A 72089-nucleotide genomic window follows, 5' to 3' on the forward strand; every position below is an offset into this window, starting at 1 on the left:
TGGGGAAGATGCTGGAGTCAATTATAAAAGACGAAATTGCTGAGCATTTGGATAGCAGTAACAGGATCATTCCGAGTCAGCATGGATTTACAAAGGGGAAATCATGCTTGACAAATCTACTGGAATGTTTTGAGGATGTAACTAGGAAAATTGACAGGGGAGAGTCAGTGGATGTGGTGTACCTCGACTTTCAGAAAGCCTTCGACAAGGTCCCACATAGGAGATTAGTGGGCAAAATTAGAGCACGTGGTATTGGGTGTAGGGTACTGACATGGATAGAAAATTGGTTAATTAGGGGATTGGACACAAGATAATTAGGGGATTGGACACATTAGAGGCAGATAACATGTTCCCAATGTTGGGGGAGTCCAGAACAAGGGGCCACAGTTTGAGAATAAGGGGTAGGCCATTTAGAACGGAGATGAGGAAGAACTTTTTCAGTCAGAGGGTGGTGAAGGTGTGGAATTCTCTGCCTCAGAAGGCAGTGGAGGCCAGTTCGTTGGATGCTTTCAAGAGAGAGCTGGATAGAGCTCTTAAGGATAGCGGAGTGAGGGGGTATGGGGAGAAGGCAGGAACGGGGTACTGATTGAGAGTGATCAGCCATGATCGCATTGAATGGCGGTGCTGGCTCGAAGGGCTGAATGGCCTATTCCTGCACCTATTGTCTATTGTCTATTGTCTATTGTCTATTGTCTAAAGCAAAGAGTGGGGATAAATGGGTCCCTTTCGGAATGGCAGGCAGTGACCAGTGGGGTACCGCAAGGTTCGGAGCTGGGACCCCAGCTATTTACGATATACATTAATGACTTAGATGAAGGGATTAAAAGTACCATTAGCAAATTTGCAGATGATACTAAGCTGGGGGGTAGTGTGAATTGTGAGGAAGATGCAATAAGGCTGCAGGGTGACTTGGACAGGTTGTGTGAGTGGGCGGATACATGGCAGATGCAGTTTAATGTAGATAAGTGTGAGGTTATTCACTTTGGAAGTAAGAATAGAAAGGCAGATTATTATCTGAATGGTGTCAAGCTAGGAAGAGGGGATGTTCAACGAGATCTGGGTGTCCTAGTGCATCAGTCACTGAAAGGAAGCATGCAGGTACAGCAGGCAGTGAAGAAAGCCAATGGAATGTTGGCCTTCATAACAAGAGGAGTTGAGTATAGGAGCAAAGAGGTCCTTCTACAGTTGTACCGGGCACTGGTGAGACTGCACCTGGGGTACTGTGTGCAGTTTTCGTCTCCAAATTTGAGGAAGGATATTCTTGCTATTGAGGGCGTGCAGCGTAGGTTCACTAGGTTAATTCCCGGAATGGCGGGACTGTCGTATGTTGAAAGGCTGGAGCAATTAGGCTTGTATACACTGGAATATAGAAGGATGAGGGGGGGATCTTATTGAAACATATAAGATAATTAGGGGATTGGACACATTAGAGGCAGGAAACATGTTCCCAATGTTGGGGGAGTCCAGAACAAGGGGCCACAGTTTAAGAATAAGGGGTAGGCCATTTAGAACTGAGATGAGGAAGACCTTTTTCAGTCAGAGAGTGGTGAAGGTGTGGAATTCTCTGCCTCAGAAGGCAGTGGAGGCCAGTTCGTTGGATGCTTTCAAGAGAGAGCTGGATAGAGCTCTTAAGGATAGCGGAGTGAGGGGGTATGGGGAGAAGGCAGGAACGGGGTACTGATTGAGAGTGATCAGCCATGATCGCATTGAATGGCGGTGCTGGCTTGAGGGGCTGAATGGCCTACTCCTGCACCTATTGTCTATTGTCTATTGACCTCTGCTGGAGCTGCTATGGGTTAGCTCCTCATTGCAGCAGCGGCCTAGATCGTAAATAGTCTCGCTGCGCCCCTAAAAAGCTACAACAAATAATAGAAAGATACCCCTGGAGTCTGCAAGAGCAGGGGGCGGAAGAAAACTCACAGGTGGATTACCCGGCGACAGACCATGGAACGGAAAAGGCTATGAGTGGGATTAACGCATCAGTGATGGACTGCAGCAAATAGTTTGGGAGAAACAGGTCATACCAAGGGTTTGGCGTTGCCTGAGCCGGCTGCCTGCCCCTTTTCCGGGGTGTTGTCCACGCCTGGGTGGTGTTGGAGAGGGACTGTGCGCCGGCCACGGGCACCCTGGGAGATTTCCAGGACCATTGGGCACCGTGGGGGGTTGGATGTATCCTGGATAGGGATTGTAATATAATTGTGTAATAGCTTCATTTGGTATATTTGTTTATATTGTATTCTGGTGGTGGGTTCTGCTTTGTTTTAAAAGGGTTTGACATAGAGCAGGGGGAATTTTCATTCCCATGGAGAAAGAGTCTTCATTTAAGGTAGTTGTTTAGGCCTGTGTGTCTCCTCAATGTGGAAGGCAAGATATTCTTTACTATAGTGGCACAGAGGCTAAAAGTTATATTGAAAGGTTAATAGATACTGCAGTGCAGAAAGGAGGAATCCCAGGTTTTGCAGGTTGCTTAGAACACATTAGTCTAATTTGGCACCGGATTCAGACAGCCAAGCTTGAGAAAAGAGATTTGCATGCAGTGTTTTATTGGCCTGGCAAATGCGTTTGGCTCTGTACCACATAGTCTTATTTGGAATGCTTTTGAGTCCTCTAGAGTTCCAGAATCGATAGTAAACTTAGTGAAAGCATATTTCCAAGATGTCCAAATGTGTTTTAGTACAGTAGACGTCACAACAGCGTGGCAGGGACTAGAGATGGCCATTATGGCAGGGTGCACCTGAGGTATATGTGGAGTTTGCACATCCTCGGTGGGTTTCCTCCGGGTGCTCCGGTTTCCTCCCACATTCCAAAGACATGTGGGTTTGCAGGTTGATTGGCCTTTGTAAATTGCCCCCAGTAGGTAGGGCAAAATGCTGGAGTAACTCAGCAGGTCAGGCAGCATCTCTGGAGAGAAGGAATGTCCCTTCTCTCCAGAGATGCTGCCTGACCTGCTGAGTTACTCCAGCATTTTGTGATACCTTCGATTTGTACCAGCATCTGCAGTTATTTTCCTACCCAGTAGGTAAGGAGTGGATGAGAAAGTGGGATAACATAGAACTAGTGTGAACGGGTGATTGATGGTCAGCATGGTGGGCCAAAGGGCCTCTTTCCATCATGTATCTCTAAACCAAGCTAAAAAAAAACTAATAGTGCTTTAGCCCAACATCCATGCCTCCACAGAAACAAGAAATCAAATAAATATTTAATTGTTGTGATGTTAATTCATCCTGCATTTTAATATGTAAATAGCTGTGAATACAGAGAGTATTTGATTTACATAGACCCAGCAACACCATAAATATATAAAGGTGAACACCATTTTGTGTAGAACTTGTGAAAAGTTTCTATCAAAGTAAACTTACAAGTAACAGACAGTTTATTTTCATTAAAAAAAGTCACCCTGAAATTAAACATTAAGCTATACATCAGGCAATCTTATGGTAGTTTAACATAACTTTCTCAGTCAAATGTAAATGTTCTACTTTCAGTTAAATTTCAATAAAGTCTGCTTTGAGCCGTACTAATGCGCATTTTCAGAATTATGGTGTTTTAGTTGGTACCGCCAAACATGATTTGGAATAAAGCTTTCCAACAATTTCAGCCCCAAGGGAAACTCGAACTTCTGGAGTGTCTCCATCAGTCTCACCTCCAAAGGCCTGAATTGGCTCCATGTAAGTTGAATTGATCTATGATAAACTTGTACTATCAAGTAGCTCAATAAAACTTGACCAGTTTAATTTTGTAAATATTTTGGCTGGGTAAAACTCCAAGAAAGCTAGCAAAAATGAACAGGAGGAGAAAATTGCCATTACGATCGGTTGATGGTTCTATTGATCCAGTTACGGAACCTTGCCACAGCTGTGTACACCCCAGGATAACTACCGTCTCCACAAAGCTTGCCCCAGGATACTATTCCATATATTCTGCCTTTACAAACCAAAGGGCCACCGGAATCCCCCTGTCAAAAAAATATAGTTAATAGGCAGGATTTTTTAACAGGTATTAGAACATAACAAACACCAATGGGCAGAATTTGTAGTCTACACAGGGTGGCATGGCGGTAGAGTTGCTGCCTCACAGCGCCAGAGACCCGGGTTCCATCCTGACTGCGGGTGCTGTCTGTACGTTTCCCCATGGGTTTTACCCGGTTCTCTGGTTTCCTCCCACACTACTAAGACGTACAGGTTTGTAGGTTTATTGGCTTGGTTAAATTGAAAATAGTCCCTAGTGTGTGCAGGATAGTGTTAGTGTGCGGGGAACGCAGGTTGGCACGGACCTAGTGGGCCGAAGGGCCTGTTTCTGCGCTGTGTCTCAAAACTAAACTGGCATAGGCGCGAAGATTGGACTTGCTTTTGCAAATCTCCTGATTGCATCTTGTTTGTGAGTTAGCTTCCTACTCAAAATGGGGAGAACATTCTGCAGGGTCTTAGGCAAGGGGCGAATCCCATAACAAGCTGCAATAACTCATCTCTGGAATGTGGGTGGAAACCGGAGAAGACCCACGCGGTCACGGGGAGAACGTACAAACTCCATACAAACAGCACCCATGGTCAGGTTCAAACCCGGGTCTCTGGCGCTGTAAGGCAGCAACTCGCCCCTTACACCGTTGTCCTGCCTGTCTGTGTGGAGTTTGCACGTTCTTTCTGGGACCGTCTAGGATTCCTCAAGGTGCTCTGGTTTCCTCCCACATCCCAAAGACATGGGGACATAGGTAGGGAGCGGATGTGAAAGTGGGATAACAGAACTACCAACCAGTAGGTGTACCGACAGGGCCGGAGCTGTACCTGGCAGCCGCGCCCACAGCCAGTCTTGTCTTTTTCTTCATTTACTGTTTTGGTCTGTGTTTACTTGCATGTTTTTAGTGTACCTTTAGTGTTTTTATTATGTGGGGTGGGGGTTGGGGGAAACCTTTTTTTATCTCTTTCCTTGGCTGATATGCGAGTTTTTCATCGTATCTCCATCTGTACTGCGGCTTTAACATCGTGGAGCTGGTGGTCCCTTTGTCAGGGATCGACTGCGGGAGCTCCAACCGCAGGAGCTTTGACTGCCCCGACCGCGGGAGCTTCGACCGCCCCGACCGCAGGAGCTTCGACCGCCCCGATGCGGGAGCTTCGATCGCCGACTGTGGGAGCTTCGATCGCCCCCATCGTGGGGGCTTCGAACGCCCCAGTTGCAGGAGCTTCGATCGCCCCGATTGCGGATGCTTCGATTGCCCCGACCATGGGAGAAAAGGAGGAAAGAAGAATCAAATTATTCTCTTCCATCACAGTGGGGAATGTGAGGTCGCCGAAAAAACAAGATGGCCGTGCTGCCTGCACTGGCGAGACCTCGGAGGGAGTGCCGTGATCTCGGTGTTTTGCGGAGACGTGGCTCCATGAGGACATCCCGGAATCTGGTGCGAGTGGGGACGGCTTTCTGCCTGTTCGGGCGGACAGGGACTGCAGAGAGAGTGACAGCGGTCGGTCCAACTCTGGTCACATCACGGTGAAGGAGCGTGTGTGTGGCCCGGACACTGAACTGATGGCTGTGGGTCTCCACTTCTGCTGTGTGCCCTGGGGATTCCCACACGCCGCTGTAGTGGCTGTTTAAGTCTGTGTTTAATTTTTATGTGGTTATGTATCTTGTTGCTTTTTTGTATGACTATTTGGCAAATCAAATTCCTTGTATGTTTACATACTTGGCTAATAAAATGAATTACAATTAGTGTGAACGTGCGAAGACTTGGTGGACATGCTGTATCCCTGGAATACCATGTTGAAGCGTGACCTGATAGAAGTATATAAAATGATGAGAGGACAAGTGGGACCAGCTTAGATAGGGCATCTTGGTCAGGTGGAGGAGTTGAGCTGAAGGGCATGTTTATCTACCGTATGACTCTATGGAGTAAAGGTTGTACTACCTGGCAGGAATCTTTGCCTCCTGCTGGGAACCCAGCACAGATCATGTTGGTGGTGATGTTGCCATTGTAGGAGTCAGGCTGGTTACACTGTACATTGGGCACGATGGGCACTCTCACTGCCCTCAACTTCCTTGCCACCGCATTCCCATTAGGATTGATGTAACCCCATCCTGACACGCGGCATAACGTGTCTGCTCCCAGCGACGAGCTTCGACGAGGCAGGGGCACGATACCCACGAAATAGTTCAGTCTGGCAGGTCGTGAGAGCTGTTTGAGAGGCAGCACAGAGCACGGTCAGAGGTAGACGTCACACTTAGCCGGCGTTAGTAATAGAAATGTGTGTGTGTGTGTGTGCATGTACACACAGGTGGGTGAGCATGTGTATGTGAGAGCATGTGTGTGTGTCTGTGTTAATGCACATTGGTCACAATGCGTGTGTTCATGCATGCTTGTGAGTATATGTGCACATGGGTTTGTACATATGCATGTGTGTGTACATATGCATGTGTGTTTGTACATATGCATGTGTGTGTTTGTACATATGCATGTGTGTGTTTGTATGTATGCACGTGTGTGTGTGTGTGTGTGTGTGTGTGTGTGTGTGTGTGTGTGTGTGTGTGTGTGTGTGTGTGTGTGTGTGTGTGTGTGTGTGTGTGTGTGTGTGTGTTTCAACGGCCAGCAACAAACACAATTTATAAGGAAACTTTAAGCAACTAAATCGTTCAAACTGATCAATACTAATTTATAAACAAGATTTGACCCTGGGTTTTCTACAGTAAATAGCAGAGGGTAGAGTCTCGCAACGTGACACTTAAGTAGCCCAAACCAAATGTATAGATGATTCATCTGCTCTTCAAAGACTGATTCTGGAACTTCCCTGTAAAACGTTGTTTCAACTCAGTGAGCAGTTTAGTCACCAGACACAGTCAAGAGTCAAGACACAATCCTGTGATGGGCGACAATCTTTAAGTGAAAACAATCAGTGTTCAAACCAGAACTATCAATGTCACCCAACTTTCTCTCATATTTTCTTTGAAAAAGAATAAAGCAAAAATATATTTAATGTATTTACAGGTTTTACCGACTGAACCAAGTTGCCAGGTGGTGCTAGAATTACGGTCTTGGAATCAAGACTCAAGAGTGTTTAATTGTTATATATATCGCCGACAGAATAATGAGATTCTTACTTGAAGCAGCATAACAGGCTTGTAAACACAGTCCATAGATAATAGAATAGACAAAAACTCAATAATAACCACATATTTGTGCAAAACTAAAGTGCAAAGTTCTCACTGCAAGCAAAGTCAGTCAACGGTTCATAGTTGAGACAAGTGATATGCAGTGTTCAAGAGCCAGATGGTTGTTGTGAAGAAGGTGTGCCTGAACCTGGTGCTCATGGTTTTCAGAATCCTATACCTTCTTCCCGATGGTAGGGGTGAAATAATAGCATGGCCAGGGTGGTGTGGGTCAACCATGATACTGGCTGCCTTTTTGAGGCAGCGCCTCCTATAGATTCTTTTAGTGGTGGGGAGGTCAGTATCTGTGACGGACCAGGCTGTGTCTGCCACTCTCTGTAATCTCCTGCGTTCCTGGGTGTTCGAGTTGTCAAAACAGGTCATATGCTTTCTACCATACACCTGTAGAAGTTAGAGTATTTGTCAATATAATGAATTTCCTCAGTCTTCTGAGGAAGTAGAGGCATTAATGGGCTTTCTTTGTGATTGCAACAAGGTGCTGGGCTCAGGACAGATGTTCAGAGATATGCACACACAGGAACTTGAAGTTTTTGACTCTCTCTCTGAAGTCTGAAGAAGGGTCTCGACCCGAAACGTCACCCATTCCTTCTCTTCTGAGTTGCTGCCTGACCTGCTGAGTTACTCCAGCATTTTGTGAATAAATACCTTCGATTTGTACCAGCATCTGCAGTTATTTTCTTATACTCTCCACCACCAAATCATCAATGAAGACAGGTTTGTGGATCCTCAGCTTTCCCCTTCTAAAGACAACCATCAACTCCTTGGTCTTGCTGACGCTGAGAACTAGATTCTTCTTCTGGCAATTTTCAATCAGATTATCAACCTCCCACCTACACTCTGATTAATCGTTTCCCGTTATTTGTCCAACAATGGTGGTACGGTCGGCGAAGTTAAAGACAGTGTTGGAACTGTATTTGGCTATGTAGTCACAGGCATGGAGTGAGTGGAGCAGGAGAACAAGCACAGCCCTGAGGTGCTCCTGTGCTGACAGTTCTTGAGGAGGAAGTGTCGCTACCTATTCGTACAGATTGTGGTCGGCCGATGAGGAAGTCAGGGGTCCAGTTGCGTAGGGATGAGCAGAAACGCAGATCCTTAAGTTTAATTTAGCAGGGATTGTTGTAGAATTAATTGTCCACCTCTGGACATAGCAAGAGTCAATGTGAGATAACGTCTGCTACGTCTCATGATGAGTCTTCGTGAACAACGGTTGGACTCATTTCAAAACCATCTTCACTCTGGCTATCTTCTTTACTATTCTCCTGGGAATCGTTCACAAGAACCAAGTGGTCACTGTAGACGTGTCAAAATTCCGTTCCAATTTTCACAGGATAATTCCTGGACTTGCATGTGTGTTATGCACCATCACCATAGCTCTGATCTGCCAGGAGGTCTCGGTACACAACCTCTGTTGTACAAGGAGCCCTGATACTGTGCTGGTTTGAATCACCTCCTCTCCACTTTCCTTTCCAACCTGGATTATAAGAGGCTTAATTTCATGCTGAGTCATCTGTTCATCAGGGTTTCAGCAGAAATATTACCTATTGTACTTTTCACCTGGAGTCTATCCTGTGGTGAAGTGCGATGTTGCCTTGCAGCTAAGGAGAAGTGTTGCAGATCAATGCCTCACGGATAGCTTGGTCAATCTTCCATATTCAATATTCCTTAGCCAATACCTTCTTCCCCGCTTGTAACACGGTGGTCAGGACAAACAGGGTCTTCTTCCATGGTTCTTTCTGAATTGTTCAAGCCGAACTAATCTGAGCTGTGAACCGTGCCTCAAGAAGGCGGCATCTATCACCAAGAACCCCCATCATCCGGGTCAACGTGGTTTCTTCTTTCTGCTATCACTAGGCAGGAGGTACAGAAGCCTCAGGTCCCACACCACCCTCTTCAGGAGCAGCTACTTTCTGACATCCATCAGGTTCGTGAACCAACCCGTACAACCTTAATCCTAACTCGGCAACGGAATATCCCTTGCACTACCATGGACCTATTTTCCAATTGTGTTTTGCACTAGTGTCTTGTTTCGTGCAGACTTTTTATTTTTACTGTCATGAAGAATTTATGTGTACCATATGTATAATTTATGTTTTTGTGTGTTGTCTGAGTCTGTGGGCCTGTGTTGCTGCTGGAAGCAAGGTTATCACTGTATGTGTACCGCACCGTATATATGACAATAAATATGGCTTAACTTCTTCAGGATGTCCATGTGTGACGATCTGGTATATATATACTGGACATTAACACTACCTTAATTTCCTTACTTCTAACTACTTCAAATTAACACTGAGATAGTTGCCCCACTTTGACAATAATCTCTAACTTTTATGGGTAGCTTGGTCAATCTTCATAAGCAATGCTTCCTTGACCAGCTGAAGTGATCTGCCAGCATCCAGCTTGAAATTGCTGGGATTGTCTTCTGCAATCCTGATATCCCATTCAGCTGCTGACTGTCTCTTTTGTGTCTTTGTTGATGCCAACCCAATAGACAAATCCTCCATTCATTGCCTTTACATTAATGATGCCTATGTGTTGTGCCTCTGTCATATTGGTTTGCATTTCCTTGCTCTGGCCTTCTCATCTTGAGATGTGGGTAGGGGTGATTGCTCACCAGCCACCACTTCTGTAGGGGTCACTTCACAAACTCCAAAGAGCCCTACAGTCTTATCCCAAAAGTGGCACTAAATCAAGAGCGTTTAATTGGCACATGCACTGGGACCAGAACAATAGAATTCTTTCACCCTGTAGCTTTACAGGAACATTAAAGGTAACAACACTACCAGTAAACATACTTTCAATTATCAGTCTGAAGAAGGGTCTCGACCCGAAACGTCGCCCATTCCTTCTCTCCTGAGATGCTGCCTGACCTGCTGAGTTACTCCAGCATTTTGTGAATAAATACCTTCAATTATCAGTTAATCTACATAAACCAAAAGATTATCACCTGATCCACTTTCTCCAGTACTTCATGCTGTCAAGTCTGTGAAGAGTCCTAACTGTATCTTTCCATTACTTCCACAGGTGCTGATTGACCCATCGGGTTCCTTCAGCGTTTTGCTTGAGCGTGCAGCATCTGTAGTTCCTGGTGTCTCTGGGTTTTCATCTACCCGAGTTTGCAGTAAGGAGGGTATTTGTGTCACAGTGCCTGTCAATCCCTCTGCTGACCACTGAGGATGGTGTAGAGGATGTTGTCTTTTGTTTAGTTATGTTTAAGTATTTTCACCTGTGTGTCATTGTCATTTGTGTTACCTATTGAATTCCCTATTTAAGCGCTGATGTTAATCTCCGTCTTTGCTCAGTCTTGTATTTTCTTCATGTAGAGCCTTGTATTCTTCTTGTTCAGGAGTTTCCTCATGTGACCCTTGTACTCTTGTTGTTCAGGATTTTCCTCACACCGAGCCCTGTATTCTTGTTTAGCAGGATTCTAGTGAAATTCTTTTTGAGTTTAACTTGCTCCTAACTCCAGCATCTCCTCCATGCTCTCATCTCTCAATATTGTTACAACTTCCAAAAGACTGCCAAGATATTTATTTTTTTGTGCATGATCTCCATGCTCTTTGATACCCGTGTCTAAAGCCTGCATGTTACTCCAGAAACATACAAACACAGTCGTGACACATTCATGATCAATGTGCTTTTCTAGTCCACTTTCAATACTTCCTGCCACCCTCTCAGAGCTGGTCTGTTGACATAATCAGCTGCTATAATCAGTGGCCTTGTGGTTTGCCCATTGTGGAGGATGACACTTTCATGGCTAATATTCCTGCCTAAGATTAAAGCATCATGTTATCCTTAACACACAAGATGGTTTGGAGAATCCTAGATGCCAGTTCCATGCCTGGGGGTAGGCGAGGACCTCCCATTTTGTGCAGATACTTTTCACCTACATTCCTATATCCTTCATTGGAAGCAGTGGTGTGGATCTGTAGGTGGACGTTGCCCATTGGCCCTCTTACCCAGGAACAATCAGCATCCGTACGCCTGGAAAGGGAGAAGTAGCGAAGCACTGGACAATGGGAGAGGTAGCACCCAAGCCAAAAGACATCCGATGGGGTGTTAGCTGTGAGGAGAGCTTGGATAACCTTGGATTATGAAAAGATATGTAGGAAAATAATTGCAGATGCTGGTACAGATCGAAGGAATCACAAAATGCTGGAGTAACTCAGCGGGTCAGGCAGCAACTCTGGAGAGAAGGAATGGGTGATGTTTCGGGTCGAGATCCTTCTTCAGACTGATGTAATAATATAATGATATAATGGAAAGATACAGTTGGGACTCTTCACAGGCTTGAGAGGCATGAAGTACTGGAGAAAATGGATCAGGTGATAATCTCCTGGTTCAAGTAGAAAAACTGATAATTTAATGTATGTATATTTGTGGTGTCGGGAGCTGAGGGGAGACCAAATGGAAGTATTTAAAATCATAAGAGGCATAGATCAGTTGTCAGAATCTTTTTCCCCTGGTGGCCATGTCAAAACCAAAGGACATGGGTGGAAGGTGAGAGAGGAAAAGTTTAAAGGAGGCCTGTATGCATGATTTTTTTGATACGCAGAGAGTGGTGGATGCCTGGAACGTGCTTTCAGGGGGTAGTGGTGGAGGTAGACACAAAGAGGTCATTTAAGAAGCTTTTAGATAGGCACATGGATTTGCAGGGAATGGAGGGATCGTGCGGCAGGGAATAGTTTGGAGATAGAGACCAAAAACAGGCCTTTTGGCCCACCGAGTCCGTGCGGACCAGCGATCCCAGCACAATTACATTATCCTACACACACCAGGAACAAGTTTACAATTATAATAAGCCAATTAACCTGCAAACCTGCACACCTTTGGAGTGTGGGAGGAAACTGGAGAACCCGGAGAAGACCCACCTTGGTCACGAGGAGAACGTACAAACTCCCTACAGACAAGCACCCATGGCCAGGATCGATCCCGGGTCTCTGGCACTGTAAGTGCAGCAACTCTACCGCTTCACCACCATACCGCACAGTAAATAGATCACGAAGAAATAAGAAGAGGGTTACTCAATGAACCAGCATAGACACAATGGGCCGAATGACATCCTTCTTTGCAAAGAGGAAATATCTGAGGTTAGTTGACATAGTTCAAGCCAGACACATTGCACAACTCTGTACATTGGATATATTGGTCCTCAGGCACCTTCTTACCTTTACGGACATTGGATATGTTTGCCCGACCAACAACCAATAAGTTATTGTATTTAAATAAGACAGTGGAAATCCTTGATTGAACAAAGGCAAATAGGAGACATCCTTCGAACGCAGTGCCATCTAGCCATGAGGTGTATCTTTGGTCTTGGAAGCAGCGGCTGGTGAGTGGGACTATATTTTGCGAGGGTTTTACCTTTGATTTTGGAACACATGCACGTAAACAAATTCTGAATGCTTTCATATCTTGTGCGTTTGTCAGCGGACATAATACGAATTCAGATTTGGAGATCTTTAAACAAATTATTAAATTATTAATCTCTGTACTCTGATTACAAGGACGCATGGATGTTGTAAACTATGTTGTAAAGTCGTTACCGATTTTAATTGTCAACGAAGAGTAAAATGGATATTTGACACAGATCTCCTAAAACGTAGGTGGTGCTAGTCCAATGCACTATCCTTGGCTTTGTGAACTTTACCTGATTGCGGCAGACATTACAAACCCGTGTTTAAAAAACTCATTAATTTTGAACTCTTGAATCCAAGGTTGTACAGAGGGTCGGTGGAAATATTTGCTGAAAGGGCTGTTTCAGTGAGGGAAAACATAATGCACCACAAGGATTAATTACACTCTAAATAGGTCAGCAGAACCGGTTGCTTGTTCCTTCATCGTTTGAGGGCATTGGGAAGGTTTTACAAGCTGCCTCACTCCAAAGTGATACTTGCTTACAAAATCTCTGCTTGTTTAAAGGCGCATTAGTATGTAGACTCGGAGGAGTCTTACAATAGAACTCTCCGTCGATGGGTGAACAGTGGATATTAGTGAATATGAGTGAATATTAAAGGAGAATGGTTTATTTTGCATCAGGATATATTGCTTGACGGATACATTACACAGCTTTGAGCGGTTTTCTCCATAGTTGAGAAGACATGAGTTGTTCACAGATTTAACACTTACTAAGGTTCAGTGTTTACACAAGCAACAATTTACCTTAATCAACATGATGTCAGAATCTTTGCTCTCTGGGTTGTATTGAGGATGGGGAATCATCTTAGTTGGGTGAAACATTTGTTCGGTCCCTTCATATCTGTTTAATGAGTGTTCCCCTGCAATTATCTGCACAGATTCAGCACCTCTGTAATGAAGCAGGAACACAAAGTTATGCATTAACGCAGTCTCTTCATTACTGTAATGGGAAGATGTTTGACAGGGAATTCTACCAACCCAGCTTTGCAGTGTGCAGCTGTGAGAACCCATCTTCGGTGGATCAAAGACCCTCCACAATAGTGAACTCCTCCTGGTCTCTTCAGAGACACTTGGTATCTGATGGAATGAGGCAACACTGAGTACCCACCAACAATGCGCGACTGGCCTAGAGTTGAAACAAACCTCCAAATTATACCGTGCAGGAAGGAACAGACACCGAACAAGGGTCTTGACCCTTATTCCTTTTCTCCAGAAATGCTGCCTGACCCGCTGAATTACTCCAGCATTTTGTGACTCAGTTTCCCTCTCCCCTGACTCTCAGTCTGAAGAAGGGTCTCGACCCCAAACGTTCGTCACCTATTCCTTTTCTCCGGAGATGCTGCCTGACCCATTGAGTTACTCCACTTTTTTGTGTCCATCTCCAAATTATACCGTTTGATCGTGTTCTTACAAAACCAGCAGATGCGTTTACACCAGCTGATTACAAATGCACCAGAAACTCCGTGCTGTAATGGGAAAGAGTGTTCTAATGTTTGTTATTCCAAACTTACAGCAATTATTTGTATCTAATCAGAAATTTTAGCTCTGAGAAAAATAAGCAGCGACTTATCATCCAGTATATACGGTATACAATTTCTTGACACAGCTTTAAACATTTTAATTATAGACCACAACATTAACAAGGAAATGTGAAAGTAGTTCATGGATTTTTCTCCCAATTAGAAATGGACCATGGTATTACAATCAGGACTCGTACAGTTTTATCAAATTATGAAATGTTTGACGTTAATGATCAGACACTCACCGTAAGTCGATGGTAACTTTGAGAGGCAGAGCAACAGGATGTAAAGGTTGGGGACATTCATTTTGTGTTCAGGAGAGGCACGATTGAAACTTCCTACTGCAGCTTAATACATACTGAACTCACTGTCTGGGAACGGCATGTCAAGTGTTCTTTTATCCAGTTACTGAGTTTTCACAGCAGCTCCACTTGTAACATTAGATTATTGTAATTAACTTTAAATGGGAATCAGTAAAATCGCAATTAGGCACTGCCAGCGTGGATCAAATTTGGCTGTTTGAGGTGAAAGTGATAACGTTTCATTTCCCCATCTACCTCCTCCACCGCTGCTTCAGTCTGGCAACAGTCCATTTAATTCTGAGTGCCAAATGTTCAAAGTAGCAGGTTAAGCTTTGCAAAGTAGAGGAGTTTGCAATCGAGGGGTGTGTCCCTCTTGCAGGCTGATTGCACACATTTAGCCGCAGTAGGGGTTTTTTTTTCCCTGAGAGATGAAACTGCGTGAAGAAAAGCTTTGTCTTCGAATCACACCCGTCTCCTGTTACGGAATAAATCAATTAATTTTAAGAGATTTCCAACCGAAGTTATTTTCAAAAGGTATGGGCCGCACAACTTCTACCGAAGAAGCCTGAAACACAACAGCTGCAATAAGATCCATTCATTCAGGGACAGGTTGTAAATTCTTCCTCCAATCCGCATGCAGTGGGGATTAGACAATAGACAATAGACAATAGACAATAGACAATAGGTGCAGGAGTAGGCCATTCGGCCCTTCGAGCCAGCACCGCCATTCAATGTGATCATGGCTGATCATTCTCAATCAGTACCCCGTTCCTGCCTTCACCCCATACCCCCTGACTCCGCTATCCTTAAGAGCTCTATCTAGCTCTCTCTTGAATGTATTCAGAGAATTGGCCTCCACTGCCCTCTGAGGCAGAGAATTCCACAGATTCACAACTCTCTGACTGAAAAAGTTTTTCCTCATCTCTGTTCTAAATGGTGTTAAACTGTGGCCCCTGGTTCTGGACTCCCCCAACATTGGGAACATGTTTCCTGCCTCTAATGTGTCCAACCCCTTAATAATCTTATACGTTTCGATAAGATCCCCTCTCATCCTTCTAAACAAGCTGGGTCAAAACGAAGCAGGAAGGAACACGATACATGGGACAAACTAACTCCAAGGCAATCGAGACAGTTGCCCTGGTAACTGGCTTCTTTCCCTGAACTGCAGGCCTCAGTCAACCTAAATCCAGAAGTCACAATAGAGCAGAACATTTCTAAGTGGAATGTTGACATGAGGCAAGAATGAACAAAGTGCTGGAGGAACTCAATAGGTCAGGCAGCATCTGTGAAAGGAAATAGCCAGACCAATATTACTTAAACCCTCCTTGAAGAGTTCTTACCCGAAACGTTGTCTGTCTATTACCTTCCACAGATGTTGCCTGACCTGTTGAGTTCTTCCAGCTCCTTGTGTTTTGCTCAAGATTCTAGCATCCGCAGTATCTCGTGTCTCCAATGTAGAGTTTGACTAATAAGGGCATGTAACTGAATTTGTGGATTGATTACATTTGTGCTGATTGCTTTACTATTGTTTTTAATGGTGTGCCAACATACCACTATACACGCACTGACATACGCACTGACACACGCACTGACACACACACTGACACACGCACTGACACACGCACTGACACACGCACTGACACACACACTGACACACACACACTGACACACACACACACTGACGCACACACACACTGACACACACACACTGACACACACACACTGACACACGCACTGACACACACACTGACACACGCACTGACACACACACTGACACACACACACTGACACACGCACTGACACACACACACACACTGACACACACACACTGACACACACACACACACTGACACACACACACTGACACACACACACACTGACACACACACACTGACACACACACACACTGACACACACACACACTGACACACACACACACTGACACACACACACACTGACACACACACACTCTCTGACACACACACACTGACACACGCACCGACACACACACACTGACACAACTGGATTTTTCTTTCCAGAGCATCGAAGGCTGATGGGAGACCTGATAGAAATGTGTAAATTATAAGAGACATAGATAGGGCAGACAGAATCTTTCTTCCAGGTGGAATTGTCAAAGACTAGAGGGTTAGCTTTCAGGTGAGGGGGGACAAAGTTTAAAGGAGATGAGCAAGCAAGTGTTTTTAAAAGTTTTTTTGCTAGCATTTATTTCGCGAGGGCTTGTATACAAAAAATAGGGATGTAATGCTGATGCTGAGGCTGGTCAGGCCGCATTTGGAGTATTGTGAGCAATATTAGACTCCATATCTGAGGAAGGATGTGCTGGCTCTGGAGAGAGTCCAGAGGAGGTTTGCAAGAATGATCCCAGGAATGAGTGGGTTAGCATATGATGAGCGTTTGACGACACTGGGCCTGTACTCGCTGGAATTCAGAAGAATGAGGGGGAATTTCATTGAAACGTAGAGAATAGTGAAAGGCTTGGATAGATAGAGTGGATGTGGAGAGGATGTTTCTATTGGTGGGAGAGTCTAGGACTAGAGGTCATAACCTCAGAATTAAAGGACGTTCTTTTAGGAAGGAGATGAGGAGGAATTGTTTTGGTCAGAGGATGGTGAATCTGTGGAATTCTTTGCCACAGAAGGCTGTGGAGACCAAGTCAGTGGATATTTTTAAGGCAGAGATAGATAGATTCTTGATTAGTACGGGTGTCAGAGGTTATGGGGAGAAGGCAGGCGAATGGGGTTAGGAGGGAGAGATAGATCAGCCATGATTGAATAGCAGAGTAGATTTATAGTGTAAGAAAATAACTGCAGATGCTGGTACAAATCGAAGGTTTTTTACTTCACAAAATGCTGGAGTAACTCAGAGGTCAGGCAGCATCTCAGGAGAGAAGGAATGGGTGACGTTTCGGGTCGAGACCCTTCTTCAGACTGATGTCAGGGGGGCGGGACAAAGGAAGGATATAGGTAGAGACAGGAAGATAGAGGGAGAACTGGGAAGGGGAGGGGAAGAGAGGGACAGAGGAACTATCTAAAGTTGGAGAAGTCAATGTTCATACCGCTGGGCTGCAAGCTGCCCAAGCGAAATATGAGGTGCTGTTCCTCCAATTTCCGGTGGGCCTCGCTATGGCACTGGAGGAGGCCCATGACAGAAAGGTCAGACTGGGAGTGGGAGGGGGAGTTGAAGTGCTCAGCCACCAGGAGATCAGGTTGGTTAAGGCGGACTGCAGAGTAGATTTGATGGGCTGAATGGCCTTATTCTGCTCGTATCTCTTATGATCTTATGATCTTAAGCAGAAAGTGGTGGGTGCCAGGAACATGGTGTCAGAGGTAGTGGTGGGGGCAGATATGATATTGGCGTTTAAGAGGCTCTTAGATAGGCAGATGGACATTCAGGGAATAGAGGGATATGGATCATGTGCAGGCAGCGGAGATTAGTTTAACTTGACATCATGTTCTGCACAGATGTTGTGGACATAACGGTTTATTCGTGTGTATACTGTTCTATGTTGTGTGTTCAGGTTCATTTCTTAATGGAGATTACCGGAGCACAATCAGTGTCAAAAAAGATGAGCTGATTAACAATGGGTACCTATAACAGATAGCACTGTTGATTTTTATATTATGTTTGTAATGACTGATGTATCTGTTAGCATGGCCCTGGAGGTGTACTGTTATCAGTGGTGTGTGAGCTGAATTAATGGAGCACACTGGTGCAGCTAGCTGAGCTGTTGGCCCACAGCTCCTGTGAGGTGGGCTCAATCCTGACCGAGGGTGCTGTCTGTGTAGGGTCTGCATGCTCGCGCTGTGACGGTGGGCTTCCTCCGAGTGCTCCGGTTTCCTCCCACATCCCAAACTCATGCAGGCTGGTAGATTTGTAAATCTGTGGAATTCGCTGCCTCAGAAGGCAGTGGAGGCCAATTCTCTGGATGCTTTCAAGAGAGAGATAGATAGAGCTCTTAAAGATAGTGGAGTCAGGGGGTATGGGGAGAAGGCAGGAACTGGGTACTGATTGTGAATCCTAATCTGAGGAAAGACATTCTTGCCATAGAGGGAGTACAGAGAAGGTTCACCAGATTGATTCCTGGGATGGCAGGACTTTCATATGAAGAAAGACTGGATAGAATCGGCTTGTACTCGCTGGAATTTAGAAGATTGAGGGGGGATCTTATAGAAACTTACAAAATTCTTAAGGGGTTGGACAGGCTAGATGCAGGAAGATTGTTCCCGATGTTGGGGAAGTCCAGAACAAGGGGTCACAGTTTAAGGATAAGGGGGAAGTCTTTTAGGACCGAGATGAGAAAGTTTTTTTTCACACAGAGTGGTGAATCTGTGGAATTCTCTGCCACAGAAGGTAGTTGAGGCCAGTTCATTGGCTATATTTAAGAGGGAGTTAGATGTGGCCCTTGTGGCTAAAGGGATCAGGGGGTATGGAGAGAAGGCAGGTATGGGATACTGAGTTGGATGATCAGCCATGATCATATTGAATGGCGGTGCAGGCTCGAAGGGCCGAATGGCCTACTCCTGCACCTATTTGCTATGTTTCTATGAATGACCAGACATGATCACATTGAATGACAGTGCTGGCTCGAAGGGCCGAATGGCCTACTCCTGCACCTATTGTTTTTATTGTCTATTGTCTATTAACTGACCTGTGTAAATTGACCCTAGAGTGTGGGTGAGTGGTCGAATTGGGGGAGAGTGCTCGGGAATGTGGGCAGAACAGAATAGTGTAGTAACAAGGAATTACAGATGCTGGCTCATACCAAAGATAGACACAAAATGCTACTGAATGGTCCCGACCCGAAATGTCACCTATTCATGTTCTTCAGAGATGCTGACTGACCCACTGGTTTTTTAGTTTTTAGTTTAGAAACAGGCCCAGTCCGCACCAACCAGCGATCCCCACACATTAACACTATCCTACACACACTAGGGTCAATTTACACTTATACCAAGCCAATTTACCTACAAACCTGTACGTCTTTGGAGTGTGGGAGGAAACTGAAGATCTTGGAGAAAACCCTCGTGATTACGGGGAGAACGTACAAACTCCATAAGACAGCTACCGTAGTCGGGATCGAACCGGATCTCTGGCGCTGCAAGCGCTGTAAGGCAGCAACTCTACCGCTGCGCCACCATGCCACAGTACTCCAGCATTTTCTATTTTTAGGATTGGTGTAAGATTGATAGCTGGCACTGACTCGGTGGGCTGAAGGTCCGTTTCTGTGCTATATCTCTCTGTGACTTCAAAACACACAGAAAACCCCAAAGTACATCAATTGAACAACGAAGGCCTAGATTCTCTGCTGGTTGGTAAAGCACCCGTTGCAAGGTCAACTCATTTACCATCGGTCCATGTTTTTCCAGAACTAGAGAGCTTGCTAAGAATTTCATTTTCTTTACTTCCTCCGTCAGGTACTAATAGACTTGAGCAAGCTAGGCTACTGGAGTAAATACAAATCCAGTGCAATTGATTGGAAAGCTTTCTGAAATGCCATATATCTGCATGCCATTAAGTAATTTATTTATCCATAATACGATGCATATATATATTGTGATTTCTAAGCAGCATTTTTGAAGTACGAATGTACAAGATCTTACAAAAACTGGAAAAATATTTACCATTTTTCAGAATTCCTGGACTTGAGGGCTTCCACTATAAGGACGTTGGAGAAACGGATTATTTTTTCTGGGATATCAGAGGTTGAGGGGAAATCCGATACAATTTTATAAAATTGTGAGAGGAAGACTTTTTTCAGAAGTTTTTTCCCAGGGTGGAAACGTGAAAGATTAGAGAGCATACCTTTAAAGTGAGAGAGGCAAAATTTAATGGATATGAGACCAAGTTGTGCCCAAACCTCTCCTGCATTGGTTCAGCACCCTCTCCTCCCCACTCCCCCCTCCCCTCTCCCCCTCCCTCACTCCTCCCCCTCCCTCCCCTCCCTCCTCCCCTTCCCCTCCCTCCACCGCCCCTCCCCCTCCCCCTACCCCCCTCCCTTCCCCTCCCCCCTCCCTCCTGCCTCCCCTTCCTTCCTCCCCTCCCTCCCCCCCTCCCCTACCCTCTCCCCCTCCCTCCTCCCCCTCCCTCCCTTCCCCTTCCCCATTCCCCCCTTCTCCTCTCCCTCCCCCTCCCCCTCCCTCCCTCCCCCCTCCCCCCTCTCCATCCCCCTCAACCCCCCTTATCCCCCCCCTTATCCTCCCCCCTCCCCCCTCCCTCCTCCCCTCTCCCTCCCTCCCTCCCTAGGAGATAGATTTAAACTTTAAATATGAATAACGTTAAAAATATATATCACTGATTTCAATGAAACTTCTTCCATTAGCACCAAAGGGATGATGGTGAGTAAGGTGGGCCTAAAATTGTCGCGCTATCGTGGACCGTTTTGGCTGTAGTTCAGGAACAAACAAACGAGAGTTTTAGTATATAGATATGTGGTGCAGGTTTATTTTACATAGAGGGTGGTGTAGTGGGGACCTGGAACCTCTGCCATGAGGCAGATACGATAGTGGCGTTTAACAGGCTTTTAGATAGACGAGGGGGGGAAGATTTAATAGGAACCTGAGGGGTGACTTTATTGTACAAGAGGGATGGGTATATGTAACAAGCTGCCGGAGGAGGTTGTTGAGGCTCGTACTATCATAACGTTTGAGAAACATTAAGACAGGTGCATGGATAGGATAGGATTAGAGATATATGGGCCAAATGCGTGCACGGGGCACTGGTGTAGATGGGACATGTTGGGCCGATGGGCCTGTTTCGGCACTCTATGACTTTGTATCTATGAAAGGCATCTCATGAGATCAATCCCCAGTTGCTGATTCTCCAAAGACCTTCCATCGAGCAGGGCACAGAAGCATCGCACGATAGAATCGCTAGGTCCCAGCCTATTATACGCCTTATTTTTTTCCGGAATAATACAATGGAATTGGATTCCCCGCCTTCACACTCGGTGATAAAGGACGTAACTCTAGAATCAGTTCAGAAAATCATACATTTACGAGGGTCCAATTGAGTTCCTCTCGCCCTCAGGCTAGCCTTGGACAGAGCAGGAACAATCGGATTACCCTGGTAATGCAGCAGTGTCATGTTACTGGCATATATAATGGCAGCAAGTATGATGCTTGTCAGTTTTAGCGTTAGGGTAACCATCAAACCGGATCATAGAGTGCAACGCTGGTTGGTCAGTCCTTAAAAACGTCGTCCTTTTCTCAAGGTATGTCTATCTCATTGGAAAACAAAAAAAAGTAATTCAATGGAGATTAATTTAATATAGTTGTGTAATAAATGGTTAAAGAAAACAGGGCACGGTACAAGTTGACTGACAGTAAGTCATTCTGCTCTCTCTATGGTTCACTTCAAGTTTGCTTATGGCATATTTGATGGGGGCTTTGTTGAGATCCACAGCAGTCAAAGCTGAGGAAGGAACTGCAGATGCTGGTTTAAATCGAAGGTAGACACAAAATGCTGGAGTAACTCGGCAGGACAGGCAGCATCTCTGGAGAGAAGGAACGGGCGATGTTTCGGGCCGAAACCCTTCTTCAGACTGAAGAAGGGTCTCGACCCGAAACGTCGCCCATTCCTTCCCTCCAGAGATGCTGCCTGTCCCGCTGAGTTACTCCAGCATTTTGTGTCTATATGCAGTAAATGCTTTCAATGTCTAACCATTGAGTATAAATTCGATGCTGGGGCCAGCTGCGGAATTTTTATTTTAATTTTTATTAATGTAAGTTTTAATGCAATGCTAACTTTTCATCCTCCAATCCTCGATTGAAGTTGGTCATTCCTTGGTGAACACTTGAATCTCATACTCAGAGATTTCATTCTGATTTTGGGGTTCGGTTTTATGAAGTTCCAATGTGGGGCTACTGCAACTAAGATCTTCAATGGGCTGTGACTTTGATTGCACTGAGGATTCTGGTTTTGGCACTATTATGATTACTTCGTATTACCGTTTTCCTAATTTATTGTATGATTGATAATTATCTGTTCGTCACTGTGTTTACGGGCCTGTTAAGCTGTAGAAAGCAAAAACGTTTCACTGATCCGTTACCAGTACATACGACAATTATGTATTGCGGCACGGTGGCGCAGCGATAGAGTTGCTGCTTCACAGCGCCAGAGACCCGGGTTTGATCCTGACTACGGGTGCAGTCTGTACGGAGTTTGTACGTTCTCCCCATGACCTGCATGGGTTTTCTTCGGGGTCTCAGGTTTCCTCCCACACTCCTCCAAAGACGTGCAAGTTTGTAGGTGAATTGGCTTGGTATGATTGTAATTTGTCCCTAGTGTGTAGGATAGTGTTAGTGTGCGGGTATTGCTAGTCAGCATGGACTCGGTGGGTCGAAGGGCCTGTTTCTGCGCTGTATCTCTAAACTAAACTAAACTAAAATTAAACACTCTTGACTCTTGCCCTATTCCCAGACCAAGTCACTGGATAGAGAACAAGAATAGGGTTTAAAAGCTTAAATGGTTTTCCCGGTTTGAATCCAGTATTGGTGTCTAAATGTCATCAGTGCCACACTGGTGTGTGTGAATCAACTGGTTTCCAGATGAACTTGCTGAGCTACTGAGAAAGCTGGCTGTAAGTGTCTAAACATTTCTGTTCTGTGTTTGTTGCAGATACTACACAATGGGAACTTTTATATACATGAAGACTCTGGTGTTAATGGGTATTGCACAAGGTAAGGAGAAGGGTAACTTACCAGGGATTTTGCATATCTTTTATTCATTGTTCATTCTTGCCACATCATCGTCTATATCTCGCATTTCTCTTATCCCTAACCAGTCTGAAGAAAGATCTCGACCCAAAACGTCACCCATTCCTTCTCTCCAGAGATGCTGCCTGTCCCGCTGAGTTACTCCAGCTTTTGTGTCTATCATATCATATCATATCATATATATACAGCCGGAAACAGGCCTTTTCGGCCCACCAAGTCCATGCCGCCCAGCGATTCCCGTACATTAACACTATCCTACACCCACTAGGGACAATTTTTACATTTACCCAGCCAATTAACCTACATACCTGTACGTCTTTGGAGATCCTCGGTTTAAACCAGCATCTGCAGTTCCTTCCTACACACAAGCTTGGCAAAACTTGATTTTTATTTTTAATAGCTTCCACATTAAAAAAATATTTATCATTGTTTCTTTGTGTAGGAAGGAACTGCAGATGTTGGTTTAAACCGAAGATAGACCCAAAAAGCTGAAGGAACCCAATGGGTCAGACAGCATCTCTGAAGACAAGGGATAGCTGAGGTTTCGGGTCGAGAGCCTTCTTCAGTCTGAAGAAGGGTCTCTACCCGAAGCCTCAGCGACACCTTTTCTCCAGAGATGCTGTCTGACCCGCTGAGTAACTCCAGCTTTTTGGGTCGAACATTGTTTCTTTCTAGGCATTCATATTGATTTTAACTGATTATATACAGGTCTGCCCCAAATACAGTTCAAAGAACAACGTGCTGGGGGAATTCAATGAGTCAGGCAGCATCAATGGAGGGACAAGACCCTTCTTCAGACTGATTCTGACCTGAACTGTCACTTGTACATTCCCTTGACAGACACTGCCTGACCCGGCGAGTTCCTCCAGCACTTGCAGTCTCATGCAACTCTACATGAGTAGACATTTTATGAATGAGAGTATCAATCAATAAATCGTATCTACTTTAATTTAACGTGATCATTCGGCTGAAATGTTACAGGGACAAGAACGAGGAAATGAAAAAGCATAAAAGATCTTCAACTTCTGTTAATCACTGGAGTGAACATATTCATGAATTTAGTTACTTTCAAAGGAAAATACTTTTGGTGAACTGTTAGAGTTAGGTAATTCCAATAAAAAAACGAAATCTGCCAAGCCTAGAAGGGAAAGTATATTTTGCGATTGCTACAAGCACAGAGTTTCGTTTAGTTTAGAGATACAGTTTGGAAACAGGCCCTTCGGGGGTACCGTCCACGCCAACCATCGATCAACCGTTCATACTAATTCAATGTTATCTCACTTTCTCATTCACTCCCTACACCAGAGGGGCAATTAGCAGAGGCCAGTTAATCTACAATCCGTGTCTTTAGGATGTGGAAAGAATCCAGAGAATCCGAATGAACCACACAAGGTCACAAGAACGTGCAAATTCCACGCAGACAGTACCCAAGGTCAAGATTGAACCCTGGTTTTTGGTGCTGTGTGGCAAGAGCTCTGGCAGCTGTGCCACTCTGCCAACTGAACAAAAGTGAAACTTATAAGCTTTCACTCCCCTACTTGCCCAAAGGCTTGTTGTTGACAGCTTTGCCTGAAGCATTACTAGTTTTAGACTGTTTGCCTTAAGACACTCGTTCCTTCTGCAATCTACAAAGGCAATTATACTTACTCCCTCTTGCAGAAATGGTATTGTTTGCTGTTTTAAACTCTGTTTAATAAGAGTCCATTGCAGCTCAGCATTGCTCCGTGGTCAGGGAGCTGTCTTCAGATATGCCTGAGGACAGAGCCACCAGAAGCTAATATATTTTGCATTTGCCAAGATTGTTTAGTTTAGAGATACAGCGTGGAAACAGGCCCTTCCGCCCAGCGAGTCAACGCCAACCAGCGATCCCCGCACATTAACACTACCCTACGCACACTGGGGACAATTTTACATTTTATACCAAGCCAATTAACCTACAAACCTGCTCTTTGGAGTGTGGGAGGAAACCGGAGATCTCGGAGAAAACCCACTCAGGTCACGGGGAGAATGTAGACACTCCGTACAGACAGCACTCATAGACAGGATCGAACCCGGGTCTCTGGCGCTGTAAGGCAGTAGCTCTACTGCAATGCCATCATGCTGACCATGAGTCCACTATTTTCACACTGGCCATTCCCTCTTCTCTCTCTCTTCGGGCACAAGGTACAAAAGGTTGAAAGCACGTATCAGCAGATTCAGGAACAATTTCTTCCCCTCTGTTATCAGACTACTGAACGGTCTTCTCATAAGCTAGGGTTATGAGAAGTTCGGTTCTTCCAATCTACCTCATTGTGGACTTGCTCTTTTTATATCAGCACTTTCTCTATAACACTAAAATATTGGAACACAATATTCTGCACGCTGTTATTTTTCCCTTCACACTACCTGTAGCACTCGTATATTTCTTGATTGTACTCATGTATGGTATGATTTAACTGGATACCATGCAAACAAAGTTTTTCACTGTAGCTCGGTACATGTGACAATAATAAACCAATAACAATACCAGTAGAAAACACAAAGTGCTGGATTAACTCAGCAGGTCAGGCAGCATCTGTTGGGGGGAATGGTCCATCCCTTCCACAGATGCTGCCTGACCCACTGAGCTCCTCCAGCACTTTGTGTTTTGCTCACGATTCCAGTATCTGTTCTTTCTTGTGTCACAAATGGCAATACCACCACTGTCATGCCAGTGGGATCAATGGCAAACCTTTGACTGGACTACAAAATGGAATCATTCTGTGATATGCTTCTATCCCCAACCAGAAACCCATTTGGATATTTATTTGATAATTTTACAGTTTGATAACTCACGGGGAAGACTGAAGCTGTTTTGTTTTGCCATCAATTATTAGGATATGAAATGTTTTACTGCATGTGCCCATTACGTTTAAGTTATTTAAAATGTCGGAATAATGAATATCGGGGAAAGAAGAAAATACTGTATGACAGACTGCAGATGCTGGGCTCATGAGTGAAAAAATAAACTGTTGGAGGTACTCAGTGGATGAGTCCTGACCTGCTGAGTTGCTCCTGCAATTCGTTCTTTAAATCAGGGAAAGAAAACGTGCTGAGACCATTAACCTCCAGTGGGAGTTGGAAGGGACACAATGGACTAATTGCGTCCATGTGCAAGGATAGGTTTCATGTTGAACAAACTGGATAGATTGAAATATGTGTGGAGAAGGTGATTCTGAAATCCACCATCAAACTGAAGTCACGTGAATTTATGAAATAATATTTATGAAATAATTTGGTATTGGAACTTAACCAAAGTTTCAAGGCTGATGCATTTGATAGATAATAATCATGTTAATTTAGTAAAATGAATAGAGATGCTCATAGCAGATGGATCTAAGGGGGTCTACCCAGATAGTAGAAATGGCATTAAAAGGTTGAAAAAGGTTAAAAAATATCCTTATGTATTCAGCACTGGCAAGATGGACTTTAGACTTGAGAGATGCAGTGCGGAAACAGGTCCATCGATCCACCAGGTCCCCGTCAACCTGGGATCACCCCATACACTATCACTATCCTACACACGCCAATTAACCTACAGACTTGTACACCCTTGGAGTGTGGGAGGAAATCAGAGAACCTGGAGGAAACCCACACAGTCACAGGGAGAGCGTACAAACTCCATACAGACAGCACCCGTAGTCAGATATTTGGAAATAAAGAAAACTTTTCAAAACTCCTGCCAGTCCACAAACAATGCTCTGGTAGCACAGTTCCACCGTTTCCAGGTGTTACTGAGATCACTAAATATTATGTATCACTGTAGAAGTCCAAAGGAATGAGAGAAGTGGGGAAATTGATGTCTGGGGCGTGGTGTCCAGTCAGAAATTGCGGTGGCTCGGAGATGGTGGCTGATATAACTACAAAGGCTCTACCAAGAGATGGAGATGAGGCAACAATTGGTTTCATCAAAGAACTGGAACCGGACCAAGGACAACGTTTATCTGCTACTGCTGAAGCTTATTGTACCATTTTCATTTTGCATTAAACAGAGAAGTCTCGCAGTCAAAGAAACAGATCAAATAATCAGATTTTGTTTCTACTATGATGGCCAAAAGGAAAAAAACAGTAAGGAAACTGTTTCACCTGACCAACAGCTTTATTTTCTTTAAAATTACATCCAGACGTTTAGACACAGTTAGAAGTAAAGTTTACAATTTTGTTCAATAACATTTTTTCATCTGAGACCTATTCTTATCTTCCTATTTTGTGAACTGATAGTGAATGTTATTTGTGGTCTCACATGTACAGTACCAGGCATGTGGAAATCTATTGTACATTGTAGATCAACAAGCAAGTAACATCTATTCCTATCTGCAACTTTTCTGAATGTCTGATTCAAATAGATTTGTTTTGATTTGTTTGCAATACATTAGTCATAATGTAATTATATATTGTCAGAGGAAATGGTAGACAGGTATAATTATGACATTTGAAAGACTCTTGGACAGTTAGATGGATAAAAAATGTTAGGGCAGGTATGGGCTATTGGGACCAGCTTGGTCAGCATGGATGGGTTGGGACAAAGGCCCTGTTTCCATGCTGTATAGTGGATCTATGTTGACACAATGTATGTAAGAAAATAACTGCAGATGCTGGTACAAATCAAAGGTATTTATTCACAAAATGCTGGAGTAACTCAGCAGGTCAGGCAGCATCTCAGGAGAGAAGGAATGGGTGACATTTCGGGTCGAGACCCTTCTTCAGACTGAGGAAGCCAGAGGAAGGAATATAGGTGGAGGGGGATGAGGAAGTGGGATGGAGAAATGGGTGCAAATCCAGGTGGGGAACAGAAATTAAAGAGGGCAAAATGGAGGGGGGATTGTAGGTTAGTTATCTGAAAGTGAAGAATTTAATGATTGTACTGTTAGGTTGTAAGCTATCAAAGTGGAATATGAGGTGTTGTTTCTCCAGTTTGAGTGTGGCCTCACTCTGACAATGGAGGAGGCCCAGGACAGAAAGGTCTGTGTGGGAATGGGAAGGCAAGTTAAAATGGTTAACAACCAGGAGATCCAGCAGGCCTTGGGGGACTGAGCACGTGTGCAGTGAAACGGTCGCCAAGTCTACGCTTGGTCTTGCCTATGTAATGGTAGCCGCATCGGGAACACTGGGTGCAGTGGGTGAGGTTAATAGAGGTGCACATGAACCTCTGTCTCACCTGCAAGGACTGCTGGGCTCCCTGGATGGATGTGAGGGAGGAGATGTCGGGGCAGAGTGTTATGTCTCTGTTGTTGAAGGGGAATGTACCTGGGGTGGGGGTGGTTTGAATGGGAAAGGATGAGCGAACTGAAGAGTTGCAGGGGAAGCAGTCTCTACGGAAAGCAGAATGGGGTGGAGATGGGAAGATGTGACTAGTGATGTAATCTCATTGAAGGTGGCGGGTGCAGTATAGATTTACTTTGATTTGCTAACAACATACAAGTCATGATGTAGTTATATATTGTCAGAGTAAGTGGTAGACAGGCACAGTTACAACATTTAAAAGACAATTGGACACGAGTGAACTGTTTCTTCACCTTGGGGTTCATCATTCCATGTTCCCATAAGAATTATTCACTAAGTTAATTAGATTTACGGATATGCTTGGTGATGCCAGGCAGAATAACAGATGGAATATCAGATAGTATAATGGTTACATTACTGGATTAGAATACAGCTCCCTAAACTACTCATCAAGATATTTAGTTTAAGTTTAGTTTAAAGATACAGCAGGGAAACAGGCCCTTCAGCCCACCGAGTCCATGCCGACCACCAACACTAGTTGTATATTATCACATCTTTTCATCCACTCATCTTTGTTTAGTTTAGTTCACTTTAGTTTAGTTTATTGTCACATGTACTGAGGTACAGTGAAAAGCTTTTGTTGCGTGCTAACCAGTCAGTGGAAAGACAATACATGATTACAATCGAGCCATTCACAGTGTACAGATGCATGATAAAGGGAATAACATTTAGTGCACGGTAAAGCCAGCAAAGTCTGATCAAAGATAGTCTGAGGATCTCCAATGAGGTAGATAATAGTTCAGGGCTAATCTCTAGTTGTGGCAGGATGGTTCAGTTGCCTGATAACAGCTGGGAAGAAACTGTTCCAGCACGCCAGGGGCAATTTTCAGAGGCCAATTAACTTACAAACCCTCACATCCTTGTGATGTGGGATGAAATCGAGGCACCCGTAGCAAACCCATGCGGTTTTAAGGAGAAAGTGCAAACTCCACAGAAACAGAACCCATGGTCAGGATCAAACCTGGGTCTCTGGCACAGTGAAGGAGCAGCTCTATCAGCTGTGCCTCTGTGCCGTCCGTGATTTAATTTGAACCCTGAAAGACAGCTCATGAATTTTCTATTCAAATAATTAAACGGATGTTGAATTAAAAAGTCAGCATCATTAATGGCGACTGCAAGACTACTAGTTATCATAAAAAAAACATCTGGTGTATTGGCGGAAGAAATCTGCTGCCCTTAACCTGACTGGTCTACGTGTGGTTCCTGACCCACTGATGTGGTTGGTGCGAATACTGACCACAAATGTGCAGCAAAGTATTGCAGATCCTAGTTTAAATCGCCAAAATGCTGGAGTAACTCAGCGGGTGGTTCCTGACCCACTGATGTGGTTGGTGCGAATACTGACCACAAATGTGCAGCAAAGTATTGCAGATCCTAGTTTAAATCGCCAAAATGCTGGAGTAACTCAGCGGGTGGTTCCTGACCCACTGATGTGGTTGGTGCGAATACTGACCACAAATGTGCAGCAAAGTATTGCAGATCCTAGTTTAAATCGCCAAAATGCTGGAGTAACTCAGCGGGTGGTTCCTGACCCACTGATGTGGTTGGTGCGAATACTGACCACAAATGTGCAGCAAAGTATTGCAGATCCTAGTTTAAATCGCCAAAATGCTGGAGTAACTCAGCGGGTGGTTCCTGACCCACTGATGTGGTTGGTGCGAATACTGACCACAAATGTGCAGCAAAGTATTGCAGATCCTAGTTTAAATCGCCAAAATGCTGGAGTAACTCAGCGGGTCAGGCAGCACCTCTGGAGAGAAGGAATGGTTGACGTTTCGGGTCGAGACACTTCTTCAGACTTTTGCCACACCCTTGCCAAAAACCTCAGTGACGCTTTCATCTGGATGCTAATTCCAGCTACTAATTATTGGTCAGAATGGAATAAATACTGTACCAATAAAACACAAACTGCTGGAGGAACTCAGCGGGTCAAGCAGCATCTGTGGAGGGAAATGGACGTCACCCATTTCCTTCTCTCCAGAGATGATGCCTGTTACTCCAGCATTTTGCGTCTACCTACTGACTACAAATGCCACCCTGGCCGGCAATGATCCTGTTTTCTGAACAATTGAACAAAATAGGTGACATTCATGAATCGAACCTGAATTCAAATATTTACAGTAGACTATCACAAAATGCTGGAGTAACTCAGCGGGTCAGGCAGCATCTCAGGAGAGAAGGAATGGGTGACGTTTTGGGTCGAGACCCTTCTTCAGACTGATGTCAGGGGAGGGGGGGTGACAAAGAAAGGATGTAGTTGGAGACAGGAAGGGAATGGGAAAACTGGGAAGGGGGAGGGGAAAGAGACGGACAGAGGAGCAAAGAGAAATCAATGTTCATTCCGCTGGGGTGTAAGCTGCCCAAGTGAAATATGAGATGCTGTTCCCCCAATTTGCAGTGGGCCTCACTGTGACAATGGAGTAAACTGATACAATCACTTTACAGTAGACTGATACAATCACCTTATCTTCTCAGCATTCAGTGAAGTTAGAATCTGAATGTGATACTGAAACTAACATCGCCCTTCATTCCCACCTGAGCTCCATTCAAACAGCTAATAAAGTATTAGCATCTTTTTCAGAAATCGATTAACCCAAAGCGCATCTTATAGTATCTTCATTTCAGACTTCCAGAAGTTCTGTATTATCTGACCGTTGCCAATATCTGTGCATCCATGACATAAAATCTCCAGTACAGATTGCAGGGACTGAGGTGAACGTGTTAACCATTTATCTATTATAACACCGCCACACCGTGCCAGAGACTCAGATTCAATCCTGACTTCTTCTGCTGTCTGTGGAGTTTGCATGTTTTCCCTGTAATCGTAAGGGTTTTCCTCCAGATGTCCTGGTTTTCCCCCACATCCCAAAGACATGCAGGTCAGTAAATTAATTGAGAGCTCTTAGAGTAGACAACAGCGCATCTTCTATCTTGAAAGCATGTACTACCAGTTTCAGGAACAACCTTTTCCCTGTTGTTATAAGACTACTAAATGGTTCTCCTATAAATTAACGTGTAGTCCCAATCCTCCGACCTACCTCATTGTGAACCTTGCACTTTTTCTCTGTATATGTAATGTCTTCTCTGTATTAACTTTTATTTATATGCTGTAACTGTAATTCTTTTGTTTTTGCACAATCCGCAGGCATTGCCACTTTCATTTCACTGCACATCGTGTATGTGCATGTGACAAATAAACTTGACTTGACTTGCTATACATTATGTCAATATATTTCATACTCTGGTATTTTTCTCTTTGCACTACTTGGTGTGGCTTGATTGTACTCATTTATAGAATGATTTGATTTGTCTAGATTGTACACAAATAAAAACTTTTCACTGTTTTTCGATATGTGTGACAATCATAGACCAATACCAAGTGTCTAGGCACAATGCAGTTTCATGGCTGACTTCAACAATTCAATAAACTTGCTTTCTCTGTCGTTGTCCACATCTCATATACGCTCAGTGTTTCACCCTCCACTCACATGGCCAGACTTTCAGGCCATTTCCTACACCTCTGCATTTCACAGCTTTTATGTTCCATTTCACTCAACCAACAACAACTTTTCCCCACAGCAAGATTAGTCTCAGCCTGTTGGAGATATTTCCTGTTTTATATCAAGGTGGGAAAGGTGTAGAGAAGATTTACGAGAATGTTGCCAGGACTCGAGCGCCTGAGATATCAGGAGAGGTTGACCAGGCTAGGACTCTATTCCTTGGAGCGCAGGAGGATAAGGGGTGATCTTATAGAGATGTACAAAATCACGAGAGGAACTGATCGGGTAAACACACAGAGTCTCTTGCCCAGAGTAAGAGGTCATGGGTTTAAAGTGAGTGAGGAAAGATTTCATAGGAACCCGAGGGACAACTTTTTTTACACAAAGGGTGGTGGGTGTATGGAACGAGCTGCTGAAGGAGGTTGTTGTGGCAGGGACTATCACAACGTTTCAGAAACATTTAGACAAGTACATGTACAGGGATAGGATAGGTTTCAAGAAATATGGGCCAAACGCAGGCAGGTGGGACATATTGGTCAGTGTGGGCAAGTTGGGCTGAAGGGTGTTTCCACGCTGTATTACTCTATGACTCTATTTCCTTTTGGCAGGTCTGGCCCAGGACAGAATTATTGGAGGATATAAGGCAGCCCCTCACTCTATCCCATATCAAGCCTCCTTGCAGATACGATCCGTGCATTACTGCAGTGGAAGTTTAATTAGCCGCCGATGGATCCTCTCTGCAGCTCACTGCGTGAAACCGTAGGTTTCTTCCAACATAAATCGCATCTATTTAAATGGGAGGTCAATTTTAAAGGGCTCCTGCTGCACGATGTAACCTGTGATTGTTTTTGTCGTCCTAGTCCTTACCTCATCACTGTTGTCCTGGGAGAGCACAGCTTGTCTAAGTCTGATGGCAATGAGCAGTACTACAGAGTCACTAAGCTTATCATATTTCCATATTACCAACCGGCCACGTTCAAACACGACATCATGCTTCTGAAGGTGAGTTATTTTGACGTGGGCTTGCTGGGGCCGAGGGTGATGGGGAAGCAACCTTTGAAAACACCAGCGCCCAGCAGTCCCACTTAGAGAACGAGCTGAGGTGCAGGGTGGGGGCTGTGGGGCGATGGAAGTGGGGGGGTGGTGGGTGGTGGAGGATTCAAGGCATGAGAGGGAATGGCTAACCAGGGAGGAGGTGGCACCGTGGCGCAGCGGTAGAGTTGCTGCCTCACAGCGCCAGAGACCCAGGTTTAATCCTGACTATGGGTGCTGTCTGTTCAGAGTTTGTACATTCTCCCTGTGACTGAGTGGGTTTTCTCCGGGTGCTCCGGTTTCCTCCCGCACTCCAAAGATTTGGAGGTTAATTGGCTTCTGTAAATTGTAAATTGTCCCCGGAATGTAGGATAGTGCTGGTGTACAGGGCTATCGCTTGTAGGCACGGACTTAGAGGGGCCTATTTCCGTGCTGTATCTCGAAAGTCTAAAGGTGATTGGAGAGAGAGGAAGCTGAGAGTGGCAGGATCCACGGGGAATGGGAGAGCGAGGGAGGAGGTTGGGGGAGACTGGGGGAGGGGATCACTGTGGTGGTGGGTGTGGGCTGAGGAACACAAAGAGCACAGTTACATTGCCTGCATTCATGATGTACGGGTGGGTTGTGTGTGCTTTGCCTGTGTCTGTGTGCATTCTAAATCCATGCGGCGTCATAGAGTCATACATCACTGACCCAACTCATCCATGCCGAACAAGAGGCCGCATCTAAGCTAGTCCCATTTATTCACACCTAGCCCATATCCTTCTAAACGTTTGCCTATCCATGTACCGGTCCAAATGTCTTTTAAATGTTGTTATTGTACCTGACTCAACCACCTCTTCTTCAGCTCGTTCCATACACTCACCATCCTCTGTGTGAAAAAAAATTGTCCCTCAGATCCCAGTTAAACCTTTCCACTCTCACCTTAAACCTTTGCCCTCTATTTCTCGATTGCCCTACCCCAGGAAAAAGACTGTGCATTTACCCTCTCTATGCCCCTCATGGATTTATACACCTCTTGGCTTCACGTCCTGCACAGACCAAAAGGGCCTGTTCTTGTGCTGCACTTTTCTATGTTCTATGTTCGGGACTTGTTAGCAGGTCGTCTGAGTTTTGTTACACTTCCATGTGATCACCAGTATGTCTGCTACGCCTGTATGTGGGTGTTATTTTAATACAAACTTTTGTTTGATTCTTCAGACCGATGTTTAAACAAATCAATTTAGTAAATGTAATATGTCAGATGAATAAAAATATGTAACACATCTTTTAAAATATATCAGATAAACAAACCAGCAAACCAGAATGCATATATCAGCCCCATACCGATTCCAACTTCTCGTAAAACGGTGGTGAAAGGTACGTTATGTACAGTGTCAGGATGGGGGGTCACCACTGTTTTCAGTTACAGCCTGTCAGACGTTCTCATGGCTGTTCGAGTTCCAATCATTTCCCTCTACAAGTGCAACAGACCCTCCTCGTACAATGGAAGAGTGAATATCTACATGATCTGTGCAGGCTACTCCAGCGGAGGCAAGGACTCTTGTCAGGTATGTAACGTTGACCGCTCCAATGTCCTAGTTGTCGTCACTTTTCACCGTGGCAGCTACTCTGCGCGGTTTGTAGAATGTTTCACATTCAGGGTGCAGTTTGACAGAAAGACCCACCACGTGCGATTGCTCAGAAGCAAGAGAGAAACACAGCTAGGTTGGGGGCATCCATCACACCGGAAGAGGCCAAAGCTAGCTCCAATTTGAATACAAACCCCCAATGAGGAATGCATTACTGCTGCAATCTAATGGCCATCTCTGCATTAGGTTTAGCTTAGTATGGTTTAGTTTAGTTTAGTTTGGTCTGTTTAGTTTCGTTTAGAGATACAGCACAGAAACAGGCCCTTTGGCCCACCGAGTCTGTGCTGACCAATGATCCCCGCATGTCAGCATTATCCTACACACACGAGGGTCAATTTACAAATTTTACTAAAGCCAATTAACCCACAAACCTGTACCAAGCCAATTAACCTACAAACTGGAGTGTGGCTGGAAACCAGAGCACCCGGAGAAAACCCACACGATCACGGGGAGAATGTACAAACTCCGTACAGACAGCACCCGTAGCCGGGTTTGGGTCTGTGGTACTGTAAGGCAGCAACTCTACCGCTGCGCTGGGTTGCTAGACGATGAAATGTTCCAATTCACGTGTAGATCCAATGCCAGAGAGGGTAAATGATCCAAGGTTTTCTCGCTGCATGTGAAATGCATACACGGGGAGATTGGCTGTGATAATTTTGAAGGCAACTTCAGGTTCAACCAACACATCACTAGGGCGAGACATAGGAAAGTGCAGATGCTGGAATCTTGAGCAAAAATGAAAGTGCTGGACAAACTCATTTGGTCAGGCAGCATCCGTGGAGGGGAATGGATCGACGACGTTTCAGGTTGGGAACATTCTTCAGACTGAAGAAGGGTCTTGTCCCAAAATGTTGTCTGTCCACTCCCTCCACAGATGCTGCCTGATCAGCTGAGTTCTTCCAGCATTTTAATTTTTGATCAAATTACTGGAATGATTTGGCACTTTCGGAAGGGAAAGGAGGAAGCTTCTCAAACACCAGGCACTTCAACGCCATCGGGTCCATACTGCCAAGTCCCAGTTATCCCAAACTCACCTCCACTCCCTGCACACCAGGAAGGCAATTTACAAAGGCTAATTCACTCACTAACCCGCACGTCTTTGGGATGTGGGAGATAACCTGGAGTAAAACCCTGCAGTCACACAGAGGGAACGTGAAAGATCCACACAGACAGGAACTGAGGTCAGAATTGTACGAAGGTTGGTGGCGTCACCAGCATTTCCATTGTGCAAGCCCTCGAAAATAGAAAGAGTACATTTTTCTACTCTATAAAATTCCTTCTATGAAATCCCATGAGCGGCATGGTGGTGCAATGGTAGTGTTGCTGCCTTACAGCGCCAGAGACCCGGGTTCGATCCCGACCACGGGTGCAGACAGCGGTGTTTGTACATTCTCCCCGTGACCTGCGTGTGTTTTCTCTGAGATCTCCAGTTTCCTCCAAAGACGTACCGGTCTGTAGATTAATTGACTTGGTAAAATAGCTAATTGTCCCTAGTGTGTGTGTGGATCGCTGGTCTGTACGGACTCGGTGGGCCAAAGGGCCTGTTTCCGTGCTGTATCTCTAAACATGGTGAAGGTAAAATCTAAAATTTAGTTTAGTTTAGTTCAGTTTAGATTAGTTTGTTGTCACATGTAATGAGGAACAGTGAAAAGCTTTTGTCACGTGCTATCCAGCCTTTCACAGTGTACAGATACATGATAAAGGGAAGAACGTGAATTACGTTTAGCTCAAGATAAAGCCAGTAAAGTCCGATCAAAGATAGTCCAATGAGGTGGGTAGTAGTTCAGGACTGATCTCTCTCGTTCTGTTAGGGTGGCTCAGTTGCCTGATAACAGCTGGCAAGGAACTGTCCCTGAATCTGGAGGTGTGCGTTTTCACACTTTTGTACCTTTCTTGATGTCTTCTCACCCGGATTCTAATTAAATGCCGCTTTGACTTGCAGGGCGATTCTGGAGGGCCGTTGATCTGTGATGGAGTCGTTCAAGGAATTGTCTCCTGGGGTATCAGTTGTGCACATTACAAATACCCAGGAGTTTACACAAACGTAGCCAAATACATCAGGTGGATTAAAAATAAGATAATGTTTTGAGTACAACCACACTCACCATTCCTGGTTACTTATGGAAATACTTTAGCTTATACCCGGTGAATCATTATTTTTTTTTGTTGCTTACGTTAGTCCTAAACCCCCCCCCCCCCCCCAAATTTTCCAAAATTGCCTTTTGTTGTAGGGCCAATTATTGCAACACACAATTATTCAAGCACTAAAAAAATTAATTGAATTGAATCTGGCAACTAACAATTTGTCTTGAATTATAATCATTAAGTTCAACAGAATTGACACCCATGGAGTTAATTGTTGACAAGAGAAATATCCTGCTGTGAAACTTATGGAACCTCCACTTGCCAGTGTCAATTCGGGAATGAATTTTGTCTTGAAGACCAGGCTATTTTTTTCTTTTATTAGCGGAAGGAGCAGCCTTCCTCATTATACGCATTACAGCTTTGCGCTTCAGGTTACCAAGCAATTGCTTTGTGCCTTCAGTAGCTGTAACTCCATGTCCGACACAACTCTTCCATTATCTTTCACTGCAGTGGTTTGAGCGGGTACCACGAGCCCCATCAGTTTTGCTTACTGCTTCTTTTCTTCTGGGCCAATATTCACCTGCTAAATCCCAGTTCGGACACTTTTAGCCAATGGTTAACCATCCAGCCACTTTGGGCCTTCCAGATGCAATCCACGGGGATTCCACTGTCCTCTTCATAGGATCGTACAGCACAGGATCAGGCCACTCAACCCAACTCGTCCACACCAACCCCTCCTTATTAATCCTGTCACCTCTACCCCTCGGTCCATAGCCCTGTATGTAAACCTGATCCAAGTGCTTATTTCAACACTTCCTAAATGCTGTCTGTGACACAACCTTAACCACTATCTCAGGCAGTTCACCTTCCTCTGGGTGTAGAAGGTTCTCCTCATGTCCTCTTTAAATCTCTCTCCCCCCCCCCCCATGTCTTCTAGTTTTATCTGCCTCTGGTATGAGGAAAAGTTTCCTGTAGTCTCACCTATCTGTAATCCTCAACCTTTCTAGGCCTCAATCATGATCCCTCTTCACCTCCATCGCTCCAGGAACAACAGACCTAGCTTATCCAGCCTCTCCTCATGGCTGAATATTCCATCCCTGGGAACATCCTAGTGAATCCCCTCTGCATCTTCCCCAGTGCCATCACATCACAACCTTCCTATAGGGTTTTGACCAGAACTGCATGCAGCACTCCAGCTAAGGTCTAACCAAGGCTTTATAAAGTTGAAGCAACCCCTCCCTACCTCTGCACTCAAAATGCCCTCCCTGTGCCACTTTCTGCATTTCTTTTTACTATTGAGGGAGTACAGCGTAGGTTCACCAGGTTAGTTCCCGGGATGGCGGGGCTGACATATGATGAAAGAATGGATCGACTGGGCTTGTATTCACTGGAATTTAGAAGGATGAGAGGGGATCTTATTGAAACATCTAAAATTCTTAATGGATTGGACAGGCCAGATGCAGGTAAAATGTTCCCGATGTTGGGGGAGTCCAAAACCAGGGGTCACAGTTTAAGAATCAGGGGTAGGCCATTTAGGAATGAGATGAGGAAAGACTTTCTCACACAGAGAGTTGTGAATCTGTGGAATTCTCTGCCACAGAAGGCAGTGGAGGCCAATTCACTGGATGTATTCAAGAGAGTTAGATATAGCTCTTCGGGCTAATGGAATCAATGGTATTTGGGGAGAAAGCAGGAACGGGGTACTGATTTTGGATGATCAGCCATGATCACATTGAATGGCGGTGCTGGCTTGAAGGGCCGAATGGCCTACTCCTGCAACTATTTTCTATGTTTTCTATGTTTCTATCTTTCATTCATTTGTTCTATGTGCTGTCTATATCTCTCGTTCCACTTTCCCGACTCTCAGTCTGAAGAAGGTTCATCACCTATTCCCATAGACCTTCCTAACCACTGTATCGACCTGTGTTGCCACCAGCAAGGATCTATGAACCTGTACTCCAAGATCCTCTGGTTCTTCAATGCTCTCTAAGATGCCTTCCCGGCTTCATTAGTACTTCCTACTCACGTTGTTTTGGCCTCTCACTCGCAGATCCATAGGGAATGCTGAGCTCTCGGCTAAGCCTACAGAATGATCAATAATTCCAGCTCATTCATGTGGAGACCACACCAACAATTAAAAAAAGTAGACTGCCTTCACAATGCTTGAGACACCACTAAAACTGTCAACAAAGCTGGTTATTAAAGATGTGATCCCAGTTACGTTATTATTAATAACGGACTCCCATTCCTTTCTTTTCAAGCCAGCCTCATTCCTATAATTACTTGCTCCACTTCACCGACTGAGGAGAAGGTGCAATCTAATCCTGGTCACCAAAACAAGATTATTTCAGAGGTTTGGAAACCTTGTGGCAGTCTGCAGGTTTTTATGGCAGGCAAACCCCGATCTACCAATTGTTAGTGCTAATGGAACAGAGAACATTGCACCACAAGGACAGGCCCTTCGACCCACAAAGACAGTGCCAAACATAATGCCAAGTTAAACTAATTTCCCCTGCCAGCATGTTATCCATATCCCTCCATTCTCTGCACGTCCATGTTCCTATCTAAAAGCCCCCTTAAACTCCACTATCATATCTGATTCGACAACCACCCATGGCAGTGCATTCCAGCTACCCACCACTCTCTGCGTAAATAAGGAAAGACACAAAAGTGCTGCAGTAACTCAGCGGGTCAGGCAGCATCCATGGAGAACATGGATAGGTGACATTTCGGTTCTTGTCACAAACAATAGAATCCTCCACAGAGAAAGAGTTAAACATTCCTCTTTGCTTGTTTCCATGGCGTTCTCCTGTGGTCAAAATGAAACACAGGAATCAGTGACAAACACATGTACCTGAGGGTTCTCAACGTTGAGACACTGGAGGCCAACACGGAGGAAGCCTGGGATAAAGAAAGCCTACATGAAAACCATGAGGAGTCATACAACCATAGATACAGCACAGAAACAGGCCATTCAGCCCACCTAGTCTGCACTCACCATCAACCACCCATTAAGAGAGTTAGAGGAAGCCATAGAAGCAGATAAAATTATGACTTTTCAAAGACATTTGATCAAATAGATGGATAGGATTTACGGGTCAAATGTGGCCAAATGAGACGATCACATAATCCTAACTTGGTCAGCATGGATAAGGTGGGCCAAAGAACCTGCTTCCATGCCGCACAACTTCATTAATCTGTGACTCCAAGGCCATCTGAAAGAGTGGTGCCTCTGAATGTAGAGCAGCCGGAAAAGCATTTCCACCGATAATCTAGGAAGAAGTACAGAAAACATAGTGGTAAATTGCAACATCGCGAAATGTGATGAACAAAAACATGGATTGTGAGATTGCAAATGAGGTTCATCGGCACCAAAAATAGCAACAAAGCTTAATATAATAAATAGAGCAGGCAAAACGAGGGTTAGTTCAGCAATAATTAGTGGTCACGGATGGGATTCCCACGTATCAGAGAAGTCTGAATAAAGAACACAGTACATATAAACAGTACAGTGCAGGAACAGGCCCTTCAGCCCACAATGTCTGCGCTGAACATGATACAAATTAAACTAATCTCATCTGCCCGCACATGTTCCAGGCCCCCACCACTCTGTGTAAAGAACGTGTCCCATGCACCTCCTTTGATCTTTGCCACTCTCACCTTAAAGCTACGCCCTCTAGTTTTGACATTTCCACTCTCAGAAAAAGGTTCTGATTAGCTGATTTAGTTCACTGTCAGGGAAGGTGCAGTGTATTCTCTCTGCATAAGCATACACATGCCATGAACTTTAAAGAGGAACACACTAAATCCACTGTGGCTGTGATCACTGTGCAATGCAGGGGACTGATGGGCATAGCTGACATGGATAAATATATTCCCTAATGTTATAAGCTCCTTCTGTTCATTATCCTGTTAGTTATACTCCACTACGGAGGAGGCCATCATTAGAACATAAAAATAGAGAGTCCTCTTGAGCTGGATCTGCTAGTCAGTGAGATCACTCTCATTCTTGTCCTGCACCATCCTCAACGGCTTTGTTAGCATCTGAATCAAAATATTATCAATTTTACCTTGAGTATACACAGTGACTGAGCATCCACAGGCACTGAGGCAGAGAATTCATAGTCACAGTCATACATCATGGAAACAGGCCCTTTGGCCCAACTCACCCATGCTGACCAAGATGCCCCATCGACATAAGTCCCACCTGCCCGCGTTTTCCCCACATCCGTCTAAATCTTTCCTATCCATACACCTGACCAAATGTCTTTTAATTGTTGTTATGGTACCTGCCTCAACTACCTCCTCTGGCAGCATGTTCCATATACCCACCATCCTCCATGTGAAAAAATTACCCCTCAGGTTCCTATTAAATCTTTCGCCTCTCACCTTAGACCTATGTTCTCTGGTTCTTGATTCCCCTACTCTGGGTCAAAGACTCTGTGCATTCACCCTATCCATTCCCCTCATGATCTTGTACACCTCTAGACGATCACCCCTCAGCCTCCTATGAAGATTCCGAAGATTCCAACTTCTCCAAGTGGAAGAATTTCTCCTCGTATCATTCATGTCACTGACCCTTAGAAGAACTATCTAGACCCACAACCATTACTTTACTGGGTGGGGAGGGTATAATTTACTGGATTGAATGTGCTGCGCTCTAAGTCATAGCCTCAGATGGAGATAACTGAGAGAGCACAGTAACAATGCCTGAAAACTGGAAGGAGAATTAATAGTGAATAGTGAAAAGGGATGTAGCAGATGGAACAAAGCTGCTGTTGGTGTTGGTGTAGATGTTGCAAATAGCTCAGGGTAACATAGAGCATAGAGTGATTTGTATGAAATAGTATTAAGATTGATGTGAGGAAAAGAATACAGAAAAGCACAGCAGAGGAACAGACCCTGTGCTGCCTGTAATGGGTATCTACATAGAACACATAACAGTTCCGCACAGGAACTTTGGCTACAATGTCCATGCCAAATAAGATGCCATGTTAAACTAATCTCATCTGCCTGCATTTGATCAATATCTTGTTCCCTGCAAATCCCCATGTGCACATTTAAATGCCTCTTAAATACCACTATTGCATCCGCCTCCACCATCACCCCTAGCAGGGGACGGACTATCCCACAAGAACATGGCAACTTACGTCCAAGTCTTACACACAAAACCCCATCAAAATTCAGAGAATAAATACACTGAATACATACAACATATTCATTAAACGCCAAACTGTATATCCATCACATAATCCTTTGAACTCAAACTCTCTAATAAAGTAACTGTTGTTCAAGATTGAAGTACAAGCTTTCAAACTTAAAAGTGAAGACCAAAAATGTTCACGTTGTATGAGAATTAATGGGGCTTATTCAATGGCGCGCAATCTCGGTCAGCAATGGTAAATGAGGAAGGGATGGTCAGGGTGCGTGGGGAACACAAACTGAGCTTTTAAAATCATTAATTTCAAAGGGTATTCTTTTGTACTTTGCCCCGACATTACAGGATGATAGAATCTGTCTCTTTAGACTTCATAATGTGTTTAAACCAGAGCTCTTAATACAGCCTGTGAGGGATTTGTCTCTTTGACTAGTCTCCCTGCATTTTCCCCATCACATCCCATCGACTGGCTCCTGTGTGAGTTTGGCCAATAGTATGTTCCTTCATAGTTTCAGCACTTCAGTGAAGGGAGGACAGCTAATCCTAACACTCATGTAGCAAATATCAAGGCCTTATTAAAACTGAAATGATTTCACTCAATTATTAAGTAGTCTCACCATCATTTCACACAGGTGTGGCAACTACTTTTTTTTACCAATTGGCTTGCCTGGTGATAGAATTTATTTGTCAGGAAGGGGGATCACAAACTCACATCACATCACTTGCCTGCTGTGTGGAGCAGTCTTTGGATACTTTCATTTGACTGGTTACCACCAGTTAAAGTAAATGTACAGAAGTGCACATCTACACACAATGTAATATATATATACAGTCATTTTATTCAATCCTGGTATCACAAACTAGTTCTTGGCCCTATTTTCAATCAATCAAAATATGTTTTCTTAGAAATTTATATGCCTGAATAATAATATCTACGCCATCAAATGTAAAACAATTCCTGTTTTTCCTTTGTATTTGCTCATAAGGCTGTAGTTTAATTAAAATTTGCAATGATTATGGATGGAATAATCAGTTAATGTAACCTTTCCATTTTGTTCAATTAGTTTGCAAGAATTTATTTTGAATATAAATGCTAATCATTCAGGAATGTCCTGTTTGCGAGTTTTTTTTATGAAAACTTTATACACATCTTAAAGTCTCCAGCTCAAATCGTCATTCAGATCTGCAAGCACCAACCAATCTCCGTGGCAGGCAAGTCGAGTGTTTAATTGTCATATGTACTGACAACGGAACAATGAAATTATTACTTGCATACGCATAACAGGCCTGTAAACATTATACACATAGATAATATATATTTTTTTTAAATTAGTAAATTAATAACTCTAATACAAATGGAAAAAAAGAGCCAAAAGTCAGTTAGTGCAACCAAAGACAGTCCATAGTTCACCATCGAAGATAGACACAAAATAGTGGAGTAACTCAGCGGGTCAGGCAGCATCTCAGGAGAGAAGGAATGGGTGATGTTTCGGGTTGAGACCATTCTTCAGACTGAAGAAGGGTCTCAACCCGAAACGTCACCCATTCCTTCTCTCCTGAGATGCTGCCTGACCCGCTGAGTTACTCCAGCATTTTGTGTCTACCTTCGATTTCAATCAGCATCTGCAGGTTTTTTTTCCTACACCATAGTTCACCATTGGGGTTAGTGTTATGCAGTGTTTAAGAGATCGATGGTTGTTAGGAAGAAGCTATTCTTGAACCAGTTGCTCACGGATTTCAGATACTTTCTTCCCGATGATACAAGTGAAATGAGTGCGTGGCTAGGGTGGTCTAATTCCACGATGATGCTGGCTCCCTTTTTGAGGCAGCGCCTCCTATATATTACTTTGATGGTGGGGAAGTCAGTACCCGTGATAGACCGGTCAGTGCCCACCACTCTTTGTAAGCTCCTTTGTTCCTGGATGTTCGAGTTGCCGAACCAGGTTGCGATGCAATCAGTGAAAGTGCTCTTTAATGCACACCTGCATGGTGCCAATCCTCACAGGTAAATAGTGAAAAAACATGGGACAGAGTTTGTCACCATCACATAGGTATAAATTACTGCTGACAGAAGTCAAATGGAGTGGTGGAAGCAAAAAGTATAGATCCCTTGACACGCAAGTGCTCAGTACCACTTTATATGGGACCCACTGAAACTGGATGGCACGCTGGCAGAGCTGGTACGGCTGCTGCCTCACAGCACCAAAGAATTCTGACCTCGGGTGCTGGCAGCATGGAGTTTGCATGTTCTCCCTGTGACCACAAGGATTTCCTCCGAATGCTCTTTATTCATCCCATGAGTGAAATCGGTCTGCCTCGTCATAAAACACAAGATACATGAAATTAAAGTAACGAGTGAAAAGTCCAGGATTGGGGATGTTCAAAGATTGGAGGGCAGGGGCGGATGAAATCTTAGTGTTGAAGTCTGTGCTCTTATAAACATGCCCTCGGGCCGCCAGCAATGGACTTCTGCTGATTCTGTTCCTGTATTTGGCCGGTGCACGCGAGACTCTGTAGCAAAACACAAAGCGCTGGAGGAACTCAGCAGATATGGCAGCATCTGTGGTGGGAATGGACAGATGATGTTTCTGGTTGGGACCCTTCTTCAGACTCCTTGGCCCTGAACTCTAATCTATCTCACCTACTCCCACAGATTGTTCCCCCTTATCTACTAATGTCTCCTTTAAAATGAAGGGTCCCCACTTAAAACGTCACCTATCCATGTTCTCCAGAAATGCTGCCCGACCCGCTGAATTACTTCAGCAATTTGTGTCCTTTTGTGTAAACCAGCATTGGCTGTTCTGTTTCTACAATGCCTCCTGTTTGATCATCAGCACCCCCCAACCAAACAACTCCCAACACTTGTGTCCTTAAAAACACCCCTCTGATCTGCCTTATTTTTGGGAACATTGTCAATTTTCATTGTGACCATCTTGCCCCAAAGGTCCTGCACCCTGAATACATTGCTTCTCTACACCTGGCAAAGCAAGACACAAAGGGTTATCATGGGATACTAACAGATTTTTTTTGCTCACATTAGCCCCACAAACTAATCATAGTGCGCAAACTATTAGTAGCATTTAAATCTTTGGATTCTCAAGATCAAACTACTTTCTGATCGAACTCCCTTTCCCTGTGCAAATGCCACTTTCCTGTGTTTCTGGCGGTGAGGTTAGGACAGGTGTGTGAAAACCTCTGGTGGGAATTCATGACCGTTTGACCTGTTTTTACAAAATGTTGAATGGTCAGCTCGACATAGATGACCACATCTACACCAAACCCAAACCTATCAGAAGGGGACGAGGGCATTCGATTCAATTTGAGATACCAGCTATCAAGACAGATGTGTATAGCAATTCATTCTTCCCTCGCACAATTAAAGCATGGAATAGTCTTCAACCTACTATAGTTATTCGACCAGACGTAACTAAATTTAAGGCAGCTCTTCTCCAAGAAGCCCTTCTTGCTTAAGTCCATACTCTGCCACCTCCAGTTTAAATTCCATTTGGAATATTTTGGAGGACCAAGAACCATGTCGAGACCATTGAAACACCAATTTCTTTTTCTTAGGAGTACAACTTACTTCTACTTGGTTTTGTTGCTTTGGAGGTGGCTAATATGGTCGTCATAGGAATCAGACTTATTGGGACAAGCAACGGCTGATGGGGCATGTAGGCCGTGAAGGTGCTTCTTGTGCAAGGCCTCTGTGTGGTTCCCTTGTATGACTTTGAGGTTCTCAATGCTCCTCCACTTTGAATGGCCATGAACCTGAGATTCTCACGGATCAATGGGGAAAATGCAATTCCTCAAGGAGACTTTGAGCACATCCTTTAATCTTTACCTGTGTCTGCCTGGTCATCTCCTTCCATGACAGAGCATGGAATCGAGTGTGTTTCGGGAGTCTACAGTGCCCAATTTACCAACGGAAGGGAACCCAAAAGGTAAAGGAGGTTCTACAGAGGCACCCAGTGGCAATAGACTGAAACTGCAAGACTACAGCTTCAAAATATCTATCTGTGGAAATTAATGAATCATGCACTGTGGTTTTTATGTTTCATATGCATCAAATATGCATTTAGAATTTGAAGCTTTTGACCTACATCATCATATGGAGACACAAGGAACTGCATATGCTGGAAGCTTGAGCAAAAAACAAAGTGATGGAGAAATGCAGCTTGTCAGGCAGCATCTGTGGAGGGAATGGACAGACATATTGTGTCGGGACCCTTGTTTTCACTCAGTGTTAAATGTTGGCTGGTTAAGTGCTGACTCTTCACTTATGGCATATCTTAAAACAGACTGCACTCCCCTTAATTTTTGGCAAATATTTTTTCTAATTAAGCATCTTGAAGCAAGTTAAGGGTTCTCCAGTCATACGTCACTACTGGTGTGCCAACAGGTGTTATAAAGCTATGGTGGTTGTGGCTGGGTGTGCAATACCATTTAACTGCAGATAGATGTCAACCTGGCAGCAAAGGGAATTTAAAGTCAGTTAGTTAAACACATCGGGAATAAAAAGCTATCAATAGTGAGTGACCACAAATCTACTGGACTTTAAAACACAGGTCGTCACCAATGCTCTTTGGGAAAGAAAACCTGCCCTTCTTACCCGAGCAACATCCAAGTAATTGACTTGACTGCCTTCTGAAGTGACCCCATTCTCTTGCCTGCTTCCCATAACTCTTGACGTATGTATTCCCCAATATATAACGAGTTGTACAATAATTATTTCATCAAGAAATAAAATTAATTGTAAATTTATTGTAAGAAATGAACATTTATAGAGGGAAGGTATCTTTCTCTGTGCAAGTTTGAAATTACAAGAGTTCCGTACTGCTCATGAGATTACACATCTTGACTGTAATAAGCCCTGCTGCTAAAGGAAAGAAAATTCTTTGTTACAATTGTTCTCAAACGTTCATGAAACATGCATCCATTCTGCGGTGAGAGATAAAATCAAAGACAATTTAAAAAAAATTGCCATTTGAACGCTTAATAAAAAGGTTATAGGGAACCATATTGAAGCTTAAGGAAGCGAGCTCAATTTAGATAAAGTTTAAATCATCAAAACATTCCCAGTTTCGAGGGAGGCTAATTATTTTATTAGATGAGTATTAGTTGAGAACCATAAATGTCTACATTCTGATAAATGAATCTGAAATAACAGTTTCTTAAAGGCTTCCCCTCTTCCCCTCACTCATCCAGTTACCTTTATTTAAACTTTGCATTAAATAAACGGGTGCACTACCCAAAGCTAAAGCAAAGCAGAAATGGCTTTGATTTCATTTTCCTAAGTACACAGAGAAAAGATTATGTTTGCCCTTCCTCTTCATTGAATACACAAACCATTTTTTTCTCTAATACCAGAACACATTTACAAGTTGATGCCTTTCAAATGCATCTTACGAAAAACCACACCACCCAAAAATAACATGGCTCTCTTCTTAATGAACGACAAACTAGTTTGCTATTTTCAAAAATATTATTATACAGATCATTTCCCTAATGGCCATTTGATGCAGAATTTTAACTTAGGTCCTATTTCAAATGGATCCCAAACTAGCTTCCTAGAAAAGAAAAAAACCCTCCCAAACTTATTCTGCAAGATTCAAAAAAATGTTTCAAACCTTTTTAATCACCTTAGCTAATAATTCAAAAAGATATGCTGGAATCAAGTGAGAAATAATGCAAACTTTCAAACAATGGGCAAATTTTGAATTCGAACCACTTTAGCATTTGTCACTTTGGGCAATTTGCAAACTTATGACATCATTTCTCTTCCACTGTCGTTTGCTGAAAGGCATCCCGAGCTGACATTGTACAGTACTTGGGAGATGTTAATAAATAGTCACTAGTTTGCAGAGGATGCTTCTAGATCTTTATGTAAAGTAGTGAGGTTTCTTCACATTTATGCCATATTCAGTGAGAGCAGGAATTAAATCCTCCATTGTGAGGGTGTATTTTTTATCCTGAAACAAAAACGACAATTTTAAAAACCATAATATCTTACAAATCATTATTTCTTGCAAATAAAATAAAGACTGGGAACCAGAGGTGGGGGAGTCGGCAACGGTGGCGGACGTTGGACAACGGATGGTAGGAACAACCGGGGCAGCCATATCTTTGCGCCTTTGACGTCAGCTGTGAGAGACGGCCCTGGGGCACGCAGGTCGAGGATGGCTGGGCAAGGAGAAGGACGACTGTTCGCGGGATGACCGGATGGAGGCGACGGCTGTAACGGGCCGTTATGGCCAGCTGCAGCTGGGACTGTGAAATGGCACCAATACCTGGCAACCATCGCATATAGACTCAGTGGACTGTTTCTATGCATTAGGATTTTCTGCATATATGCACCAGGATTGTCCTTGTGTATGGCAATAATCTTACTGGTCAGTGTGCAAGAAAATAATCTCACTGCACCTTTGTATAGGTGATAAAAAGGAATCATTGAACCTTTGACATTACATGATTATTTGATACGTGTTAAGATTAAGGAAATGATGGCAAGCTGTTCCCAGTTATTAATGGATCTAGAACAATGAAGATAGACATCTTTTGTTTAAATGTTCCGTTTAAATGCAGAGAGCATTGAGAGACAGAGGAATTACCTAGCAGAGTTAGCAATTTGAAGCAAATACCAGGAATAAATCTTGGGGTAGTGAGACGGTTGAGGTGAAAGTAGGAGATTTAAGAGTAGTGCCAAAGTAAATTTGATACGGCTGCAGATTGTGAGGAAGGCACGGAAATAAAAATAAAATATATTGGGAATCTTCATCGGGTCACGCACAAACAGAAATAACATTCCAGGTGACATCAGCATTGAGTTCTGATGAAAAGTCACCAACTGAGACTTTAATTGCCAGAGGTTTCCGGAAATTTCTGTTTTTATTTCAGATTTTTAGAATCTGCAGGATTTTGGTTTGCACCAACATGCCATACTTGAGCCAAATGATTATTCTTCAACTTGTAATTTCTGTATGATCTTCAATGAGGCAGGGCCAGGCAAAGCAATTGCAACATGATACGACAAAAATATGACATTTGGAATTTAATGGAACACTTTTACGAGAACTATAAGAAAATAACTGCAGATGCTGGTACAAATCGATTTATTCACAAAATGCTGGAGTAACTCAGCAGGTCAGGCAGCATCTCGGGAGAGAAGGAATGGGTGACGTTTCGGGTCGAGACCCTTCTTCAGTCTGAAGAAGGGTCTCGACCCGAAAAGTCACCCATTCCTTCTCTTCCGAGATGCTGCCTGACCTGCTGAGTTACTCCAGCATTTTGTGAATAAATAAACTTTTATAAGAACGTTTTCTCACTAGAAGTGGTTTACGCTTACATGTAAATATGTAGAACATTTAAAGTTTGACAATTTATTTCAGCTGTTCACCAATCACCAATTTGAGCTGTTCACCAATTATGTGTTGTTCACCAATTTGAGCTGTTCATCAAGTTGCTGTGGCCAAAAGTATTCTAACCAACAAAGAGTAATGGTTCAAAGAGTGAATAATTCCAAATTACAATACTGCAGTCTTATACATCATATATTTTTAAACTTTGAAACATACACATCCTGTTCTTACGTACTTAGGGTGACATGGATAAAACTCTGTTTCAAGCAATTTTGAGCAAGTAATGCTCAATATGAACAAACCTTGCTTTTGTTTCTGGAGCTTCCTGATGCAGTTCCTTTCATTTTACAGTGCTGCAAGGCATCGTTTGCAATATCTGAGATGAACTTTTGTGCAGCCAAAGATATTAAACGGATTCTGTTTAGAAAACAGTGTGATCAAAAGCCTGTGCATACAACCAACTTTGTAGTAAAGCAACGCAAACTCTGAAAGAAGATTTTATAAATTACCAAAATACTTTCAAAAATCAATACTTTTCATGTTACCAAGCAAAATGTGTAGCTTAAACATCCCAGAAAATTTCTACTGAGTTAACATCTTGCGAGTTTTTTAAGTGATTCCAGCAATTATGATCACCTAGTTCTAAACCAGTTACAGATATGGGGTAAGAAATGGCAGTTGGAATTCTGAGCAAGAGTGAGGTGTTGCACTATGGGAGGTTGAATGCAAGGTACAAGTGTAGTCAATGGCAAGACCCTTAACACCATTGATGTACAACAGGCTGAAGGGCCTGTCATGTGTTGCACTTTACAATGTTCTGTGTTCACCTCCTCTGAATATCGATTCACAAAACAAAAACAAGGGGGTGGGAAAGGTTTCTGGAATACATTCAGTTTTTAACCACTGAGCAAATTTGCAACATATGGGGCTTAAAAATGTGAATAGCTATCTGAAACAAAAGCATTTTGAAACACCCTGCATCAACTTTTAAAACATTTTAAAAGTGGGATTTCTCAATATAGAAATGTGAATCCATTCAATTGCTAGAATTGCTCAATGCACTAACTTACATGCGTGGATCAGAAGCCTCAAACCCTGCTCGATTCAGGTAGTATCCTGTTACAGCATCTGGTATCTAAGGTGTTCCAGAAAACAAGCAGCATTTAGAAAGTGAATTAACTATACATGTAATTAAGGTAGAAAATGCATGGTATTTGAAAAATACCAGTAACAATTGTTAACTTCCTACGTAATGACAACACAGGTGATATATTACAGTGATGTCACAATGCCAACATCAGAAAGCAGTGATTTATATATTCTCAAATGGCTGCAACAGCACTTTCTAAATGGTAATATTCAGTACAAGTTCTAACACAACATCTGTTTTCCAAGGTTTCTGTACTTAAACTAATGAGAATTTCAACTAACAAATTAAAGAAAAACAAGTGCTGTAATAACTCAGCGGTTCAGGCAGCATCTCTGGAGAACGTGGATAGGCGACGGTTTACACGTCGCTCCTCTCACCACCTATCACTTGCCAGGCTTTATCTCGCAACCTTCCCCTCTCTTCCAGCTTTCTCTCCCTCCCCCCACCCCCATGACAATCAGTCTAAAGAACAGTCCCGACCCAGAATATCACCTATTCATATTCTCCAGAGATGCTGCCTGACCCACTGAATTACTCCAGCACTTTACGTCATTTTGTGTAAACCAGCATCTACTGTTCCACGTGTCACCAAATTATTATTTGACTCAAGGAGGTTGGAACCAGAGACAAAAGAAGTTGCACATGCTGGAATCTTGAGCAAAACACAGAGTGCTGGGGGAACTCAACATATCAGGCACCCACAACTCATACATCCGTGGAAAGAATGGATAGGCGACGTTTTGGGTCAGGACCCATCTTCAAACTGATTCTGACTCAAAATGCAGTCCTCCCAACATTTGATTTTACAAATTCAGATTTTTGATGTCCAAAATTCAGAATTTTACGTCAAAATTCATAATATGGCGCATAATACAACTTTTCAGCAAAAATAAGATATGCATGCCAAATGCGCATACGCATTGCGCTACATTCATGTGTGAAAAATGACTATTATTTCCAACAGTTTGTAGTTCTTGGACTACATGTACAATGTCAGGCCTATCATGAGCATATTCTGCTATTTATAGAAAGGTTATTGAACAGAAATACTTTTTGCAGCACAAACAAAAAATTGTTTTGTTTTGTTTTTTCTATTTTGTGTTTTCCTTACACATCCCAATTTTCTTGGTATTGAATAAAAGAACAATGGTCATAAAATGTATGACTAAGTTATGAAGAAAGAGTTGATTTTTGTGACTCGACTAACCAAACGAAAGTACTTGTTGAAGTAAACTCGCACATTAATTGAAAATCAGCCCAAAAAGGTGGTAATTGGCTTTTCTGCTGTGTTTTATATTTTAACCGCGCCTTCATTAATTAATATAGTTATATAATCTTGCACTTAAATTTAATATTTACTCATTACAGTTCCACCACTGATTTTCTAGCACTCTTGGTTCCAGAGCTTTGCTGGTTTATCCAGCTGGCCAAGGAAGACGGCTATGGGGATCGATGTGCTGGGTTGGAGTTCCAGAGCCCCGGCTGCAGGTTGCAAATTCAACCCACCGATCGGCCATGGAAGTCCCGATGAAGTCGAAATTGGCTGCCTTGCACAGCCAAGGTGCCACATTTTCGGGGAGACTTCCGATTTCTCGCGGAACCCCTAGCGACCTCTAGCAGCCGATTTGACAAATTGGCCATGGAAGTCCCGATGAAGTCGAGATTGGCTGCCTTGCCCAGCCTAGGTGCCACATTGGTGCAGGGGATTTCCTGAGGAACCCCTAGCGAGCTCTAGCGGCAGAATTGACAAATTGCAATTGCCGACTGTTTTGCGGAAAAATGTGAGGCGAAATCGGAATGGCGGAAATTAAATAAGAAAGCGGAACCTTTCCACCAAATTCAGAAGGGTTGGGAGGAGTGCGAAATATCACCTGTCCATTCCCTCCACAGATGCTGCCTGACCCTCTGAGTTTCACCAGCATTTTGTAAGATTGGAATCAGTTTTGTCAAAATGAGCCGATTGAAAATTCGCTGTTGCAATGATTCTCACATTAACACAAATGTAAATGTTGCATTCTTCACCTTTTACCTTGTGACTGTTTAATGCTCAGGAAGATGGGGCTTTCCAACAACATAAATCAAGCAAAAAGTCCCACTCTTCTCAATCTTGCAAAATTTCAACTTTTTACATGCATGCACCTGTAACCCAGTGTTTTAACATCACTGGTTCATACCTGCTATTTGGACTTGTTAAATTAGAATTAGAACCGCAATCAAATAGCAATGATAGAGTGAAGGACTTGACAAGAGTTTCTGGAAGTACTTTATTTATTTAACTAACAAGTAGGCAAAGAAACTGGAGTGTCAGCCATATTGAATTAGTGAAATACAGTATATACACTTACTGTTGGTGTATAATCTTCCAATTGCATAAGAAAATCTGCCAATGGTGTTGTTGATATAACAGGTTTGACATCCCCATTGGCAATCCCTTGAGGAACATAGACACCATTTGAAACAGATGTCTCTATTGCAGAGGCAGCAGCATTTGGCACTGAAGACACAAGAAGAAAAGTAACATTTATTAGCATATAGCAATAGAAAACTGACCTTGCTGAAAGCAGCAGCCCAGAAAACAATAACTTTACCAATGCTAAATTGCTATTGTTTTATTACTGTCACAAGTATCGAGTATTATAAGCTTTTATTTGCCTTCTATACAATTACATCAGGTAACACAATACAGGAATTCAATCAAGCCATACGCAAGAGCAGTAGTAAGAGCAAAGAGAAAAATACCAGAGTACAGAAAATACCTTTTACAGCATTATAGTGTTACAGTTCCAGAGAAAAATAACAATTCCCATAATGAGGTAGATTGGAGGAACTGCACTACACCTTAGCTTATGGGAGGGCTGTTCAGAAGACTGATAACAGTGAGTAAGAAGCTGTTCCTGAATCTGGTGGTACGCATTCAAGCTTTTGTGTGTTCTGCCCGACAGGAAAATGTTAACTGCCTTCTTCTCTTGTTACATCACAACTGATAAGTTAGCCAAAAATCGGGACAAAGCCTTTCATAAATCCTCCATAGCAAACTCAGTAAAATTGAAATAAAATAGAAAATGTTGGTATCATTTTGCACGTAATGCAGCATCCACGGAAAATGAAACAGACCTAAAGTTGCAGGTGCAAGACCTACAGTTGCTCTTCCATTTCAGGCATATACAGGTTTTTTTTGTGTACAAAATCACATCAACATGGAATCTATGGATTAGAGACTGTTGTGTCTTTGACAAAATCACATCAACATGGAATAGTATTCTGCCTGTCATCATTATATCAATTTAATCAAACTAAAAATATAGATAATTAAACGTGGGAGGAAAATGACAGGATGTCCAATTAAGTCCAGAATACAAAATTTTAATGAGTTATTTGGATCTGATATTGCAATGTTCAAGTTAAATCTAAACTCGCCTGCTTTTCTAGCCCTGACAGGCTCAGCCTAATCCAATACATTGCAAATTCTCAGTCACCTTTCCAAGCTGCATCCAAATAGGTCAATGGTCATAGCTCTTAGACACAATAACCAAGATATCTCATTTAATCCCTTGCTTTGATTTGCCAGCCTCTCCCAAAGTCTTAATAAATAATTTAGAAGGTGCAAGGTTACCAAGGCTGTGGTGAATGTTTTGGGAATGCAGAAGGAGGAAGAGGTTAAGAATAAGTCATGAACATTATGCTTCATGGGTTCCTCTACTGGAAACGTGCTTCAGTAGCCCAGCACTGCCCTCTAAAAGGACAATAAGGAATGGATCAAAAATAAACAAACTGCGAGAGCTTAGCAGCTCAGGCAGCATCTGTGGAGGGAAATGGAGAGTTGATTTTTCAAGTTGAGACCATTCCTCTGGACTGTGTGGCTGCATAACTTGCATGGCTGGGTATTCCACCGAGGCACTCAAAACCTCAAGACACAAAATGATAACTACATGGAATTTTAGTGCAGTAAAGGGTTAAATGAAAAGCCATCAGAACAGTTTGTAAGAAAAAAATAAGAATGTTATTCCATGAGGGTGCTGCAAATATTTTCATCCAAAGCTGGGAGGAATAACAAGAGGCAAGTCAAATGGAAAGGACAGGAGAACTTTAAAGGCAAGAAATCAGTACCCTGCTTAAGAAGAGATCTAGTGGCATAATTATTTTGCTATCAAATGTTTTGCTGCCAAAGAATGTTAGCAGGATTATTGTAAAGCTGCAGAATGGGGACAGCATGGTGGCGCAGCGGTAGAGCTGCTGCCTTACAGTGGATGCAGCACCGGAGGCCAGGGTTCGATCTCGAATACGGGTGCTGTCCGTACGGAGTTTGTACGTTCTCCCCGTGACCTACATGGGCTTTCTCCGAGATCTTCGGTATCGTCCCACGCTCCAAAGACGTACAGGTTGGTAGGTGAATTGGCTTGGTAAATGTAAAAATTGTCCCTAGTGTGTGTAGGGTAGTTAATGTGCAGAGATCGCTGGTCGGCACAGGGCCGAAAGGGCCTGTTTCCGCGCTGTATCTCTAAACTAAACTAAAAATGGAAAATTGCTAAATAGTTTCAGTGCTTGAGTAGGTTAGTGAAGTTGATCCATAAAGTATGAACATAATTTTACATTGTGGATTTAGGAGCAGACAGCAAATGGTAAAAAATGCAAAATAAATACAATGCATTACCAGAAACCAAGGACAAAGATACAGAAGCATTGATGCAATGGAGTTATTAAACCATGACCACTGGAGATCACTGTAACCACATGGTGTGACTCCTCAAAGTACAGAATTGATATCGTCAAGAGTAGTTTGGTATGATGACCTTGACAAGGACGGATCTTTCCAAAGGTCCCATTCAGAAAACGAATAAACCAGTAAGACATGGACAGACAAAAATAACACCAAGGATAGTTAATCAAGTTGGGCAGCAGAGAATAGGCAGGTTCAATGTATCATAAAGACACAAGAGACTGCAGATGCTGGATTATGGAGCAAAAAAAACTGCTCGGAGAACTCAGCGGATCAAGCTGCATCTATTTAGGCAAAAGTATGTTTGACAATTTGGGTTCAAACCCTGCATCACAACTCTGGATGATTAGCCATCAACATGCCTCCACAGATGCTGCCTGACCCACCGACATTTCCAGCAGTTTGTCTTTTGCTCAATGTATCGCATGCTGGAGAAAACTGGAGGGAGCTTTGAACAGGTGCTGGAGAGCCCAGGAGAGGAGGTGCACATTCCCATTAAGTCTTTATATTTTTATTTATATGTGTTCACAGGATCCTGATGTCAATGCAGTGGATTGAGGGATGGCTGGTGCTGCAGACACAGACAGGCTAGTAGGGCTAAATGCTAAACGCCAGGAGATCTTCTTCTCCAGGCGACTTCACTGAACCTGGTGGGCTCTCCTGATCACCACTGCACTCCTGCAGACTTGCTGCCAATGCATTGGAGCTGTGCACTGGCGACCCGGGCCTTGGACACACGACATTGGACACAAGACCCCCGAGTGGCTTGGACACATGACTCCAGAAGCCCTGCATGTGACGCCTGGGGCCCTGGACACGTCACTAGAGGTCCCTGACCACAATGCCCTGGTGCTCTAGACACGGGACTTCCAGGGACCCTTAGAAATGTCATCCGGGGCCCTTGGACACATAACCCCAGTGGGGGCCCTGGATACGTATCCCCACCAGACATGTGACACCATGAGGTCCTGGGCACGTGACCCTTTGGACAATTGATCCCCTGGGGTCCTGGGCACGTGACCACTTGGACATGTGATCTCTTGGGGGCCTTGGGCACTTGACCCCCATGTCCTCCAGGACACGTGACCCCATGGGCCCAGTATGGACACGTGACGCCAACGCGCCCCCTCTACCCGCGACCCTGGACACCGGCCCCCAATCCCCGGCCGGGTGGAGGCCGCACGCCAGTACCCGGGCCTCGAGTGTCGTCTCACCGCTGCCGCCCGCGCTGCTGCCCGCGCCGCCCAGCTGCACAATGTCCGAGTTCATGGCGGGCGAGCGAGCGAGCGGTGCCCGTCACTGTGGCGGCGACGCCATCCCCAACCGCCCACAATCGGTCCGCGCCACAAACTCCTCCCGCCGCTTCGTGTGCCCTCACAAAACGCTCCCCTGCCCGTCCCACAAACTCTTCCGGGTGCTCCCGATCAAATAAGCGTCAACACTTCGTTCCGCCAGCGAGTCACCTTCCCCTTAGCGACCAATGAACCATTCTACATTTCCTTAGTGTAAGAAAATAACTGCAGATGCTGGTACAAATCGAAGGTATTTATTTCACAAGATGCTGGAGTAACTCAGCAGGTCAGGCAGCATCTCAGGAGAGAAGGAATGGGTGATATTTCGGGTCGAGAAGTCACCCATTCCTTCTCTCCTGAGATGCTGCCTGACCTACTGAGTTACTCCAGCATTTTGTGATATTCTACATTTCCTTGATCATCGTCTGCTTTGATCGGGTCAGGCAGCATCTCTGGATGAAAGGAATAGGTGATGTTTCAGGTCGAGACCCTTCTTCAGACTGAGAGGGTGTTTAGATTGTGTGTGCCTATTTTACCAGCTTTTTGTGTTTAACAGCATCTCCAGTTCCATGTGTAGGAAAGAACTGCAGATGCTTGTTTAAATGGAAGGTAGACACAAAATGCTGGAGTAACTCAGCGGGACAGGCAGCATCTCTGGAGAGAAGGAATGGGTGACGTTCCGGGTCGAGACCCTTCATCAGACTGAGCAGTCTGAAGAAGGGTCTCGACCCAAAACATCACCCATTCCTTCTCTCCCGAGATGCTGACTGTCCCGCTGAGTTACTCCAACATTTTGTGTCTATCTGTAGTTCCTTCCTATACATTTCGTCTGCTTTGATTTGTAATTTTCCACCTTACCCTCCCCTATCTCTAGTTTCCCTCTCCCCTGACTCTCGGTCTGAAGAAGGATTTCGACTCGAAACGTCATCCATTCCTTCTATCTAGAGATGCTGCATGTCCCGCTGAGTTACTAGAACATTTTGTGTCTACAGTGTAAACCAGCATCTACAGTACCTGCCTACACACTCCTAGGTATTAACTCTACCTGGACGATTTGAAGTTTTGATTATTCGCAAAATAATACAGAAATGTAAAATATTTCTTCTTGTCATATCATAGAGTGATACAGTGTGGGCCTCCGGCCCAACTTGCCCACACCGACCAACATGTCCCAGCTATACTAGTCCCACCTGCCTGCTTTTGGTCAATTGATGACAACTGCGACTGATTGTGGAAAATGTCCTCCTTATCGTGGTCCTTTACTTACAATCAGGACATGATCATTGTATTCCCATTCAGGCCTGCACAATGATGAGTCAGGTGGCCAGCCTAACACAGTAAACGTCATGGGCCTCTATCACTCCACGTCAGTGTGGATCACACTGAGAGTACAGTACAGGAGCAAGTCTTTCAGGCCACTGTCTATGCTGAAAACGATGCCAAGTTAAACTAATCTCCCTGGGTCTGGTCCCTTCTTCAGACTGATGGTCTTATTTAGTTTCTCTTAGTTTAGAGATACAGCATGAAAAAAGGCCCTTCGGTCCACCGAATCCACGCCGACCAGCGATCCCCGCACCTATACTAGGGACGATTTTTACATATATACCAAGCCAGTTAACTTACAGACCTGAACGTGTTTAGAGTTTTATGTCTTAAATCTTCTCTGCACTCTTTCCAGCTTAACAACATCATCCCTACAGCCCAAAGCTGGACACAGTACTCCAAATAAGGCCTCACCAGCGCAGTGATGAGGTGGGAGTGTGGCCAGGGTGGTGTGGGTCTCTGATGAGACAGGCTGCCTCGCTGTGGGTTAGAGAGGGCAGGTCAGAAGATAGACACAAAATGTTGGAGTAACACAGCGGGACAGACAGTTTCTCTGGATAGAAGGAATGGGTGACATTTCAGGTCAAGACACTTCTTCAGTCAGGGGAGAAGGAGACACCGAGATATGGAAGTGTAAGGTGTGAAAACCAGACATCAAAGGGGATGTGGTTCAAGGAAAATAGAGAATAGCTCATTGTTAGCTAGAAGAAGGGGACAGCGAAGCATACAGAGATAACATTTAATCAGAAGATAGACACATTCCTTCGCTCCAGAGATGCTGCCTGTCCCGCTGAGTTACTCCAGCTTTTAGTGTCTAGCTTCGGTTTAAACCAGCATCTGCAGTTCCTTCCATTACATTTAATCAGAGCTCTAGGGGCTAGTGGAATCAAGGGATATGGGGAGAAGGCAGGCACAGGTTACTGATTGTAGATAATCAGCCATGATCACATTGAATGGTGGTGCTGGCTCGAAGGGCCAAATGGCCTCCTCCTGCACCTATTTTCTGTTTCTATGACAGTCAGATTGGTCGGTGATCTAGGAAGGGAGAGGGATGGAGAGAGAGGGAAAGCAACGGATACTTGGTTAGAGACGTCAATAGTCATACCGCTGGGGTGACAGCTGCCCCAGCGAAATAGGAGGTGCTGTTGAATGTTGAAATACGACGAACAGCCTCATGTTATGATAATGTGTTTATTCACAAAATGCTGGATTAACTCAGCAGGTTCAGGCAGCATCTCGGGAGAGAAGGAATGGGTGACGTTTCGGGTCGAGACCCTTCTTCAGTCTGAATAAATACCTTATGATTTGTACCAGCATCTGCAGTTATTTTCTTATACTCATGTTATGATAATGTCTTTCCTTTTCACACTTTACTTCATTGTCTCCCTCTCCCCTGACTCTCAGTCTGAAGAAGGGTCTCGACCCGAAATATCACCCATTCCTTCTCTCCAGAGACGCTACCTGTTACTCCAGCATTTAGTGTCTGTCTGTCTGTGATGAGACAAGTTGCCCCAGGCTGAGGGCAGTCCCAGGGAGGCGGCGCTTAGGCCGCTGCTCCACTTGTCCATCAGCCCAGGCGGAGCGGAGTCGGAGTCGGAGATGAAACCGACCCCCTCGTCCGGCATGGCGGCGTCGCCGCCATTCAATCCCAACAACCCTGTCGTGTTCTTCGACGTCACCATCGGCGGCCAGGTGAGGAGCGGGGCCCGGCCTGTGCAAGCTCGGGGTGGGGAATGGGGAATGGGGAGAAGGCCAGGCCCAGGGTGGGGACGGTGAGGGGACCCGGCCAGGCCCGGGGTGGGGACGGTGAGGGGACCCGGCCAGGCCCAGGGTGGGGACGGTGAGGGGACCCGGCCAGGCCCAGGGTGGGGACGGTGAGGGGACCCGGCCAGGCCCGGGGTGGAGAGCGGGGAGGCGTGGGGACGGTGAGGGACTCAGCCAGCCCCCGGGATGGGGGAAGAGGGGATGGGACGGGACGGGACGGTGAAAGAACTAACCAGGCCTTGGGTGGGGAGAAAGGACCCGGCCAGGCCCGGGATGGGGAGGCGTGGGGACGGTGAGGGACCCGGCCAGGCCCGGGATGGGGAGGCGTGGGGACGGTGAGGGACCCGGCTAGGCCCGGGGTTGGTAACGGGGAGGGACCCGGTCCGAGGAGAGGGGAGGGGAAGGGACCGGCTCTGGTCCGGTTGTGCGGCGGGTGGGCCCAGTCCTCGGGGTGGGAGTGAAGACGGAGCCGGGCTGCGGGTCCCCTGCCCTGGGCACTAGGGAGCGGGTTCCCCCAGCTCGGTCCCGGCTGGCTGGAGAGTTGCTGCAGGTGCGAGAGAACTAACTGTACGACTGAGATCCGCGCCATCCCTCTCATGAACTGATCTACAATACTCTTAAAGATATCTTACTATGTGCTCCTAACACGTAACGATATTCCACATGTTTGCTATCTCCGACCATTGCCTATTGAAGTTCAGGTAACACTTCTGATTCCCCCCTCCTCCCATTTTTGTTTCCATTCATTCATGCGACTAGATTGAATATTCATCGAGGTCTGCATGGACATGTTTGTAGATCCATGTCTGGTTTTACTGTTGTGCATCCGGTCCATAATGCTGTTTTGTGCTGCGTTATCCTGGTGTTAGTTAGGAGACTATCCTGAAGGCTGGAGGTAACGGTAGCCAACATCTGTACTGCCAATGATCTGCTAATAAAGGACTTGTATACGCCGGAGTACCTCTGAATGTACCCACTCACAAACATGATGTCAGAAGTGGCCGTAATTTAACTTTTTGAGTCACCTCAGGACTTTTGACGTCTCTAACCATGGCTGAATCTTTTCGGAAGCCTGAACCACTTGTCTTCGACGGCAACATCGGTGAACGTTGGCGCACCTTCGAGGAGGATTACGATGTATTCATGGCTGCTGCACACCACGACAAGACTCCCCGCGTACAAGCATCCATTCTCCTCAATCTAGCAAGTTTGGAAGCAATCCGTCGGGCGAAACTATTTGTTTATGCTGAGGCTGTGCTGGATACGGCTGGTGCAGTTACCACACCTGCCGAGACCCGGTGAGACTGCAACGGGTGCTGCTGCGTCTCCAAAAATACGACATGACACTAATTTACAAACCCGGCAGGGACATGCACCTGGCTGAAACCCTGTCCCATGCGCCCTGGAAGATCTATAACGAGCATGCTGCCGAGAAGGATTGTTTTGACGTAATGATGGTCGATCATCTCCCCTTGTCTGGACATGTTAGTGGCACACACGGCGGAGGATGACACTTTGCAGTCGCTCGTGTCCGTCATTCGACACGGTTGGCCGGGCAAGTTGCATATGTTACCACTCTCTGTACAGCCGTAGTTCCCCGTTAGAGATGAGCTGGTTATCGATAACGGGGTCATTATGAAAGGCCACAAAGCGGTGATCCCTGCCTCACTACGGCAGCAGCACTTCGATGCAATACATAGGGGCCACCCTGGCTCTGAGGCAACCGTTCAGCGAGTGAAAAGTATGTTTTTCTGGCCTACTATGTCTGACTACGTGCACCAGAGAGTGCAATCATGTGCAGTATGTAACAGTTGGCCCCACATCAACAAAGGGAACCGCTTTTGCTGCACCCGGTTCCTGATTTACCCTGGTCCTCTGTGGCCACTGACATTTTTGAGTGGCGTGGCAATCAATATCTGGTCCTGGTGGATTCCTATTCCGGGCGGTTTGAGATCGATTTGCTCCGCACAATTTCCTCAGCGGCAATAATTCAAAAACTGGCAAGACATTTCTCGGTCCATGGGTCTCCTCACACCCTCATGTCGGATAATGCTGGTCAATTTACCAGTCAGTGTTTCAAGGACTTTGCTACGCGCTGGGATTTTAAACACATCACCAGCAGCCCGGAGTATCCACAGTCAAACGGGCTAGCCGAGAGGGCTGTCCGTAATGCCAAATAGGTAATGGAGAGATTCAGAAGAGCCGGGTCCAATGTATTCCTGGACCTCCTCAATCTCCGTAACGTTTCACGTGACCCGGTGTTGGGTTCGCCGGCCCAACGTTTGATGTCCAGACAAACTCGTACCACCCTTCCTGTTGCAAGACACCTGCTGCAGCCCCGTGTTCACGAGCCCCAATCTGTTCAGGCTCAGCTGCAACATAAACGGCAGATCCAGAAGGCGTATTACGACAGGTCTAGCCATCCTCTCCAGCCTCTGTCGGAGGGTCAGATGGTCCGGCTGCAGACCCAGAAGGGTCATGATCGTCTGGGCGTAGTTAGTGGGACCTGCCAGGAGCCACGGTCCTATCTTGTCCAATCGGAAGGAGGAACCTACCGGCGGAACAGAAAACACCTTCTACCGGTGAATGAGCCAGTGCCATCTCAGCCGCGTCCGCATGGCTACACGGAGGTCGCAGATGGCAGGTTACAGACCGATGGAGGCCAGGCGTCGGCAGACCACAAGCTGGTCTTTATACCAACAAAGGAATCGCTGGTGCCGGTGATGGAATCAGCCATAAAATCGCCTATACAGTCACCCGTGACGTCACCGGTGCAGTCTCTTGTGCAAAAGGCTGTTGCGAGACCAGTGCCGTTTGAACCACCACCTACGGTGCTGCCACCTACAATGGGTACGGCGGAGGGCCTGTATCGTACTCATGCAGGAAGGGTCTGTAAGCCCAATCCCAAGTACCAATCGATTTATTCACAAAATGCTGGAGTAACTCAGCAGGTCAGGCAGCATCTCGGGAGAGAAGGAATGGGTGACGTTTCGGGTCGAGACCCTTCTTACTGTGGCTAGACACTTATTATGGACTCTGATTAATTACAGTCCTTACCGTTCCCTTCCATTTATCTTACTCAATTTGTATCCTCCTCTGCTTAGCGTTTATCGTAGTTGCTGTTTTCATCCCTTATATTAGGATGTCGGTCGGCTGTAGTTTCTTTTCGTATTGTAGTGGCTTTATATACTCTTATCTAGTTTGGGGGCTTATGCTTAAGAAGGGGGATGTAGATCCATGTCTGGTTTTACTGTTGTACAACCGGTCCATAATCCATGCCGGGTTTTGTACTGCGTTATCCTGGTGTTAGTTAGGAGACTATCCTGAGAGCTGGAGGTAACGGTAGCCAGCATCTGTACTGCCAATGATCTGCTAATAAAGTACCTATATACACTGGAGTGCCTCTGAATGTACCCACTCACAAACAATGTTGGGGGAAAAGGACCTGTTTCCATGTTGTATGACTACCATATCACTGCTTCAACACCCCTCCCCTCCATCACCTATTGTCATACTCTTTCCCCTCCTGACTCCCTGCTGACTATCCAGCGTTTAATTTTCTGACCTGTCTGTTTCCATCTGCCCTACATCTTTCCCTTCATGGATTCCGCTATCATTTTTTCTTGTGAAGTTTCCTGTGTTGCTTAAGGATGTTTGGCAGGTTTGTCACCAGAAAGCCCATGCTGTTGGCATGTATGGTGGGGCTCATCATAATACTGTGGCTTCAGAAGAGCAGATTAGGGACTGGGTATTCTGTGGGAAATTTTAAAATCTTAACACACAGAAAGCTTTTTCCATTGTAAAAAGAAGGCACAAAATGGGAATATGGTGGAATGTTCTCCACTGGGCTGCAAGACAGCTCAGCAATGTTCAAGATGTTCAACACCATCCAGGACAAAATATCAAGATTGACTGTCAATCTTTATACTAAACATAATTCTTCCACAAGCAAAACAGCTGGAGGAGTTCACCTTGTCAGGCAGCATCTGTGGAGGAAATGGAAAGGTGATGAAAGGTCAGGATCCTTCTCCAGTCCAGGATATTAATATAGAACAGCTCAATAATATTTAAAAAAATCTCGAACTTCAATCCAGGGGAACATATCTATTCGCCTTCATCTAGTCCAAAAAGGAACAATTTATACAGCCCTCTGCTAACTTTCAAGGGAAAAAGAGACCCAGATGATCAATGGCTCCAATCTGTTGGCTCTTTATGAAACTTTTTTGTACCCTCTGCCTTTCTTACAAAATCAAATAAATTTGCTGCGCTGAAGGAGGATTTTCAACCCTCACGCCTTTGCCTTGACTCTCGATCAGAGCTTACACTACTCCAAATGTTAACTAACTAACATTAGAAACAGTTCAGTGAGTTGCTATTTGTTAGTACCTTAGTCTGCTTGCTGTGATGTAAAACAAGATGAGAATGCTAAGTATTTGGTCCATTTATGAAGAAAAGGCAATTGGCTATAATAATTTGGTCCATTGTTGTTATTCCAATGGAGTTATACAGCACAGGAAAAGGCAGTTCAGCCCACCATGTCCATGCTGGCCATCAGATATCTATGCTAATCCCAGTTTACTACCACTTTCTATGTCTTTTTGGTTGGTGCTGTGTATTTACATTTCCTGAAAGCCTTGGTCTTGGTTGCCATATCAGTGCCTTTTAATTTAGTCTGCATCAATTCTATCTCATCAGCTACAGAAACCATCACTGCCTCAAAAGGAAAACTAGCTGTCAACCCTTCTGGCATCATGCAGATAGGCTTTAAATCTGACTAAGCCAGCATCATCTACTTGCCAGGAGAAAATATAATTAAATATTTTGGCTTTGTCCATATTTCACACTTGAACCCAACTGTGCAACTTTAGCTTGCCAAAGTTGCAAACTCATCGGGTGCCTTTGAAAAGCGGGCTTAGTGAGAAAACTAATTTTCAATGGGCAGCTTTTCTAGAGCTGAAGACAGATCCTACTCGATGGCTTTATATGAGTGTACTTACTGAGATACTCAGGAAAGCTGTGTATTAAACTGGATCAAGACTGCTTTTATTCCATTAACAATGCAACTTCATTTTATCAGAAGCTCAACAAACCATAACATCTAGTGGGTAAGGTTACACTTAACATGTAATAGTACAGCACAGGAACAGACCCTTCAGCCCACCATGTCGGTTAACTGTTATCACTTTACCACCATCTCCCCATCTTCAATTTTCCATTCCTCTAACGGGATTGTCCTACAGTCAGAAGCAGAAAATTCTGGAAACAAGCAACATCTGTGGCAAAAGAAACAGTTTTTACCTTTTTTATTTAAGTTTTCTAGCATTTACAGTTTTTTGATGTTCATCCTATTGGGGAAGCATGATTAAAACTGCCCAAAACTCACTGAAGTTTTATTGGAGTGAGACATTCAATGTTCTGAGAGGGACTGATAGCACATATACTGGCTCCACCTGCATTCCTTCCACCGGATTCACAACTTGTAACTTTCCAATCCTTTTGTCCCATAGTTTGTCTTTTCATCTCTAGCCTTTGTCCAACCAAATCCCCCTCCCCCTTCACCTCTATCCACCTATTACTTGGCACACTTTGTCCTTCCCCTTCTCTCATCCAGCTTCCTCCCCCCCCCCCCCCCCCCCCCCCTTCCCCAATCAGTCTGAAGGAAGGCCTTGACCTGAAATGCCACCTATCCATATTCTTCAATGTTGCCTGACCTGCTGAGTTACTCCAGAATTTTGTGTCTTTTCTAGATGCTGGCAGACTATTTCCTTGACTGAAGAGACTGCAATCTGGGAGCGCAGTCAAAAGGGGTCAGGCATTTGGGAGAAATGTCTCTATCCAGAGAGATGTATATTATTAACTTGTTCTTTTTCATAGGGCTGGTGATGCTCAGTTGTTGAGTACAGTCAAGGCTGTGATGAATAGACTTTTTGACATGAGCAAATCAAGATTCTCCACCACGACAAGGTGGCGACCCTCAGAGAAGATCGACTATCACAGCAACCCTGTTCACACTTCCTCCCTCTCTCTGAGGAATCCATCCCACTTTTCCAGTCTTTACAATTGTCCCATTACTGGTGCCTTTCAAACCGGCGTTTCTAATATTTACTGTTTTTCCCCACAAATGTATTTTCACGCTATCATAAATGGAGGGCTCCTTATCCACACATGATCTGTTTCCTGTATTTCTCCTCACTCTATTTCCTTACATCAGAGGAAGGATAGGCTTCCTTTGACTTCAACTGCTAACCCCAGTCAGCAGATTCAATAGATCATCCTCTACAATTTGGAGAACATTAATAATGGGGAGAAACTCAGTCTGTTTTTATATTTCTTGGAGTGGAGAAGACAAGTATTTTGTGTGAGCAGTGGGTACCTGGAACACGCTGCTAGGGGTGGTGGTGGAGGTGGATACAATAGTAGCTTTCGGATAGGCACGTGGATATGCAGGGAATGGATGGTTATGGATTGCAAACAAGCAGAGGAGTTTAGTTTATCAGCATATATTCGGCACGGACATTGCCAAAGGGCTTGTTCCTGGCTCTTCCGTTCTAAGTAGAACAATGATATTGCTAATTGTGTTCAGTTTTGGCTGAAACACAATATCTAGCATGTGTGGACACGATAAGAAGAAGTAGAAAGTAGAAAATTATGAGGAGAGTAGATAATTGGAGCATTTTCAGAATGCATAGTTTACAGTAAGGGTAGGACTTATTGAGGGGATCTGAGGAAGATTTATTTTCACCCAGAGGATGGTTGAAATGTGGAACTGCTTGTCTGGGTGGTGGAGGCAGAGCCTCTCGCATCAACATAGTATTGAGACAAGCACTTGAATCACCAAGTAGTAGAAAACCAAGTGGTGGTAAATCAGATTAGTATTGGAACTTTATGATCAGCAAGTACATTGTTTGCATGCTTTGTTTCTGTGCTGTAGTACTCTTACTCTCAGGGAAATCACATTAATGCTGGGACTGGTGCATTGCTTTCTTAAGAATTTCTGCAAACATTAAATTTCATTTTTTACTAATTAGTTAATGTGTCTGCCACTCAGTCATAGAGATACAATGTGGAAACAGGCCCCTCCAGCCCAACGCCCACACCGGCCAACATGTCCCAGCTGCACTAGTCCCACCTGCCTGCGTTTGGTCATATCCCTCCAAACCTATCCTATCCATGTACTTGTCTAACGGTTTGTTAAACATTGGGATAGTCCCTGTCTCCACTGGAAACTTGTACCATACACCCACTACCCTTTGTGTGAAAAAGTTACCCTTCAGATTTCTATTAAATCTTTTCCCCCTTCTCCTTAAACTTATGTCCTCTGGTACCTCGATTCACCGACTCTGGGCAAGAGTCTCTGTGCATCTTCCCGATCTATTCCTCATGATTTTACTTTGAAAAAGATCACCTATCACCCTCCTGCGCTCCAAGGAATGCAGTTCCAGCCTGCTCAACTTCTCCCTATAGCTCAGACCCTCGAGTCCTGGCAACATCCTCATAAATCTTCTCTTTCCAGCTTGACAACACCTTTGCTATAACATGGTGCCCAGAACTGAACACAATATTCTAAATGTGGCCTCACCAACGTCTTGTGCAACCGCAACATGACCTCCCAACTTCTATACTAAATACTCTGACTGATGAAAGCCAATGTGCCAAAAGCCTTTTTGACCACCTTATTGACCTGCGACTCCACCTTCAAGGAACCATGCACCTGCACTCCAAGATCCCTCTGCTGTACAACTCTCCGCAGAGCCCTACTATTTACTGTGTCGGTCCTGCCCATGTGAGACTTCCCAAAATGCAACACCTCACATTTCTCTGTATTAAATTCCATCAACCATTCCTCAGCCCACTTGGCCAATCGATCAAGATCGTGCTGCAACCTTTCATAACCATCTTCAATATCTGCAAAACCACCCACTTTTGTATCATCTGCAAACTTGCTAATCTTGCCCTGTATGTTCTCATCCAAATCATTGATATAGATGACAAACAGTAATGGGCCCAAACATGCTAACAGCATATTTTAAAAATCAATCCTTTGCTAATGGTGAAAGCCAATTATATAGAAAACAAATAAGTGACATTAAAATTTAGTGCTGCTAAAAATTTAACATTAGCAGTGAGGAGGAACACTGCTTTATGAACTTTGAGGGTTTCTCCAATACGGTCAGAAACTGGAAAATTTAAAGACGTCAAGGCTGTACTTGGTTAAGTGAGGCCTTTCTTAGTTTATGTCCTTTTCCTGAAATAGATCTTCAGCATTTTAGGAGTAAGATTACCAAGAAACTGCAGACGCTGGTTTGCAAAATAAGACACAAGGTACTGGAGTAACTCAGTGGATTAGGCAACATTTTTGGAGCACATGGATAGGTGACGTTTTTGGTCGGGACCCGGCTTCAGCCAGATTGTAGGGGCAGGTGGAAGAAAGTTGAAAGTGAGGAGAGGCAGGACAAAGCCTGGCAGGGAATAGGTTGATTCAGGTGAGCCGGGACGGTGGGGGGTTGATATGCAAAAGGTGGTCAAAGGCTAGAGATGAAAAGACAGAGGCTGACAAAAGAATGGAGGAGTTGCAAATTGTGAGACTAGCGGAAAGGGTGGAAGAGGGGAGAAATGGGTGCAAGTTAATGTTTGGTCTTGGCGATATACAGGATTACCAGATACAGTAGATCAGGTTAGAGGAGGTGCACGTGAGCCCTGTCTCGTCTGGAAAGACTGCTTGAGTCCGTGGATGGTGGTGAGGGAGGAGATATATAGGGTCAGGTGTTAAATCTCCAGCATTTGCAGGGCAAAGTACCCGGGGAAGGGGTGGGTTGTGTGGGAAGGAATGAGTGAACCAAGGAATTGCGGACAATGGCGGAAAGGCGTGGGGATGGGTAGGTGTGATGGTGGGATCATGTTGGAGGTGATGGAAATGTCGGAGGATGATGTGTTGGATAGGTAGGCTGGTGAGGTGAAATCGCACCACCTCCCAACTCTATCCTAGTTCCGCCTGGGGGTGCGGGGAATGAGAGCAATACTATGGGACGCAGAGGGGACGTGGGTGAGGGGTCCATCTATGACAGCAGGAGCATACAACGTTCACTGTAATCTTTTACTGTTTACTATTTAAGGAATGTGGATATCTCGGCTATCCCAGAATGGAAGCCTCGTCTTGAGAGCAAATGCGGCGGAGATGGAGGAATTAGGAGTAAGGGAATGGCTTCTTTGCTAGAGCCAGGATGGGAGGAAACCTTTCAGTGTACCTCGGTACATGTGACAATAAACTAGACTAAACTATAGTCCAGATAACTGGGAGTCGGTAGGTTTATTGTAGATATCATTTGATAGTCTGTCCCTTGTGATTGAGACAGAGATCAAGAAAGGGGAGAGTGGTGCCAGAGACAGTCCAGGTGAATTTGAGGTGTAGGGTGGAAGTTGAAATTGACCAAAAAAACGTGTTTTGCACGGCTCCAGGACGTTGGCCCGATGCAATTGTTGATGTGAAGGAATCGTGCCAGATCTGTTCGATGTAACCAACAAAAAAGTAAGCATAGCTGGGGCCCATGCAAGCACCTATGCCTACATTTATATGTTGGAGAAAGTGAAAGGAGTGAAAGGAAAAGTTATTGAGGGTGAGGACCAGCTGCATTACCTGAACTTAAATATCATCAAATATTTTAAAGGGCAGGATTTACTCAAAGGTTTGGGCTATGCATTTGTCTAGATTTTATAACTAATTATATTAATGAACTATATATTCACTAGTGTTTAATCATTTCATTGTGTTCATTCAGATAGTTCAAGCATTATTCAGTGCCATTTCTAAGGGAAGGGTCCTGACCCAAAATGGCACCTGTCCTTTCTCTCCACGGATGCCGAGTTCCTCCAGCACTTTGTGTTTTGCTCAAGATTCCAGCATCTTCAGTTTTTCGTGTCTGTGCTGGTTTCAACTGTTTGGAATGTTGTGTGTTTTCATACGACTTCAGTCTGTAACAGTTACTGTTGATAAATGAGATTTAAAAAATCATAAAACTTGACAGTTGAATGAGCATTTAATGGGCCCCAAGTACGCTGCCTCAGTTTTTATAATTTGAATTTGAACAATATCGGTTCTGCAGATTTAATTTTTGCCCTCATTTTGAATCCACAATAATTTTAATTGGAAATAATTTAATAAGCCAGTGTTTGAAAAGTATGCACATCCTTCAATTAAGTCACAGTTTTCATATTACTAAGTGTCCAGTAAATGAACAGTCACATTTCTTTACTTTATTTAATGGTCCTTTATTTATTGATTGATCCAATTAGTTGGTTGATTGAATATTAAGTGATTTAGAAGAATCAATGTGGTCAAATAGTCAGGAGAACATTTTATTGATCTAATTAGGATAATTGCTAGAAGAGACTGCCCTTTATATTGATGGGAAGGTGGAATAACTCAAAACAAATACCAAGTGGAGGGGGCATGGGTTAATAATCTCATCCAACTTTAAACCACGTTATGTAATAGTTTCATAAGTCTTTCTCTAACCATTGATTTGAAGCTTCTCGTTATCTGTAAACTTGTGTGAAAAAATACTAGATTGGGGTATTTTTTAGGGAGATTGTAGGGTAGTGATGGGGTTGAATAAATCGAGGTTTAAGAATTTGACAGTTCTTTTGTTGAGGATTTAAGTGAATATAAAAAGCGGAGCAGAAGTACTTTGAATTCTTGGATGATGGGTATTATCTATACACTTTCTCATCCATGATTTTCATGTTCTGGGAATTTAAACATCAGTCCTAGGGAATTGTCAATATTTTAGGAGATGGTGCAAATCCATCAAACTTTCAGGGAAGACCTCAGACAAATCTTTTAACATCACAATTTGGAGAGATGTGAATCTGGGTCCTCATAAATATTTGATTTTTTTACATTTGACTTGATTCCTTGGGGGGGGGGGGGGGGGGGGGGAGGCAGGCAATGTAAATTCATTCTTCATTTCAATCTGAGTTCAAAAGGGCTTGGAGTTAAGTTGCAGGGTTTTAACACGAGAGCTCGACCAGTCCCGATGCAGGTTTTGAACCGAAATGTCGTCAATTCCTTATCCCGATGCTTCTCGCATAACTGAGTTCCTCCAGCAGATTGTTTGTTGCTTCAAAAAAAATGCTTTGGTAGCATTTTACTGCCATAACCCCCCAGAGATGATTTTGAACTGCTAGTTCAGGATAGCCTTGTGTCGTTTGCTTGGTTGCGAAAAAAGATTTTTTTTTTAAATTCGTATAGCCTCTTTAGTGAGTTGTTAGACAAATATATTGAGACGGTCTAAGGGAAAGACCTTTTACTACCTGTAACTATACTTTGGACAGGTAATGGATAGGAAAGGTTTATGGGTGATAAGGGCCAAACATGAGCAGGTGGGAACAGTGTAGATGGAGCATCTTGGTCGGCAAAGGCAAGTTGGGCTGAAGGGCCTGTTTCCATGCTACATGATTCTATAACAACAGTGTGTAGTGCACAGTGCAGGAATTATAAAGTGATGCAGACTGCCCATCACAATGTATGGTGAGAATGGTAGAAAAAGTATGATGTAGAAGGAGGCTATTTAATGTTTCGTATCTGTGCCAGTCACGTTAGATCTGCCCTGCACTTGAACCCTGCAAGTCATAGATCTTGAAGTACGCTTGTAGGCATTATTTAAATGCAGTGAGAGTTTCTGCTTCTATCAACCTTCCGGTTCGTAGTCAAGAGTGTTTAATTGTCGAGTGCATGGCAACGGAACAATGAAATTCTTACTTGCTGCTGCTGCTGTGTGTGTGTGTGCTGAACATGATGCCAAAATAAACTAATCTCATCTGCCTACACATGATCTATATCCCTTCATTCCCATACAGCACTTGCCACAATAATACGGGAAAGATACGAGTACACTGGGCAATTAATGCAAGAACACAGCAAATAAACATATTGTAAGCAATAATACAATTAATAAATAATGTAACACTAAGTAACCAGATAATTACTAATTGTTCATTTATTGTATTATAGATTGTATATTTATTTGTTGTGTTAATGTGGCTGATAAGCTGCAGCAAGTAAGAATTTGATTGTTCTATTGTCCGACTCCATACAATACAATATATCTTTATTGTCATTGTACAGGGGTACAACGAGATTGGGAATGCGCCTCCCATACGATGCAATAAATTAATTAGCGAGCCTCTGGGATGAAATGCTTGCCCTCGTTTCTCTTCTAATCCTCCTACCAAGTACTTTAAATCTTTCTCCCTGGTGTTAGATTGTTTAGTTAAGGGAAATAAGTCATCCTAGTTACTCTCTCTAGGTTGTTTATAAATGCTGATACCTCAATTTTTCCCTTGGTCCCCTCTGTTCCAACTAAAATAGTCCCATTCTTTCCTCGTGGCTAAAACTTCATGTTTCTGACAAACATTAGTGGCCTCTCCAGTGTACTCATATCTTTCCTGTGTTATTGTGTCAAGTAGTGTACATGAATGGATGGATATAGATCATGTGCACGCAGCGACATTGGGTAATTTTGGCATCATGTTCGGCACATACATTGTGTGCCGAAGGGCCTGTACCTTGTGCTGTACTTTTCTATGTTATACCAGTAATAAGGCACTGAGTGTGAGGTGCCTCTTGAGGAGATTTTCACAGTTTATCCTGGTGCAAGAATT

General features: G+C 44.2%; 4 protein-coding genes across 5 annotated transcripts in view; 2 read left to right on the forward strand and 2 right to left on the reverse strand.

The window, feature by feature from the left end:
* Positions 1-3805: 3805 nt before the first annotated feature.
* On the reverse strand, positions 3806-20072 carry LOC144607904 (trypsin-3-like). The gene is made up of 4 exons (XM_078425032.1): positions 20032-20072; positions 13312-13456; positions 5897-6163; positions 3806-3955 (listed from the first exon to the last, which is right to left on the reverse strand). Exons 2-4 carry the CDS (start codon positions 13387-13389, stop codon positions 3806-3808), a joined length of 495 nt encoding a protein of 164 aa, XP_078281158.1. The 5' UTR covers positions 13390-13456; positions 20032-20072.
* Positions 20073-23030: 2958 nt separating this feature from the next.
* On the forward strand, positions 23031-36674 carry LOC144607905 (trypsin I-P1-like). The gene is made up of 5 exons (XM_078425033.1): positions 23031-23088; positions 32534-32684; positions 32786-32927; positions 34238-34504; positions 36528-36674. Exons 1-5 carry the CDS (start codon positions 23037-23039, stop codon positions 36672-36674), a joined length of 759 nt encoding a protein of 252 aa, XP_078281159.1. The 5' UTR covers positions 23031-23036.
* A 9895-nt stretch (positions 36675-46569) lies between these two features.
* On the reverse strand, positions 46570-56450 carry taf10 (TAF10 RNA polymerase II, TATA box binding protein (TBP)-associated factor). Its single transcript, XM_078425290.1, has 5 exons — positions 56265-56450; positions 52679-52827; positions 50254-50318; positions 49486-49600; positions 46570-47797 (listed from the first exon to the last, which is right to left on the reverse strand). The coding sequence occupies exons 1-5, from the start codon at positions 56317-56319 to the stop codon at positions 47708-47710; spliced, it is 474 nt and encodes a 157-aa protein (XP_078281416.1). The 5' UTR covers positions 56320-56450; the 3' UTR covers positions 46570-47707.
* A 2432-nt stretch (positions 56451-58882) lies between these two features.
* Positions 58883-72089, forward strand: part of ppih (peptidylprolyl isomerase H (cyclophilin H)) — a 27044-nt gene continuing 13837 nt past the window's right edge. Inside the window, exon 1 of one of the 2 annotated variants that reach the window (XM_078424980.1) lies at positions 58883-59357. In XM_078424980.1, the coding sequence (XP_078281106.1) occupies positions 59265-59357 (93 nt within the window). In that variant the 5' untranslated portion in view covers positions 58883-59264. Of the gene's footprint in view, positions 59358-59875; positions 60131-72089 lie in introns of those variants that run through there. The other variant, XM_078424981.1, reaches the window with a different exon arrangement.

This window comes from Rhinoraja longicauda, chromosome 30, assembly GCF_053455715.1.
Source record: "Rhinoraja longicauda isolate Sanriku21f chromosome 30, sRhiLon1.1, whole genome shotgun sequence".
NCBI lineage: Eukaryota > Metazoa > Chordata > Chondrichthyes > Rajiformes > Arhynchobatidae > Rhinoraja > Rhinoraja longicauda.

Coding starts and splice junctions, on each gene's coding strand:
- LOC144607904 (XM_078425032.1), bottom strand. CDS start 13,389: ATGTTTCACCCAACTAAGATGATTCCCCATCCTCAATACAACCCAGAG. Junction 6,164..13,311: donor CTGACATCATGTTGATTAAG/GTAAATTGTTGC, acceptor CCTCTCAAACAG/CTCTCACGACCTGCCAGACT. Junction 3,956..5,896: donor GAGGCAAAGATTCCTGCCAG/GTAGTACAACCT, acceptor TTTTTTTGACAG/GGGGATTCCGGTGGCCCTTT.
- LOC144607905 (XM_078425033.1), top strand. CDS start 23,037: ATGGGAACTTTTATATACATGAAGACTCTGGTGTTAATGGGTATTGCA. Junction 23,089..32,533: donor GTTAATGGGTATTGCACAAG/GTAAGGAGAAGG, acceptor TCCTTTTGGCAG/GTCTGGCCCAGGACAGAATT. Junction 32,928..34,237: donor ACGACATCATGCTTCTGAAG/GTGAGTTATTTT, acceptor AAAATATATCAG/ATAAACAAACCAGCAAACCA.
- taf10 (XM_078425290.1), bottom strand. CDS start 56,319: ATGAACTCGGACATTGTGCAGCTGGGCGGCGCGGGCAGCAGCGCGGGC. Junction 52,828..56,264: donor CAGCAGCGCGGGCGGCAGCG/GTGAGACGACAC, acceptor TTGTGTCTTCAG/TGCCAAATGCTGCTGCCTCT. Junction 49,601..50,253: donor GAGGCTTCTGATCCACGCAT/GTAAGTTAGTGC, acceptor TTTTCTAAACAG/AATCCGTTTAATATCTTTGG.